The sequence below is a fragment of the Phaenicophaeus curvirostris genome, chromosome 5, assembly GCF_032191515.1.
Source record: "Phaenicophaeus curvirostris isolate KB17595 chromosome 5, BPBGC_Pcur_1.0, whole genome shotgun sequence".
Classification (NCBI taxonomy): Eukaryota; Metazoa; Chordata; class Aves; order Cuculiformes; family Cuculidae; genus Phaenicophaeus; species Phaenicophaeus curvirostris.
In genome coordinates this window covers 4,234,697-4,295,644 of record NC_091396.1, presented here as the reverse complement: position 1 = coordinate 4,295,644, position 60,948 = coordinate 4,234,697, and the positions used below count along the sequence as shown (strand labels likewise).

Genomic DNA, 60,948 nt, shown 5'->3' with positions numbered 1-60,948 from the left:
TCACATACTATTTTTCTTCTTTCTTTGTTTTTGGGCTTGACAGGATTTTTAAAATTCTTTCGTTGTGATTGTAGCCAGCAGAGGGAGATCAAGACCCCATCTTAGACTCCAACCATGCAGGTTGGGCTGTGTGATCAGCACTTCTGGATGCACTTAATGGAACATTCTCAGCATAGTTAAGTGCTGGAGCCTGAATCAGGGGTCAAAATACAACCAGGTTTAGTTTTTTTATGGCAAAATGTAAGGAGGTATGTTTTGAGGCAGCAAGTGATCAGTAATACACATCTGCATCAAAATGTTTGTATCTTGGACATTTCTGCATTGTTCTTGGAGTATAAAAATGTGAAAGTAAGAACGCCAAACTTTTTAAAAACTGGCAAATCCAGTTTCATCATCTCATCTGGATGAAATATAGTTAAATAGCATGAACTGCTAACAAGTCCCAAAACAATCTCGGAGGACCCTAGAGAGCGGCAGTGGACAGAACATTTTGAAAATAATCTCTAAATTTTTTAACACTGTGATCAAATTTTCTTGTAGACAGTTCTTGGGAAAGTAATTAATTCTTTCTTTAGGTTTTTAGTGTGTGTTTGACAATTTGTGCATTCCTGCTACATCTTATGTGCCAGAACAAGAACAGTAATGAAATATATGAAAATAAATCAAGCAGTGCTGGGCTTCATTTAAGCCTATAATTGTGGTTCCTCTGTGACAATAAGCTCTGAACTGAGCATTCATCCATTGAGCAGTCAGGATGTTTTATACCATCTCAAGCTGATAAATTGAGAATGTAAACCACATTTTAAAGTAATTCATTCTTAAACTGGTCTTGCAGATTTTAAATTACAGTAATTTGAGTAGATGTGCATGTTGTTGCCCTTGCAACGAAGGCAAATTCTTCAGAACTGAGCAGCTTGTTCTTGTGTGCAAATACATACTGTCAAAAACTCCTTCTTTCATTTCTTTAAATCAGCATTCTGTAAATGTATATTTTTACTGCAAGGGAAGCTGAAGTGTTTAAATGCTTGAAGACTTAATTATAGGTGGAGTGAATCTCAAGATACAGGTAAAAGCATTTCCCTTTCTCACTTTAACCTGATGGGCTAACGCTTGTGTTTATGTACTGCTGCAAACTTAATTTAGATGTAGTAGTAAGGACTAAAACAAGTTGTGCTTTGTAAAGAAACCAAAGAAAGGAACTGAACAGACCCTGAGTGAAAACAGTGAGGGGAATCAGCGTGTCTGGCATTGACATAATACTGCGAAATCAATGCTTTGATCAACTATAAAGCATAACAGCTGTGTGAAAGGTTTGCTGTGGTTAGCTGGCATTATCTCTTGTGTAAAGGAAAGTACATTGTAAACCAGTAAAAGTTAACTGCCAGAGCACAATGATGTTTTTGTGACTGGGAATTCAGATAAAGTTTTGCTTCTGTTGGCAGAATGATAAAAAGAACTGGGGCCATTTGCATACAGGTGAAAAAAGGCGGCGATGCCCTGTGTTCCACTGAGGCCAAGACACTGCAGGTACGCAAAGTACTTCAGATCCCAGTGCTGCCTTTAATGGAACTGGATCTTTTTTACCTGGTTAGTTATCGACTGGGAGGAGATGGACTACGGAAATGGGCAATACTAGAAAAAGTCATTGGGTGGCAGCAGAGCATTTACCACCTGAAAGCACAAGTGACTAGTTCTGCATAATTTTGATATAGGTATCTGAAAATGAGATCTCAGGAGGGTGCCTATGGTGAGAGCGCTATATGCTTGAGACGAGGTTTCTCTCCAAAAGTTTTTGCATGTGTCTATGTATGTGTGTATATATATATAAAAAATAAATTTATGTGTCAACTCATATGTACATGTACACACAAAAAGCTATGTCTCTGCGGCACCTGAAGGTTTTTAGCTCTGTGATAGAGAAGCGTGAAGCTTTAATATGATTACTACAACTATCAGCTCCCAAATTAGATCCCGTATCCCTGACAGTTCAAGCTTGTTCCTAGATAGATTGCTTGGCCAGTGTGAATAAAGCCATGTAATTGTTCTAAATTACTTTTCTGCTGCAAGGAGTCAAATGGCTCTGTGAACGTGGCCATCAGCAGCCACTTTCACCAAAACTGATAGTTTTTGTTAGTCATATCTGCCTCTTTGTAATTAACAACTGAACAGCAGGATAGTTGGTATTTGGTATCCTTTTAGGAAGGAATTGACCTCTCTGTATTTATTCTGCAATGTAAATATTGAGTCTTTTTGCTGAATAACGTGGATGGTGCTTGAAGGGCTTTGGAAATACTGTCCATTTTTTTTGGAACTAGGAGCTAAGTATCTTTTGGGTGTGTTCATTCAGTAAAGAGACACAGCATTTGTTTTTGTTGTTTAACGTTGGCCCTGGAGGGGGCTGATGCATGCATGCTACATTTTGTGTTCTCCCCAAGGCCAAAACATGTTCCTTTGTATGGACTATATTGTGAGGTGTACAGCATGTTTCCTTTTCATTTCATACAATATGTAGTTACAACTTTGCTCTCTTTTGCTAATTTTTTTTGTGAGTTGCTGCTATTGTAAGTTAAGTATCTTACCTGGTTACTGCTCATTGATGGGTAGGTGAGGTTCTCAGGGATACGATTTAGTAGTGGACAGGTATGGTTGGCTTAGTATTCTCAAAGGTCTTTTCCAACCTATGGATTCTATGATTCTGTGATTCATTCTGCTGTAGTTACCGTGGAAATAGTACCAGTCTAATACTTTATGAGCAGTGTTGCCACAAATGTGGTCACTCACTCACTAAAAGGAATTTAACATCTTTCTTTTACTACTTTGCCTGGAATTAAGAAATTTTTAAAATAGGCAAAACTAGAGAAATATTCCATCATCGGCTTTTAATTTCTATTGTGTTTGGAAGGTTCCACTAAGAATTCATGCTGGAAGCAGTCTTCCAGGAAGCACAGGCTGAACTGCAATGTGTGCAATGCTGTGCTACAGAGCACTATGTTGTTTTGAAAGTAAGAAAATAAGCCATTTAGGGGCAGACGTCCACACTGAGGTTACTTGAAGTCTGAGAGACTGTCCCCACGGTTTTTCTACAGGCATCACCAAAGAGCTGACTTGAGAACTGCATGCCCCTGCAACAAGGAGGGATTGCTGGTTCACAGCTGCTGCCGAATGTGAGCTACTAGATCCTTATACTCTAGGCTAAAGCATTTGCCTTCATAATGCTGAGCTTTTCTGAACTGCACTGATTTCCATTTGATTCAGGACTTGCCTGGATTTGGGAGTCCTTGCTGAAGCCAAGGCCCATGACGCATAGAAACAAGGTATTGCCTCTGAAGAACAGCTGCCTTGTCTCCATACTCTCACTGAGCTCAGAATTCAGGGCTTGCTCCTGCATCCCCAGAAGTTATTATCTTGTGCCTGTAAGAGGCAGCCTTTCCTGGATCCCAGCTCCCTAGGTGCCTTAAGTCCTTGTTCACTGGTGGCTATGGCCTCTTCGAGGGCTTTTGGCTCCTGCAGAGCTTAAAGCCTGTTTTTACACCCTGTTTTGAGTACTATTGGGAGCTCTTCAAAGAAAGACATCTCTAAAATTATATCACTATTTTAGTTGTAAGTATTACTGCTGGAGACAGTCGCTAGAAGTTAACACATCAGTTGACAAAGACATAGAATCATAGAATCACCAGGTTGGAAGAGACCCACCGGATCATCGAGTCCAACCATTCCTATCAAACACTAAACCATGTCCCTCAGCACCTTAAACACCTCCAGGGAAGGCGAATCAACCACCTCCTTGAGCAGCCTGTTCCAGTGCCCAATGACCCTTTCTCTTAAAAAATTTTTTCCTAATGTCCAGCCTAAACCTCCCCTGGCGGAGCTTGAGGCCATTCCCTCTCGTCCTGTCCCCTGTCACTTGGGAGAAGAGGCCAGCTCCCTCCTCTCCACAACTTCCTTTCAGGTAGTTATAGAGAGCAATGAGGTCTCCCCTCAGCCTCCTCTCCCCTGCTCTGCAGAGATTACAAATTTCTGCAAGGAGCAACATGTGAAATGAAATCTGTGCAGTTATAGGAAAGTTTAGGTATTGTTTTCTTTAGGTTTACTCACCCATTCCAAACAATAAGATGTGGCATGGTTTGTAAAAACCTGAAGCAGGAAACCAATTCCACAATTTCAGTGTTGGTGAAGTGCTCCTGGACTTGATCCTTTGTGATGAAACCTTTGTGTGTTTGTGCCTCTGCGTTTGGGAGGCTGAGAGTGGAGGGCATCAGAGCAAGTGTGGTTGTTTCAGGTTATCTCAGCTGTCACGGTGATGCAGAGATAGGTGGGAGGCAGTCTTTGAGACGTCAGCACCGATTTGGTAGGTCAGAATGGGAACATCTCTCTCGGCAATGGCGTAATATGCTTTCTGCGAGAAATGTAATTTAACATGTCACTTAGGGAGCAATTAGAGGTAGGTGTTATAACTGAGAGCTGCCTAGGGGCAGGTGTAAAGTGGAGAATGGGGAAAGATGGCAATAATGGTATGATGGCAGTGGGGCTTCATTCCTTGTAATTGGCCCAAATATCATGAGTTTATCACGTTAGATGATCTTCTTCATTGTATCTGCAGTGATTTAACGATGGTGAATTCAGTTCATCCCTGTCATTTTCTCTCATTAACTTAGGAAATTCCCTTGTGAATTGTTGCATCGGCTCTGTGATTATTTGTGTTTGCCTATACTGGGGGGAAACGTCCCCTCGTGCAGTGTTTCATTATTTGCTTCCATGCTTTGTGCTAACTTTTGTAGAATGTTAATATGTAGACTGGAATTGATGGGCATTATGGTACAGAAGGTCAAGTGTACAAATGCTTACGGTGCGTCTCTTTGGCACTAACGTGCGTTTTAACAATGCATTCATCGCTGAGAACGTGATGGTAGAAACAACACTGAACTTTTTCTGTAGAGAATTTATGTGAAGCCCCTTTGGGATTATGTCAGCCTGCAGTGATTAAGAGAATAGGTGGTAGAAAATGTAAGTGACTAATGGAAGTGCTGTCAATTTTTTGTTTGTAGTGCATGTAGCAGAATTTTCTTGTTTTATTTTCAGCAAAGACACTTAGGACAGGCTGATACTGGAAAAACTTGTAAGGCTATTTATTATAAGTCCATTATAACTGTTTTAGTACTGATATTTCATGCTTTTTTCAAGACTGAGTGCTGCGTCTGTCTCTTTGAGGAGTCAACTCTCTAAATCTTGACTTTGTAACCCTTAGTTAATTAATAGTTTTTTTGGAACAAATTGCCTCCGGCTTTCATTTTCTTCCCATTCACAGATTTGTCAACCTGATTGCAGAAAAAAACCACAGCGCCGATTGTCTCGTGCCTACTTTACATGCTGACAATGGAAATTTTTTTTTTCCCACAAGTTTGCAATGACATTTCTTCTTCTCTAGGGGTTACTGCAAGGGGATAACCACCACTTCCTCCCAGTTAAACTCCCCTGTGTCAAAGATATTTGATCATTTCCAGTGGGTGGAAAAAAGCAGTTTGCAGGCTGATAATTGCATGTGCACTTCTGCAAGCTGTTGCAAAAGATGCTATATTAGGGCAAATCTCCAGCAGACATAAAAACATCATGTTAGCAAGATAGCATGAGAATCTGTAAGATAAGCACTGACTGGTGTTTAGAGTCCCTACAGTCTCCGTTACTGTAACCAAAGGCCAGATCTGCCAGCAATGCTCACGGGAATTCCTGAAGGTTCCCTTGGATCTGCCTTAGATTCAGCAAAAGTGCATCCAAACCTCACATGTTTAAAGGGGTGATTTTTTTTTATGCTTGGTGACTTGCCTGTTTTAATGAAAGTTCATTTAAGTTAGAAAGCTTCAGGCTGTGTGATTAGGAAAGACTACATGAAATCTTGACCAAGCAGGTACTGTGGTTTTGAAGAAGGGCTACTTAAGTCATGAAAGCATTCATGTATTTTTGGGGCATTTGGAGATGAAATGCAGTTACTCTGAAGAGACATCTCTGCGTAGACAGGAAAGCAATGTTCTTGTGGCTGTATGAGCACTAGTGGCATCTGACTGTTTGAGGTGCCTTAGTGTTCTAGTATGCATTCTGTTCTCATGGTGGAAGTGATTTCCCAGGAAAATGGAAACGTAAGAGTTGTAGAGGAATTCATTTGAATCTACGCTGAGTATTAGCTATAATGCTGACAGCTGGTGGTGCTACTATTTCCACACATGGTAAATAGCTTTTAGTAATCCATGTGGTTGCATTAATACCATGAATTCTGCTGTAATGCTCTTTAGGATGTTTCAGATAAATTTTGACACCCAAAGGTGCATCTGAGCTTCTTTTTATTCAGCATTTTGTACGTTCTTAAGTCCTGACTCTTGTCAGTGGTAAATTGGTGGCCCAATTACGAATCAGGGGTTTATGCCTCTTCTCCAATGTAGCACAGACATTGGAATTTCATGTAATCTTACAGAAGGAAATTAATGGTTGTGTATCGCTATCATCTTTCCATCATTTCCATCAACGATTTCCATCATTCCATCATTGATAGGAATGGTTGGACTCGATCATCCAGTGGGTCTCTTCCAACCTGGTTATTCTATGATTTTTGTCCGTTTCTTCTCCCTCAATTCATCAGCAGGGGGCTGAACGGCTTATTACCTACTTGGCTTAAATTCACAGGTAAACTACTCAAACTCCCCTCCTGCAAAAACAGTTTCTACCAGGTTCTGATCACAGGTCTAAACCACCATGCTTTCTGAATGCATGAAGTATACTCATACCATACTAGGCTAGCAGGTATAGCCTCTCCATATCTGAGTAATGTTCACAGCAAGGACTTCAGATGTCCCTTTTCAGGCAGCATGGCATTTTGAAGCATTATTGTTTTACTTCAGAGTTGCCAAGTGGATGCCTTCGTGCAATGTGCAATTTTAAGCTTGAACTGTCTGATAGTTTCTGGTCTGCATGAGGAAGATAATTAGATAAGGTGGCTGCAGTCATCTGTCTTGATCTGAAATTCATGTCTCTTTCTTCAGCAGCCTTGGCTGACTGCTCAGTGCATGCTCAGGGAAGTTCTTCCAGGCTTCTTGTTGTGTGCCCTACTGAGTTGGGTTAAAACCAGGACTTTGTATTATGAGAACGTAGCCAAAGGTGGAAACTTGAGCTTCATGGGAAAGAAAACAGATCCTTTTGGCATCTTAGAATGGGTTAGTCCTTGTAATAACCCGATATGATTTTTTCCTGACTAGAAGACTGGGATTTTGAGCTCCGGCTTTGAGTGGTAGTGATTAATCTAAGACTCTGCAGAATTTGTGGTTAGGTTGCTTTACAGCTGTTTTGCAGAAGAAGGAATTTTGATTCTAAGTCTACAGAAGAGCCTGAAAGATTCAGTGGCCTTTTGTCAGCCATGCGATTTATTCTGAAAATAGCCGAGAATGTCATTGTGGGTTTTTTTGACCCTAAAAGCAGATTGACAACATACCTATAGCCTAACTTCCTATTTGCTGTGTGCTTTGCTGCTAAGAAAATGCAGTAAATCATTGCCATAAAATTATCTGTAAAAACCATTTTGATCCTGAATGCATTCAGAATCAGTTTTTTAATGGTTTTCAGGGTGTTTTCCTGAGTCTTTTGAACCTCTTCCATATCAGAATATTGTCTTTCATAAGGCAATTTCTACAAATTGAATGTTTTCCTAATTGTATTTAGGCAGCTCAATGAAGAGAAAGGAGTGATTGTGAACAGGTATGAGTCACTCCTAAGTGCCCATAGAAAATAAATGAGCAGGACTTGAATAAAAACAAATTTACCACCACGATCTAATATTTCATCGATGCCTGGAATAAAAGTGTGATTACATTTCATGATATTAAATTTGTTTGAAATAAATTATTTTCAAAAGAATTAGTGATTTAGGTTCTATAACATTTAATACGTTTCTTACATGCTTTCTGGTCTTTGTTTTGCAAAGACAGATAAATATGATTGATATCAGTCTGGAGAGCATTTACCTAGGGTAAAGGCAGCTTCTTTTTATTAACTTCTTATGGTAGTGACTAGAGGCTGGTTCAGATTGGGGCTGTTGTTTTAGTCGACAGAACAGTAAATAATCACTGTCCTAAAGAAACTGCAACCTAAAAAGGCGGTGTGAGGGAAGGGACATACAGAAAACTAATGATATAATAACGTGAAGTGCAGCAGCTTTTTTTCTTTCTGAGATAAGGCATCTTCTGGGGAAGAAGTGGATTAGTGGAGGAAAGGAGCTGGCTGAGCCTGTGCAGGAGGTAAAGGATGATGGATTGAAGCTGAGGTGAAAAAACTGAGAAAGGAGGGGAGAAAAGTGACTCTAAACTGGATGGACAGTGATCTCTGACTGGGGACCACTTTTCATTCTATTGGGAAGCATAGAGTGTTTTTACATATATATTTTTTACGTAAATATTTATGTGTATGAATGCACGTGAGTGCCCAGTAGCAGACCTCTGCGTGCACTCTGCTAGTGGTTTCTCAGGAAGCATATCTGTATGAATGTTTAACAACAGCTTTATCATTGTACTAGGCTTTTATTCTTGTTTTGCGACCAGTATGAAGGAGAGAATATCCAAGAAACATACTTTTTTGAGCTTGGCTTCTTGTGGCACACGGTGTCTCCTCAGTGGAGGACACAAGGTGAGACAATGCCCCGATGTCAGACCTCCAGCATGGTCGGGGTGGAATAGCTGGCACTTGAGGGAAGGTCCTGACTTGGTGTAAGGCAATGGAATATTTTTATGGCATCGGTTTTCATACAAAGATCATAAAGCTAACTCCGTTTTGCTGTGTATCATGGAGTTCAGCCACAACTTTAGTCTCCAAGATCCCCAAATCCTTTTTAAAGCTGTATACATTTTCGGTCTCTCTTCAGAGACATTATTTCTTGGATAAGGTTCACCATTCAGAAATAAATTTGGGGTGTAAAGGGTTGTGTTTTGGGTGTCTCTAGAGTGTTATGGTCTAACCTCAAAATCTTCATTAATTTCCTCCTCGTTCATTGATGGGAAAAAGAACAGGTGAGTTGGGAACTTTCTTGAGTTTCAAAATCCGAAGAACACAAGGGCCTATTCTCCTTGCAGTGAGCATCTCTGCTGAAGTGCTCAGAAAAAAAGCCAGGGCATGAAACACTAGATTTTTTTTTTTTTTCTACAGATTAGGGATGGGTTTGGAGTTATTTTGTCATTTAGGCAGGAAAATTGATTATTGTTAATAATGCTACTTCTAATGTTTCATTGTAATTTTATTTTAAGGAAGTGTTTAAGCATTAAGCATTTTTCCCACAGGGGTGAAACAATGTACCTTTCCCTGCCAAAGATCACATTCACATATATCCTCCTCATTCCTCTAGCTGAAAGGTGAAGTTTGGAATTTTTCCAGCAGCCTTGCTGCCAATTTACCATCGTTGATAATTATCAAGAGTCGTTTGACTGAGGTGTCTGATGCATAGTAAAGCATGTTCTTGGCTGTATGTGGTTTTAGCTGTTTCAGGTCTTGGGGTTCTGCTTGTACTGGTTTTTGGAAGGCTGCTCTTTGTGACTGATTGTAGTTTGCTGAGAGATAGCTCCTGTGATACAATTAAGCCTTAGTGTGCTGATTAGTTGGGGTGTGTGTATGTGTGGTGGTGGGGAGGGGAGTTTGCTGGCACCCACTCCAGAAATGCAAAACCTAATCCAATTCCTTGGCACTTGGTGGAAGTTCAGCTATTGAATTCAATGAGAAGATGCTCTTTTGACATAATACTCTACTCTGTGTCCCCAAAATGTTACACTATCTGTTAAGAAGGTTATTATGAGATTGTGTGAGTTACTGATGTTTAGTATGTCGTTCCTCACACAGTTAAGTGGAGGGAAAAAGACAGAGGGAGAGAAGGAGAGGGAGAGACAGAGGGAGAGAAGGAGAGGGAGAGACAGAGTCCAGCAGAAGCTCTTAACTGCAGTTGAAGAGAAATCAGATTTTTGTCACGTACAGGTATTTAACACATAAAGAGTCTGCTGGTAAGGCAGAATGCAAGAGCTTGTCGTATTGTGATAATGCACAAGATGCTGTAAATTATCTGGGTGCTGGTTTGAGTTAATTTCAAAAACCAAAATATCATCACTAGTGAGTGTAGCGTGGTGCTTTTTGCCTGTGACGGCTAAGCACTTGGACTCAGCATCACGCTTTGAGTCAGTGTCGTGTTTCGGCAGTGTAACTAGTAAGCTAAGATATAAAACCAGAAGGAATTTTAAAAATTCAATTGATCTTAGTATTTTATGATCCTTCCATTTTGATTTAGTGATGCTTATTTAATTTTGAGTTTTTCAGTTCTGCACTGTTAGGATTACATATGCCATATGAGAATTTGTTTAAAGATCACTTTTATTGGAAGTAAAATAAAAACTGGAAACCTTTCTGTTATTCTAAGGCTTTATAGCAGCTTGTTTGTACAAAGTCTAAATTTGGAGCCAGATTTGACTTGTCCTTTAAAACAATAACACCCTCAGAACACTGCTAATAAATGCTGGAGATTTGTCAGTGCTCAAAGAAGTTTGAAGATGTTTGAATTATTAGCCTTTGCACTGATGGAGTTCGGGTTATGGATCTGCTTTGTACTTTCCTAAAAAGAGTATCAGCTATCCTTATTGTTCATAGCTGCCCATACTTTTTTGGTATTTTGATCTATTAATCATTTGTTAACCCTTTATAAACCATTTATAAATGTACCCTGAATGAAAAAAACGTGTGACCATTCAGTTTTTGCCTCAAGTTTAATATTAAAGGCAAGCCCAAGGTCAAGATGGGCACAGGGAGGCTTTAGGGGAGCTGGTGTAGTTTATATTTTGGCCAGTCAGCTGAGGAAACACGTGGAACTAAAATTAGTAAAGTGTGTGCAGTGAAGAAAGTTCACACGGTGTAATATGCTATGGGCAGTATTAGCGTTGATTTACCCAATCTGTTAATGGTGTGGTCTATCTAGACCTTTGGAACATTCCTTAGCTCCTTATTTAATGTAGGAGGAATCATTTCTGAAATTAGCATATAAATTGTCCAGAGTCAGCAGCCCTTTAAAACAGTGTTCTACCCTTGTGTCATGGCACAATAACTGTTTTAAAAAAAACATGAAAGCCCTCACCAGGCATGTTCTCATGATGAAGCTCTCAACTTTAGATTGTATGCTGAAAAAGTGCATAAACCTGGGAAAATTCATTAAGTTTAATATGGGGAAATGGTCAGGATTTGATTTGGGTAAGTTGTATTTATTTAGTCATGTTAATGAGGGGAAGTATATTATGATAAGGAAACATCTGGCAAGGTCTATTCACATCGAAGGTTTTGTATATGTAATTGAAACTGGAGGCTTTTCTGGCTTTGACATTAATTTCTTTCTTTCCTTGGGCTTCCACATAACGCGTCTATAAGCCATGGTGCAGTCATTCCAGGGCTCAAACCAACTGAGACTGCTCCTGGTACCAAGCACCAGGTTGCTGTAGAGAACTTGTTGGAGGCAAATCCTTCAGCCCAGCTGTTCTTTTCTTGTTGGCTGTTCTGAAGTCCTGTACTTACTTGTTCCCACTTTAGTTGCCAAGAGTAACATGCAGTGCCCTGTTCTTAGGTTATCATTTTCAAGGAAAGATAATATAACGTGAATTTGTGCAGGAATTGGAAACTTGCTTTTTAGAAAGAGTATGTGCGTGCACAGAGATGGAAAATAAATGACGGCGTGGTAGGTTTATTTGGCATGAATCTGAGATGACCGCACTGAGCAGTGAAGCCAATAAAATCTTTGTACTACAGAATCATGTGTTCTGAACATGCCATGTACTTTACAGAAAAACTATTCCAGGAATGTTGCTAGAGTTTTATATGTTTATCTGGTACTTATTTTTTGCCCAGGTGCTTTAATCAAAATGAAATCAATTGCCCAGGTCACAGAGAAAAAGAAATGGAAAATGATGTAATTACAGAAAGTCCTAAAATGATTGAAAATAACGTTTTTATATGTAGCTGAATAATAATTTTAAGTTAGCATATTTCATTACCTCCCAAGGGTTAAATACTGAATTGTTGCTGAAAATGCCTTATTGAAAAGCTTTTTCCATCCCAGAAAGTTTTGGCTTGTGGCCAGGAAAGCCTTCAAGATGCTGGATCTTAAATTTGTCGTGGTCCTAGTGTCCATCCTGTATGTCACCCTGGCCTTCTGAAGAAAGCGTGTGTTTCAGAGGAGTGGGGTAAAGGACATCTTTTTTTCTAATAAATAGCGAAGAACGGTTCAAGAAGGAAAAAAAAAAAAAGCAACAAACCAAAACCAGCTCCCTCAAAACAAAAGAAGTTGGTTACTTTGTGCTAGAGCAGGGCATGAGAAGAGTATTTTTACAAACACTTTATCCTCTCTTCTGTTTGCATAACTTCAATGCTATTTTACACGTGGGCAGCCCCGGTGACCTTCTGATCGTGATGTCTTGTTTGAGCTTGTTTTACTTTTCGTGTGGGGATCTCAAAACAGTAGTCACTTGTTTGGCTTTTGTTTGCTTTTTTAAAAAAGCCCTTTATTTAAAAAAGCTAACACAGATGGCTAAACATAGGAATACTGATAGGTGCAAAGTTACGTGCGGTGCGCGGGGCTTGTGTTCTGTGCTAGAGCTCTGCCTGGCACAGGGAGGTCTTGGACGGTGTTCGTGGGCCATCAGCTTCGTGCAGAACGAAAATCGTGGTAACAACGTGACAGGCAAATGGTATGGCTTGAAGTAGAACACAGGAGTCCTGCCTTTTATTTGTACATTCCAGTTGGGGTGAAATGGGTACGCTGAGCCTACAGTGAGCGATAGCAGTTATTTTGTGACCGTGAGCTTAGCAACCGAAGACTTGCCTTGATTTCACAGGCTTTAGAGAGTGTCTGATCCAAAGATAACCGCGCTCAAAAGTGTCAGAATGTACTGGATGAATCAGTGCAGGCCGTTGTTCATGCAAACGTGATCCGTGCAAACGGATTGTAGCGCTTCTGGACAGGCACAGATTTGGAGAGGCGCTGGGCAAAGTCTCAACACTCTTTTCTGCACACCTACTGCACCTCTGCCGCAGCACAACGGGGCCCCAGAGCTGCCTCTGCCAAGTCTGGCATGAGAGTTGTGATTCTGACAAGTACGTCTCGGATCTCAGCCTTGAGAATATCTCCCTATTATTGTGTCTTAGGTCTGACTCTTCTTGGGTCTGACTTCCCCAAGTCAGACCTAACCCTACGACCTGAAAACATGCTGCATTCACTACAAGCTTGCATAGTGTTTGTGGGACAGAATTCTATTCTTATAGTCTACACGTCGTAACAATCACAATTCTTTTGACTAGTCCCTGGAAGAAAAGGGCTTTGGATTTTCTTATCTGTGCTCCTCTGATATTTTGTGACTCGTGGTAAATGATGTATGGTTGTTTTTATGTTTTTCTTTAAAAATATTTCAGCTTCAGTGGCACTTGAAATGTTTGAAGGGTTTCCCACCCCCCCTTATTACTCAATTTAATTGGAATTATGGTGCCTATCAAAAAGTATTACTGCAAGGTGACCTGGAAATAATCATTTCCTTTCATCTATACCAAACATTCGTAGATCGTTAAAATGTCACAAATAAAAAAGGTCTTATTCACAAAGAAATGGCTTTATATGAGCACAGTAAAATATGAGATTTCATTATATACAAAAAGGCTACGTTCTGTATTCCTGGCTCACAGAACAAACTTCCAACACATGTGGAATGCATGGCAGGATGTAGGACCCTCTAAGGGCTGCATACAGATATGTGAAGGGGAAGAGGAGGGGGGGGAAAGAGAAAGCACTTGTGGGTCTGAGGAAACGACCCCTTTCAGTAACAAATGGAGCATGTGCTCTGGGTCTCTGGGAGGATTTGTGCGGGGATCTCTCTCTCCATGTGCGTGCATTCCTCTGAATCAGACAGGTGTTAAAGTGAAATGGTGCCCAGAGGACGCAGCACCCTCCTATGCTATCAGCAGCCTAACCACATGACAGCTCCAAAAGCAGCCAAGCACAACTGCTGAGGGGTTTGCCAAGGGGTTAGATGCCAAATGCTGAGAGAGAGGATCCTTGCCAGCTTGGCACCTTTAGGCCGTGTGGCTGCTGCTGGCGTGGAGTTGTCATTGTAATGTGCTGAGGAGAATGGAACCAGAAACTGTCTTAATAGTTCCTTGTGAATGAAGTTCTCTTATTGTCGTGAATATAAAATATTAATTACCTTACAAATGCGTTTGGGAGGCTGTGCGTGGCTTTGGCATCTGTCCAGACTTGCAGTGGCAAAATCCAGAGGATTGCTTCCTGGCAGTTAAATTTATGTGTACCCCACCCCCAGCATCGCCCTGGAAATAAGAGAGAACTATTCAGAAAAAATTGACCTCTGGGGAAAGATGTTCATTGGCTTCTGGGATCTGGATCAGTCCATGGCCTGGTGCCTTAGGAGTGGGTTTAAGCAATGCTGTAATATTTTGGCACCTGTTGCAGTTTTTGGCAGTGGCACAGGACAGCTTTGATAGCATTGTGGCTGGAGTTGCGAGCATGTGTTTAATGCCCATACCAGAAAAAATGACTTGATGCCCTTAATGCCTTTCCCTGCTCTTCCCTTCCACGTTCCCTGCTCTTCCCTTCTTCATTAAGTTGCTGTTAGCGGTTATCACTACATGCAGACAAGTGTCTATCAGCATCTTCAAAGCAAACAAATCGAGGATGAAGCAAGCAGAGAACAGGATTTGGGAGAGTTCTGCATTATAGATTCCAGCTGCTTTTTGCATTTGATTTTGAGTTGTTTGGCTCTGAATTTTTAAGTAGTGTGATAGACAAAGAACTCCAGGCAAAATGATATTAGTCTGTGTGCTAGTGTGTGAAATGTAATCAGGAGTATTTGGGTTTATAAATATGTTAATCAAAATAACGAAGTATGTATCTTCAAGGAGAGGATTCAATGGACCCATTAAAGGAAGTCTCTGCCTACATGTCTCTGCACTGATTGTACATCTCTGAATGGCTGCTGGCCAGCAAAGCTCTTAAGTGCATGCTTAACTCTCAGCACAGCTTGGCTACAGCAATGTTGCTAACTTTGGCATGTGAGCTTTTATGCGTTTGGGGCATTCACATGCCTAGTGTTAAGCACATGCTTAATGTGCCCTTCTGGATAACTCTCTTACTTGTGTCCTCAGGCCAGTAGCCAGGAGTATGAGTCCAGTTTCCTGCTCCTGTAGAAGGTTTTGAAGGTGACAGTAGGGCTGCACATCATTTACAGCTCTGAGTTTTTTGCCTTTCATTTGTACTTCTCTGTCAGTGATGTTCAAACCCCGGAATAAGGTTATGAAGCCTACAAATACTGTTTGCACATCACTTTTCCTGGTGCCTTTGAGTCAGCCCAAGGATTCTCAGGGATCTCTTGAACATGGTTTAAAACCTGTTAGTCAAAACCTGTTTACTTTTCTGAAGCCATTGCAGCCAGCAATGCATTAGGCTCTGCTGGTGCAACCCATTCTTACAGATTAAATTAGTAGGTTTATTAGATATAATGAGATTGCCTGTGAGGGCCTCATTGATTTAAATCACTGTTTTAAACCAGCAGTACAGTCTGTGCAGAATTTAGTGTTGTTGAAAATGTCTCCTCAAGTAACACATGCAAAATTGCATCAGAGGCGAAGCGCATTGTAGGAAAGCAACACACTCGGATATCACACCTAAAATCCACATTGCTGTGTTGCTCTTGTATGTGTTTTTACTGATGGATAATCTGAGAGCTAAGTGTGTTAAAATTTATCAATGTATTTGCTGCCTTGTGAAAAATCAGTCTTGAGGGCTGGGGTGGTTAGGTTTGAATAGAAAGTCCTCTGATCCTTACTGTGGTTAGTGGAATTACAGCTCAGCTTTGTTATCTATAAAGTCAATAGAAGGTCTTGGGCTTCCTCTCTCTGCCTACAGATTTCAAGCAAGATGAACGCTGGTAAAGGTAGCTCAGTTGATAAACTCTTAAATGATTAATGAGGAGAACTTAATGAAAGATAACCTAATTGTCACAGCTCAGATCTAATTAGTACCTCTCCCAACTTACTTGGTTTAAAAAAAAGAATAAAAAGGGAAAGGAAAAATTCCATCAGTAACGAACAACTGTACTCCTAAGTAAAGTCCAAGCAAGCAAACTTGGCAAAATATTCCAGTGTGTGCAGTTCAGAGTCCACCCAGATATTTTTCCGGACTATAATCTGCATCAGAAAGTTGCTGGACAAATAACTCTGATTCTCTCCAGTAGCTTCTTGGTATGCCTGAGGTGGGGTTCCAAAGAGGAATAGCTGGCAGATTTTTGTGTTTTGTTTTTACCTCCACCAAAGGTTGTTTTTATTACGGGGCTCATAGTACATCTCTGGTCTTCGGTAGCTGCACTAATTTATTTTAAGTAAGTTAATTTCTTGGAGATCATAAAAATATCCAGATGGGGAAAAATTATCCTGTTGTGAGTAAGCTCTTATCTGTTGCATTGAAAATGGCTTTCTAAATAGCCCAGAGAAGTTCACTTACAGGCTAAGACCCAAATTTCCTTTAAAAAAAAAAAAAAAGACAAAAATGTGAGTTTGAGAAGTACTTTCAAATATCATTGTCCAGCTTTTTGCCCCTGGGGGAGGAAGTGAGAAATTTAGAAAGCACCACATGTGACAGATGCTGCTCAAGATGCTTAACACATTACTTAGAGATCCTCTGTAACCATCATGTTGTGAGTAATAAAAGAATGTGAATGGGATGGGAGAGGAACAGCCTGGATTTACTGTAACCACATCTGTAGCCTCACTACTCTCACATGATGTAAAGAGGTCAACAAATTCCTTCCAGTTCCTGGAGTATTACTACACGGATCTCCGTAGTGCAAGGCGGCATCAGCTTAGGGAGCCCTCAGGTTACCTCCAAGTGAGCTGGCATGTAGGTAGTAGATTACCACACAGGGATACTCGCTGCAGTGCCAGAAACAGTAAAGCTCTGTTACTGCCATACATAGTTAATTAGCTCGGGTGTCACACCGAGCAAACACAGCTATATTGCTTCTGGTTCTGCAGCTAAGTTAATTGAGGCTGGCTTGGGGATCTTTGCCCCAATGTGCGGTGCAGACATACCCAAGAATGCACTCCTATTGTTGACTGAATACTGTATTTTCTCATAAATGTGGCAGGAGTATAATTGCAGGGTGGAAAAAGAAGGCCAATATACATTCACTTCACTTTAGAAACTAAATTAAACCTTTGACTTAACTCACTTCTATACCAGCTCCCTGCAGGCATTTCTACAGGCTTCATTAGAGCCAACCTAGAGGCCATGGAAAAGGTCTTACAAAATACTAGCCAGGAAGCCAGTCACAGACCCAGATCCTGCTGCTACAGAATACAATCTGCCTCTTGGCACCTCGGGCTTGCAGCTGCCAGGCAGTCTCCTTATGTGGTCACTGGTGTTGGCTCGGAGGCTGGAGCAGATAGACGAGGAGGGCTGAGGGGGAACACATTCATCACTGCCAGCAATGAGTGGAGGCAGTGCCAAGTCACTATGTAACCAGGCACATGTGCCAATTTGCTCAGTAATTGGATTGCTATTTGAAAAATTAAAGCGGTGTCTAGAAAATCCTAACCTTTGCATTTATGAAGTATGAAGTCTGCAGCCGAAAGGCTGAACAGGAAGAATGGAGGTGATCAAACAGAGGTGTTTAAGGACAGCAAACGTAGGGAGTAATTTGATTACTTTCAAAAGCGTTACACCAGCCTCAGTAGCAGCCTGTCTGTACCAGAGAGACAAAGAGCAAGACACAGTGCAGTGGAAAGCTGTAACCCATTGCTTACTAAGGGAAATTAGTGCAGACTTGTCAGCTGAAAGCGATTTGTAGAAAGAAAACATAATTAGAGGGAGAAGCCTGATAGCCTTGCTGTAATTATATTTCCCCCCCAAAGAGAAAAAAAACCTGTTAATGGGCATTATTATATCTTTTCATTTTTTTTCTCAGCCCGTGAAGTTGATGTTTCTGTCTACTTTATACATGACTCTCAAGTACAGTCAGTGAACAAATCCTGTGTGCTAATATTAAGCATAAATAATACTGAATTATCCAGCTACAGAAGGAATTTCATATTCAGAAGTATACCTTGCCACAAGCTATTTCTGCTCCTCCTGAAGTCAAATTCAGACCTTGCTTTGACTCTGGTAGAAGTCTAATCACCAATATAATAATGTAAATAGTTCTGCAGGCATTTCATTATTCTTTGCAGTTGAGCTCTCTAGCTTGCCCATGTTCAGCTGAAAACATTGAGTATATGGATACGGTGGATTATAAATTGTTCCTAAGATAATATTTGTAGTTTAAAGTATAACCCAGTTGCTAGTAGACGTATAAAAGTAGTGCCTGTGTTCTTCATCACTGTTAAGCAGAAACTCAAGCTGGAAGCTCTGTATTTACAATAATAAAAAGTAAAAATCTATGGACTCATACTGAGGAAGAACTATTTGGAACCTCAGTGAAATGTCTGATTATTTCTCATGCACTCAGTTGTGGTAGAATGAGGTTAACACATGTCAAAGCAGAGGCTGAGGAAATTTTGGGTTACATTTCTCCCCCTAGATGGAGTATTCTGCACGCTTTTGGGTTGGTTTTTTTTTTTTTTTTTTTGATACTTGGGGAGAATGAAGCTGTGTTAGAAGCCTTGAAATGCCTCTTGTTCTGAATTCCCTTTACAGTGTATCAAGTGCTACCCATTGGGACTGGACTAACTGGGTCCCAGAGACCATTTAGAAGAGAAAAATCAAAATAGGATTTGTGTGTAGAATTGATCAGATGCTATAAAGGCCACTGCTGTTTCTTAGTGTCTCCTGTTCATCGGTTAGCGATACGTGTGTACCTAAAAAAGCAAGAAGCATGTACTTAAATTGTCACTAATTATTACGTAACATCTTATATTTGCAGTGCTGAATGTTTTGGTGATTTTCATGATATTCCCTTCTCTTCCTATGCTGTGAATACCATGGTAACCTTAACCACTTGTAAAACATTTTAATAGTGACCACTGTAATATAGTGGTTGTGTGCAAACAGCAGGCGCCATTGCTTCGGAGGGGTTTGCAACACTTTGTTTTTGTCATAATCGGAGTAAAACGTTGCCAGATTTCAGGAACTGAATCCTGAACTTGCCAAACAGGGAGCTGAAAGTAGGTTCTCCTGTTCTCCAGCTTCTGTCTTTGATCATCTCTGGAGTTTCATTGATACATTCCTAACCAGCACTCCCAAGCTTAGTGAACCATGGCTCCAGAAAGCAGAGAGTTTGCTTGGGAAAAGCATTTGGCTCCAGATGCTGTGCTTGGAGGCGGGGGTGGGTGTCAGATTAGAAGCCAGCTTTTGAAAAACCTAGATTGTTTTGTGTTGTGTGAGTGAGAATTCAGCTGTAGGCTCTTAGCTCAGGTATGTTCACATGTGGGCTTCTGGTTTAGCCCGCTATAACAGGAGGGACCAGCTGCGAAGTTTGTCCCTGGACTGGGAGCTGAATTCCTGCAGAATCCAGGATTTTGGTTTGGACCTTTTTAGATATGATGTAAATGCCAGCAGCTTCCTAACAACTGTTCTTGAAGCTCAGAGCAGAATTTAGAGCAGACCCTTGTGAGTGAGGGAATTGCACAAGATATCCCTTCTCAGAACAGAAAGAAAAAGCCCAACAAAACCTAAGCCATCTGACCAGAGTCCTGAGAAATGCTTTCCAGCTTTCAAAGAAAGAAAGGGTCTTAATTCAGATTTGCCGGAATCGTCTAATTAGTCCCTTTAATGCCATGCACCTTATAGTCTGTGCCACCGGATTCGTCCTATAAATGAGACGATGGGCTAATTCATCTTGGCAGCAGTAAACAGACCTTGTGATTGTCCTCCTTACAAACACCGGCCTGATTTTAGGGAAAAGGCTTTGACCAAGGGCTGTGCCCCTGCTCCCTCTGTCGCAAGCTGCCCACCCCCCCGCCTCCTTTTCTGAGCGGTGCCTGTGCTTCTTGCCCTCCTTCTTCCCCACCAACCCAACCCACCCCGTCTCACACGCAGTGACATACCTCACACATTTGCCACTGCTAACAACAACCTGTCAACTCTTTCTTTGCACCGTGCTAGGCGCCCTTTGTTTCTGCAGCCCAGCAAGCCTTGCAGCTGTTGTCCGAGGCCTGCTCCGACAGCCTGTGATCAGTCAGCTGCAAAATCCTCCCTGAACAACTCGGTATTCACAGCTCTAATCGGGCCAGCGGACTGTTTCCTCCTCTCTTGCAGTAAATCTTTATCACTTGCGCTCTGCTCGTCAGTTAGTGGCGCCAGCTCTTTGGGCGGCTCTATCCCTTTCCCATACTCTGCCGGGCTGTGTGCTCTGAATGCCAACTCCAGCCTTGTTTAGGCTTGGTGCTGCCTCGGTGCTGCGATCCACATGTTGGGAAGGTCCGAATTCCTGCTCTCTCCCTGTCTTTTAAGCCGCACGTACCGCGAGTTTGTACGTCTCCAAAGGCGAAGACGCTCAAAGGCTCCCCCCCGTCTGCCTCTTTCATACTTTATCCATATAAGTTAATTATGTGATTAACTTTCTGTTTCTCCCCAGCAGGCTCTTGTGCTTCTGTTTAAGAGCTGTCTTTGGTAGGAAGATGAGGGTGAGCTGCCCAGCCTGGGGAAGCTGGTGATGGCAAGGGAAACCCTGGGGAAACTGGCACAAATCTTAATTTGATCGCATGCCCAGGGCTATTAACCTTCCTCCTAATGGTACCCCCTCGGACGGAAACACGTTTCCCTCCATCCTGTCCCTGATTTGATGCCATCTTAGTCTTTTAAAAGATTTACATCAAAGATGTTGTATTGCGAAGCAGATTTTTAGGGGGAAAAAAAAAAAAAAGGATCAAAGTTTGCTTTCCCAGTATCCCAGTTGAGTTGAAGAGAGTCCTCAGAGCTTTGAGGGTGAGGTTTCTGTCAATGTGGAATTGCTGAAGATTTATATTTGTGGAGCTGAGAGCACAGCTTTCTCTGTGCCTAGTGCTGCTTCTGCTACAGCACGAAAACTCCTCCTGCCTCCTTTAGCAAAATGTTGTGAGGTTTATTTCCCTGTGTGCTGTGTTTGGGCCTGGGATTGTAGACGGCAGAGAGTGTAATTAACGCTTAGTTAAACAGCACATTTTACGAAGAGACTCAGCTAGCTTTTAGGTAAATCTTGCTGAAGACTACTTTAAATAAATAAATTATTCAGGATAGCGAGGATTATTTCAGTTTCTAAGGAGCCTGGGAAGCTTGTGGCTGAACATTGATCTGAGGCCCAAACGGCAAAGTTTTTGATTTTGTTTCTGAAGCTGAGTCCACCTTCGGCACTGGAAACCACATTTTTTCCCCTACATCGGCTTTTCCCACCTTTAAGTTTCAGTTATGTGCCTGTGCATGCATGCAGGGGTAAAGATTAACCAAATATAGAAATATTCCTTTAAAAGTAAAACACAAAGTGGCTTTAAAAATATGTTGTTGCTATGAATTTTATGAGGCAGCCATAGAATACATACTGCTTGGCAAATCTGGATTAATTTCTATCCAGCCTTTCTATGCCTCAGTTCAATCATCAGTATAGTATTTACTGGGGTAAAGATAAGCTCATGTAGATAGGATTCTTATGTTTTTGGCATTGGTGGTCAATTTGAGCCTGTAAAGAGGTGACAGTCAATTTGATGTGCAGAGGAACGATGCTGTTGGACTGCGCGCATGCCCAGTAACCCGCAGGTAACGTGTGCACTGCTTATTCACAGTCGTATTTGCTTTCTGCCCTTCCTGGTAGCGCTCTGTTGGTGTGCCCTCCATAAACCATTCCCACACATCCTTCCAGGTGGGATGTGTTTTGTTGCTGTGTAACCAGACTTATAAACGCATTTTTGGCTCGATTTCAGAAAATAGCTCAGATTTTGCTGGTATTTGCCGCAGAACTGCCCTTTTGTCTTAGCGAGTTCTGCAGTGACATCGAAAATACGTGAACAGGATTTGAATATTGGCCCTTTTCCTGTAGGCTGTTTACAAGCACAGCAGTGGAAATATGGCCTTGAATGGCATGGAGTGTTGAAAAGGGACAGGTCTCTGTGAGCGCCAACTCTCTGTGGGGAGGTTTAGGGTTAGGGGTTCCCCAAAGAGCCCATAGAGAGTTGTCCTAAACCCTGGACTGTCCCACAAATATATTGATTATAACATTTGTTGAGGTAGCCTTCGCTGTTGAAGGTGCTGTTATGATCAGATTCAGTTTGGTGGAACATAAGACAAAGAGGATATAACATCATCTTGATGGGTCCTAGGAAAATGTCTTAAAGATAACCCTTTCTAGTTCTCCGATTTACTTTCTCTTGTGTTACCACTCTCACTTCTTTACTTCATGTTCCAGGGCTTTATCTGTCATTCTTTAGAGACTACTTTCCCCTTAGCTGCCTCCAAGGTCTCCATGGACCAGTGTGCTGGCTGAGGTTCACAGCTTGCTGCTCTTGGTACAAGTGGTAGAAGGAAACATCCAACCACCTATGCTTCCTCTTTACTTCTAAGTCTCATCTATCCTGTGAGCCTCGATGGAGTGACTATGCCTGTAGTTTTGATGGCTGCATTCACTGGAGGAAATCCTGGTTGCGTTCCCTCACCCCGACCAGACAGAAGTGTATTAGCAGAGCTTAGCCCATTTATTTTTTAGGAAGTTTTCATTTGTTCTTTTTCTCAGCACTTTGTACTGCAGGAGAAAATGCCTTGCCGGAGGCAAATATTGTTAATGGGAATGTATTGTTGTTCAAAGCATCCTATCTCAGCTCTCTTAGGGGTGAGGTTTCTTCATTTTTACCTAGACCTGCAATGGAGACTGAGTAATTATTTTTTTTCTCCTTAATTACTGCTGGAAGAAGACTTGTTCATGGCAGTAGGATGAACAGTATGAGCAGCACTTGAGAACAGCGTATTGATTCTCTGTTCCAAATTGAAAGAGGACTTGACTTACTTTTCCTAACGCATCTGTATGCATACAAAGGAGTGGGACATTTTGTTGCTGTGCTTTTTTTATTTTTAAGGAGTCATGTTGAATAATTTCCTGTATTTGTCTTTTAAGAAAATCTCAGAACCTAGTAGCTTGATTTGATTTTTTTTTTTCCTGAGTTATTGATAATTTTCTTACATGGCAACTCAATTTAAAACCAGACTTTTAGTCTAGAAATTTCCTTGTCTGATTTGCCTCAGACTTTCCAGAAAAATTTTACCTTGGCATAAAATTTGCACCTGTGAAAGTTCAAGGAAATCAGTTTAGCATTTTCCTAAATGAGGAAGGGGTTCTGCCAAAATCCGGTTTATAACGAAAGGCTAGTTCAAATATGAATAGACTGGTTTCTTCATAATTATTAGGTAACATTAGTGTGTGATCAGACCCATAAAGAAAAAACGTGACTAATTGGTTTTTATGTTTCTTACAAAAATAATTTTTTTCTTTGTTGGCTACTGAGGGAATAATATGCACTACTAATTCATTGTGTTTAATTTTGTGAGCCATTTCTTGTGTGCAAATTTCCTTTACATCTTGAACAAAACTGTGTGAAAGATGAACAAAGCCTGAAGGGAAAATTATAAATAGATCCATGTGACTGCCTCTTCTCCAGACGTTTTTTTTGTCCTCATTTAAGAAGTTTAGAGAGAATGCAGGGCCACGCAGTGCTTATTAAAGTGATGGAATATCTTTCTCCCTCAGGGTACTTCTTTAATCAACGTTTCTTTATACTATTAGGTCATCTCCTCTTCTTTTATTAATTTTTTTTTCCCCAAAGAAGCCTTTTTTTGTACATTTTCATGTATCCTCACACTTGTTCTCAGAGTCATAGCCTGATCACTTCCTCTCTTTTCCTCGAAATTTCTGTCGTTTTATCTATTTCAAATGCTGCAGTACAAAGATAACGCCATCATAGTTCTCTCAGTTTCCCTAGCAGTTCCCCTTCTCCCCTCCCCGCAATGAAAAAATGAAAGGTCTCATGGTCTTACAGATTTTCTTTATGCTTATTTTGGCCTATTTGCAACCCAAATACATCATCATGCTATAAGACGGCTCTCTAAGACTCTTGGATCAATTAAAGGTAGCCCTATTCATTGCCAGTACAAACCTTTGCCTATTAACTCTTTCAAAGGGCATTTGTCATCGCAAAAAGCTATGAATGCTGTCTGGGTTCATTGATTAAAAAAAGGTATTGTTTTAAGGCTGCTGAATATCTTAATTAGTTGTAATCAGAGGGGAGCTTGTGTCTGTAAAGTGATACAGTTACCTTTCACCTACTTGCTTTATTTTCTGTGTTTTTAAAAGAAAAATTTCTCAAAAGTAATTTGTGTGTACTGTTTTTGAAGTATAAGAGGAGCAATCGAACTATAATTTATGACATTGTTTTATAAAGCCAAATATTTAATTTGGTAACCCAGAACATGTCTCATTGACCTACGATCATCTGAGAGAGAGTAAGCAGATCAACACTGCTCATTGCCAGTGATCATCCTCTCTTCTTCAGTTAGAAATCCAGTGCTGCATTCTGGAAATTAGAAATCCACCCCAATTCTGCAAGCACTTGCACGTGTGCTTAGCTTGAGCACATGAATTACCTGTTAATAGAGAGTATATACAGAACTATTTGGCAGATCAGGTTAGAGAACAGGGTAACATTTTTAAGAACAATAGTTCATTTACCGTGATTTTTGTCTCAGATGGTTTGAAGTTATTTACAAATGTCTAATTAAGCTCTGACAAATAGTTTTAGCTGGAAAAATGTCTTTTCTGCTGTCCCCTTAATCAAAAAAATTTCTTTCAGTCGTTAATAATACAAATCTGTTTCCTACTTAAAGAGAATCTGAGAATCATGGAATGGTTTGGGTTGGAAGGAACATTAAAGATCATCCAGTTCCAACCCCGTGCCATGGGCAGGGACACTTTTCACTGGCTCAAGGTGCTCAAAGCCTCATCCAACCTGGCCTTGAACACCTCCAAGGATGGGAGAGCCACGACATCTCTGGGCAACCTGTGCCAGTGCCTCACTGCCCTCACGGTAAAAAAATTCTTCATAATCTCTAATCTCAATTCCCCTTCTATCAGCTTAAAATTATACCCCATTTTCCCCTCCCTGCACTCCCTGATAAAGAGCCCCTCTCCAGCTTTCCTGTAGGCCCCCTTTCAAAAATTAAAATCAACCCATTTCCTAGCACTTTGTGAAATTTTTGGTTGTGTTTCTTGCTTTCTTGGTTTATTTTCCTGGGAAAACAAGATAGTTTGTTTCCCCTAGAATATTTTGTTCAAATCAGATGGTTATTTGTGTGCCTTTAATGGAAGCATTGGGGCATAGGGAACCCTGCCAGTCACCTGAATCAGTGGTGCATCAATACCTTGCATCATTTGACCCTTGTTCTCTGGAGATGTGTTTCCATAGAAGGTGATTTAGGGATATATGCTTTTCTTTCCATAGTTGTGCTAATATCTTCTTATATAAAGGAAAAAAAAGACTTGATAAAAAAATCTTACGCTGTCACAGTTGGTAGAAATCTGTGCTTTTGCACTAGAATGAGACACTAGATGCAGTGATAATTGTAAATATCATTTAATCTCTTTCATTACGTGAAAGAAAGTGAGCACAAACAGTGTCTTATATGGAGTGTCTTACACATATTTAGGAGGAAAAGTTTTTGGGAAATACCTGATCTAACCATGTATATCTAATGGCTGATGCAGCCTGGTCGTCTGGAAAGCAGGGCAATGCCACGTCTGGGAACCACCTGAGAAATTAATCCCTGCCAGTTGCACTCAACTGGTGGTTTTCTTGATGAATTTTATTACAGGAAACCCATACACGCACATGCCTGGATTCTCAAGGTAATATGGCAGAGCCATGTAAATGCAAGTGATGCTGCAGTCAGTCTCCTATCTTCTAGTGAATACATGTACTAAACAGTGGCTTGAAATTATGATATGTTTGTGAATACACATAGAACTCTTCTTTTTTCAGAAGCCAAGATGGTACAAGCACTTCCCTTGCAGGACAATGTTGTTATACACACCTAGATTCTGCTCGAAGTACTTCTTGTGAGTACTTCATCTCCTTATTTTAAAAACTTCTTTATTTTCACAAAAATGCTTCAAAACCCCTCACTCTGCCTTCAGTTGACTGTGTAGATAAAATTCTATTATTGTCTCTGATTCATAGATGGGGGAAAGCAGTCTGCTAAAGATTAAAATCCCAATTCAAGGAAATGCAAGGACTTAAGCATGTATTTTACTGTTCCTGTGGCATAAACTGAAAGTCCCTGGGTTGCTGTCAGAAGCAAAAATAGAATATACATTTGAGTTGCAGACAGTACCTCAGCACAATATTCCCTGCTGCAGTGTGTGGACATAAGATTTTTTTCTTTGTATGCTTGATAAAAATGTGATGCATAGCATGGTCATACAGGAGAAAGATTTATTTTTGTAGCTGGTTATTTAATTTGATGGTTTATATACTACAGTATTGAAACTTATTTTGGCGTGGAGATCAATGCAGTTCTAACCATTTTCTTTAGCCTTGTAGGTTTTTATTGAAGTGTGTGTGTCTTTTCTTTGGTCAAGTGCCTTGGAAATAAATTCAGGGAAATAAATAAGCACATTTCTACTGTAACTGTGATGCGCATATGTATTTATATATAATAGTATTGTGTGTCTAGCTCTATATAACATTTTTAGGTGTCTGTACAAGCAGGAGATTTATGAAGTGTGACTCATTTTTCCTTCTCCACACTGTTCCAGTGGAAGAGCTCAGTCTGCGATGAGAAAAACTAGTACATGTTATTAAGAATTCCGATAAAGTAGGCTGAATAAATTTGTTTTCTTTGTGAGGCTTAATCCTGTGTTGTATTGGCTTCTTGGACATGGCTAATTTATTTGGAATTCCATTCTGTTCCCGACAGCATTCCTGATTAGCAGTTTGATCACCCGGAGCAAAGTTACATACCAGCTTTCAACTCTTGTAATCTAGCAGTGTAATTTTTTCAAATGGACTCTTTTCTTTCCTTCTTTGCCACAGCTCTCCTTCTTTTTGTCTGCAGAGACTTTAAAAATAAGCAGGATAACCTGTTAAGAGAATGAAAAACTTGTTCAAAATACAATATACTTTGCTGAATGCCTGACTTGGGTCTGGTCACAAAGCCTCTGATGCAAATATCAGACTGGAATATGGAAACTTCCAAAATCATAGATAGTCAGATCAGCCTGAGTTTATTGTAAATCTGGTGTTCTGTGGCCATCAGAAACAAGACTTAAGAAAGCAAACCTTTAAGGAGACAAAGCCAAAGCACAAAGTCTAAGCCATGTAATCCCACACCATTTTTTTTTTAATTTAGTGTGATAATGGTAGGTCTGATAATTCATTATTAATCACATGGCTTTAAATAAATTTAAGAATTTTTCTTTAGTTACACATATACTTAACAAGAATATAGTTGAATGTAATCATCTTTTTGATCATCTTTCTTCAAAGTTTCCTAAATGCTGTTCATTTCTAAGTAAAAAGTTATTAGAAATATTTCAAATATACCTTTCACATACTTTTAAAAAGAAAAATAAGGTTCAGAGCAGTGTGAGCTTATAAAACTTATCAAGCATAACATTTTTTTCAATAATTGCTTTTTATGGGTGGTGTGATACCATCTTTGACTTCTTTTCTTGGTCTGTAGTTTGCCAAATCACATTTTGCTTATGGTAGATTTTAGAAACTTTATCCTTTGCTTTAACTTTCCTTTAGTAGTCGAGTTAGTCATATATTGGCCCTTAAATGGAAACTGGAGTTGTGTCATGGTTTAATTCCATCAATACTGACCCATGGTGTCAAAACATATGATGACCAGGAAAAACAAATTTAATTGTAAACCAGATGTAGGTTTTGATCTGATCTCTTTTTAGGCTGAGTACGGAGGAGCATCATCGGAGTGAAACTAGAGGAAACGTAGCATAGAATCATAGAACTGGGTTGAAAGGGACCTTAAGGATCATCTAGTTCTAACCTCCCTGCCATGGGCAGGGACACCTCCCACTGGATCAGGGTACTCCAAGACCCATCCAGCCTGTCCTTGAACACCTCCAGGGATGGGGCAGCCACAACTCCTCTGGGCAACCTGTGCCAGTGCCTCAGCACTCTCCTAGTGAAGGAATTCTTCCTTGTGTCTAGTCTAAATCTGCCCCTCTCCAGTTTATAGACCCTCATCCAATCACTACAAGTCTTTGTGAGCAGTCCCTCCCCAGCTTTCTTGTAGCCCCTTGAGGTACTGGAAGGTCACTATAAGGTCTCGTCGGAGCCTTCTCTTCTCCAAGACAAACAACCCCAACTCTCTCAGCCTGTCCTCATACGGGAGGTTCTCCAGCTCTCTGGTCATCTTTGTAGCCTCCTCTGGACCTGTTCCAACAGCTCCATCTCCTTCTGATGTTGAGGATTCCAGAACTAGACACAGGACTCCAGATAAATTCTCACAAGAGAGGAATAGAGGGGCAGCTTCCTTCCAAAATGGTTTTTAATCTGCTAAAGACAGGTAGTTACAGGTGAGAGGGAACTGAGTTTTCCATTCTGTGACATTTCTTAAGGTCTCAGTCTGGTTTTGTACACAGTGATAAGGAAGAAAAGTTTTTAAATCATGAGGGACTTGGTGACAGCCCAAAGATAGATGACCACAGCACTTGTCAAAAACTCAAGCTGTGGGTTTATGCATGAGTGCCTTGACTGTATAATGCTTTGAAGGGCTTCGTTTGTCTTTCTGTTTTGCTCTGATCTTGAATTTGATGGATCTGAACAGCAGCTCTTGACAAATATTGCGTTAAAGCTGGAGCACATTTGGCCAGATATCTAGTTTTGAAAAATGGGCATTTCAGTTGAAACGCTGTTTTGTCAGAAATAATCGTAATAAAATTCTCTACTAGATTGATGTGAATTCTATGAGTTCAATGAACAAAAAAAAACCCCATTCCCTGATGGAAGGAGAACACTGAGAAAGGATGGTTTAGGGCTAGGTACATTATGTCTGATTGATTTCAGTGGTAATTCCTTAATTTCCCTAGCAAAAATCCAGAAGTTTTTTCCAACCAGAAAATGACACATCTAAGCAAGTGTGAAGACTTAGTTTATGTGTTGGGTGTCTAACCACTAAAGAAGGAAGTGGACATAATTAGTTCCTGATAACAAACTATTTTGAACATTGTAACATCAGTTTCAAGTATCTGTGCTCGGCTTTTGTTTCTTGAGTGACTAAATCTTTTTGTATTTTTATGTTTGTTCACCATTGGGCATTTTGGATATTACTAATCCTTTAATTAACTGATGTGATTAAATATCATGGCATACATGCTGTCTCTTCTCCTACTTCTTGATCATGTTCTGATCACACTTCAAGCAAGAAATTCAGGGAAGCAAGTGCTGAGGCTTGCAGCGTGCAGCAGCACATGGAGGGGATAATGGCGTGACAGCTGAGAAGGTCTCATCAAGTGTTTTCTAAAATACAAATCTCTTCAGTTTATCACTTCTAAGGCTGATTTCTAAGATTTTGTTTAATTTCCTCCTAGCCCTTCCCCTTAGTTTTTATTATTGTTTCCTATGACCTGTGCTCTTTTGCTTTTAAATCTCACTTTTGACTGTGAGGCCTTTGATGATGAGCTAGAGTTTTACCAAGTCTTTATTTTTATGGACGCTGAAATTGTTCTTAAGAGAAGAAATGCATAATAAATGAAGTATCTTAGTTCTGTCCTTGTTTTTCTTGGTCATGGAAATGGGCATATTGAAGTGACTGTAGTGGGAGGAGTATGTTTGCTGGGGATTTTCCAGTAGAAAACCAGTGGGGCAGGTGTTTGCTTTCCTTTGACTCAATGCAACATTGAATGATCTTGATATGGATATGTTGTCACAAGTTATTTGAAGCAGGAATTGACTTTGAATGTCAGATTTTGTCCTCTAAAGCTATGAACACCTCGATCTGGCTCTTTTTAAGTGGTATTTTGTTTTCAGTGTGCCATAGAATGCTTGTTCAGGAGATTTCACGTATGTAAAGTGGAGCAAGGTGCCTTTTTGACTCTGATAACTTTAAAAGGCGCATGATTCTGATAGATAAGTGCTGATCTTGACTTTTTCTTTTTTTTTCTTAACAACAAACCGGGGACTTCTTAGCCACGTCTACACCTGCAACTCCTCACTGTTTTCTTTTGTAGATATCCTACTTTTTGAATGTGCAGTAAATACCGTAAGTTAAATATTCTATTTTTCAATTTGAGTTTGTGTTTTGAGATATATTTCAAACTGATGATAGCAGTGGATGTTTTATGATTATTGTTGTATTGCCTGCTTTGTTGCTTGTAAATTCACTTGATGTTTTAAAATTTTAGGATTGTAGTGATGTTTTAGGAGATAGACTGCTTTATAATTGGAACTGGAAAATTAGAGGTGAGATCTCTTGTCTTACATTTTGAAGGTCAACAAGAATGCATAGTGCGTACTATTTTTCATGCTAAACTACTGTTCAATGAGTGCTGATTACCAGGACAATAAATTATGTGAAAATTTCAAAGCAAAATATGGAATTTGTCTTGGAAGTAGTTTCAAATTAGGGGATTTTAATGAATATTTATAGCAGAAAAGGATAATAATGGTGGTTATGCAATGAAAACACATGTTAGTAATAAAATATCACCCGTCAGGAATACTATTCTATCATACCATTGTTCTCTAGAGAGATGATTAGTTGAAAAGGTATTTTAACAAAATAATGTCTAAAGAGAGGGGATGCTTTTCTGTGTAATACAGTATACATTCTTCGAAAAGGCAAATAATTAAAAATGGTGCAAGGCATTAGGAACATCTGTTGTGTGAAAAAGTATATTTGGGAAAATCCAAATAATAGTTATCAGTATATAGGCTTTAAATAGACCTTTTTCTCATTCAGTCTCAAAATACTTTTCAAAGGAGGGAAGAACAGCTATCCATATTAAATTGCATTTTCTAAAATCTGACCATACCACGTTTTCATCTGGCACGTAGATTTGCCCTCCTTATGCCGTGCCATTAATTTTCTGTGGGAGGAAATCTGCCCCAAGAAGTGAAATCTAAGCAGGAATGCACTATCCTTCCATCTTCAGCAACTGAAATGCAGTATTCCTTTGTGTGAATAAATGTAGTACCTATGAAGACTGCCAAGTTGACAGCCGTGGCATGCAGAGCCATAGAACTGCTATTGACCAGGCAGCCGTTGTGGAAGCTTACCCGGCTTTATATAAGCCTGTCCCAAGCAGAACCTAGTGCCAGCAAGGGTTGTGCGGTTTCTGTTTTGGCTTTGACACCTCTCGGGGAATGCTGGAGATGGCATCGCTGAGAACCACTTGTGAGACCAGTGAGGAGGCACCTGTTCACTTGGCACTGGAATGAACCACCAATTCATTCCTCATGTACCCTTAAATAATCACGGGGCTTCTCACCGCTAACAGATTGAACTGGAGCTGATGGCCAAGGCACAGGATGTGCTGTATTACATGACAGTCCCATTAGCTACTATTGAAATCAGGAAAATCCTTCTGGTCATTTTCAGCAATCCTGACAGTATGGACAGCAGGATTGCACCAGGATAAAGGAAGATGTCACAAAAGATGCACTTTCAAGTACCGCAGTCACATCCATTCAGAGGCAACATTTACAGATATGTTCTTTTCCAAAAAAAAAAAAAAGGCAAATACCATTGCCTCAACCAATAAATTAATTTACAGCCACAAAACGAGCCAATTTCCCAGCTTATTATGTAATATAGAGACCCTGACTCTGGACTTACAGTGGTGGCATTGTAGCAGATAGACCCACTGAACAATTTGTCAAAGTGTTTTTCCTGCTTAAAACCCTTTCAGATGAGAGGAAGATTTCCTTTCTTCTCATTTGTGTGGATGTAGGTCTCTTAAAAAAACAGTTTAGGGAAACAGCTGTCAGGAATGGCGTAGCTGATCTTGCTTTAGGGCAAGCTGTTGGACTTTTTGGGTTCCTTTCATCCTTTTACCTGTTTCTGGAGGTGACCTAGTAACATATATACGTATGTATATTTGTATGTATATGTATGTATATTTGTATGTGCATTTTTTCACCAAAATCTTTACTAGTTGAAAGGATTATTCCCTTTAAACTCAGCATCTTTTGTAGGTATGAAAAGACACACATTGTTTGGTGCACCTCTGCAAAGATTCCTTCTTAATCCTGATTGTTTGTACTCATCCCTTGGTTGAGCCTTCATGTGCAGAGGAATTTGAGTTGATTCACATTCCTTCATAAATGTACATAGGGTAATACACCAGACTTTTTTTCCTTTCAAGCAATCTGATCAGTTCTGACACTTTCCAATTCCATTAAAAAAATCCCTGTAGTAGTTAAGAACACCCATTAGTGGGAACAAACTCCTGAAACCCCTTAAAGTGTTTGCTTTGCCATGCCATTTAACTGTTTACAAAGCCTGAACCTTTGCTCCTGATACACGGTCAATAAAAGGGCATAGACTATTTTTTAATTGTAATGTAAATGTATTTGTGTTGTCCTTGTAGAAGGCAACATGTTGATTATCATGAGGTTACCCCAATCAGGACAAATCTGACCAGAAAATGGTATTGTAAGAGAATACTGATACTCAGTATTTTAGCATGCTGTTTGGTTTAATCCAGAGTTTCGAAAATCAGGGAAATAGTCCTGACCCTGTGTTACTGCTTGGACCTTGTCTGAGTAATTTTACTTGCTGCTTATTCTTCACCTTTTTGCCTTCACATCTCCATTTGTCCAGGTCTAGTTGCTGAAGTGCAGACCCAGGCAAGGTTTTACTCAAACATCTATAAAAGTTCCTTGTTTTCTTCTTGAACCGGGCCCTAGAGCTTGTACTTGTTCTAGCAGGGACTTGGCTTCACTGGGGAACTCAAGGTGTTACTGTACGTTTTCCGATTTTAAAGGAAAAATAATGTAAAATTCACAGAGCTTTAAGTCTCCGAATCAGGCTTTAATTTCTTTTTAGATGGAAAGTGTGGTTTCTGGAGAAAGGAGCTTACTAGTTGAGCAAGTTCAAAAAGATCTTGGCAGTTCCAGTAATTACTCATTTCATCAATCCATCTATATTTAAAGTGAGCTAAACAGAGTTCTTTCCTATAATGCCTACTTCAAATAATGCTGCTTTACATTTGGAGAGCCAAATAAGGAAATAGAACATAATCTTCCAGGAGTTTCTTTGCCTTTTAGTTCATATAGCTCAGAGACTTGCTGTAACAAGGGCCCTTCTTTCTGTGAAACCTGTTTAATGTATTTGACTAAACAAACTATTACCTAAAGAAAAGCAAGACCATTTTTTTGTGTGTGCCTTGCTCTAGCATTGGCTCTTGAGGACATTTCTGCATTTGTCAATGTACTAAATAAGCGATGCATTTTGGACAGCTTCTATGTTCTGATTTGTTTTGTTGTGCTTTTTTTTTCCCTCCCCCTCCCTCCCCTTCTTCCCCTTTTAATTTGTCTAGGAAAAAAAAAGCTTCTCCAGTGTTGTTTCCTGCAAAGACCATTCTTAAGAGCTCGTTGGACAGCGCAGGGCTCTTGAAGTGATAGCTAATTGGTGAAAGAAAGGCCCTGATTGTCTTCAGGGAGCTGGAAAGTGCTGCGTGTGCTGCTGAAAGGGACTAGGGAGAAGGTGCCTGGTTTCGCTGAGCAGCTGCTGCTGGAGATGTTTGGAGATTACATCAGCATTGGAAAAAAGGGGGAAAAAAAAAAAAAGAAGTCCAACTTCACAGAGACGGAGTTTATGGAGTTTTTTCCCCCTTCCAAAGGTCTTCTGACAATACTGTCATTGTCAATATAAGAGTTGTTAATTCTTTATGAATAGCACATGGGGCCTCTTGACTAACTAGTACGTTACATGTCCCAAATCTGTCAGCTGGACTCCTCTCACATGCTAGTGAGATCACTTTGATTGGAATGTTACAGGAATTGCCGGGCTGGCTGTGCAGAACTGAATGCTGCATTATATAATTAGATCTCCCAGAGTAAATTTTTTTTTCTTTTTGTATTACTTCATTATTCTAGCTTAAACATGGAATCAGCCCTTTTGATGATTTTACTGGTTGTAATTATATTAATACGATTCATTTTGTGGTCCTGTCTTAGTGCTTATATAGATTATAAACTGTCCCGAAGGTTTCCTGACACAAGAAGAAAGGACTAAGAGACTTCAAAAAGCTTGTTCAGAGTTGAATTGATAATGGGGAGAACTGGATAAGGTAAATGGATCTACAGCAGATATTTACCTGGGGATCTGATGAGAAAGAAATGACCTGTTGAGACAGCAACTGAGTGAAGATTCTTCAGAAAGCCTCATGCTGACAGAGGGGCTAAAAACAATGACAACTGATTGAGTCAAATGACTTCCTATCAAACCTGGGCATGAATTGAACAGACTTATGGAGTTCTGCCAATTAAATGATCTGGACAAGCTGGAAGGAATCCTATTGCTGGGCTAGTGACCCGGTCTTGATATGTGAAATGTGATGGCGAGCTGCCTGCTGGACTAACTGCTGGTCTTTGCGTTAAGATGTCAGTTCCACAGTCTGCCTGGATGCAACGACTGACTGTGCCTGAATGAAGCTGAAGGTTGCTGGCTGAGCTCAGCATCCACGTGTTGTGCTGTGGACTTACAGGAGTGGATTTTTACCTGGCTGGCTGATATTTGTTACCAAATTCCTTGTGGTTCCACCTGGTCAGTCATCTCTGAAACTGGGTGAATGATTTTAACTGATGATAAACTGCTGAATGTTCACATTTCTTATCAAGCAGTATAGGAGTACCAGAATGAGTTGGACGCCACTGGAGTAGTTTGTTCTATGAAAAACAGACCTGTGCTGCAGAGATTGTCTGATGGACTCTAGCTGTGCTTCAGCAGCACTAGGGATTGTGTGTGGAGTAACACTTAACAGTGTATTATGTGGTGAGTTTTGACTCCTAAGCCCTGCCAAGCACCTTTATTTCTAGCCTTTAATAAGGACCTTACTAGGACACTGAAGGACACCAAGATCATAGTGACTTAGAATTTTTTGATTAACTCATCTTGCAAATGAGAGAAATGGTTCCAAGTGAACCACTGGCTTTCAAACAGATGTTATACTAAGACAAACAGCCAAAAATCTTACTGCATACACAGCTCAATTTAACATGCACTTTCAAGAACTCATTTTTTCTACAGTAAAAGTAGAAAAATGGCATTGCCTTGTCTGGGAAATGCAGTGTCTTTGCCCCAATCACCTTTAAAAAAAAAAAGAAGTCCTTTTTGGGTTGATAATTTTCTGTGTGATGTGAAAGAGGAAGTTACCACTTCACAAACTGGCTTCTGTCTCTCTTGATAGCTCATATGATTAGTGTTCAGCCTAGGCAAAAACCTACAGCATTCCCATGAGTTCCTGTCCCATTCATGACTCTCACAATCCTACAGACTTGTGTCATTAGTAACTGTTAATCAACTCTCACCACTTTGTCTTTTGAAGCCTCCTAAAATTCAGACGTGAGAGCTGGTACATGTTTATGTGTTACTCTGCACTGGTGAGACTGCACCTCGAATCCTGTGTTCAGTTCTGGGCCCCTCACCACAAGAAGGATGTTGAGGCTCTGGAGTGAGTCCAGAGAAGAGCAACAAAGCTGGTGAGGGGGCTGGAGAACAGGCCTTATGAGGAGCAGCTGAGAGAGCTGGGGGTGTTTAGCCTTGAGAAGAGGAGGCTGAGGGGTGACCTCATTGCTCTCTACAACTACCTGAAAGGAGGTTGTGGAGAGGAGGGAGCTGGCCTCTTCTCCCAAGTGACAGGGGACAGGAAAGAGGGAATGGCCTCAAGCTCTGCCAGGGGAGGTTCAGGTTTGACATCAGGAAAAAATTCTTCACTGAAAGGGTCATTAGGCAATGGAACGGTCTGCCCAGGGAGGTGGTTGACTCGCCTTCCCTGGAGGTGTTTAAGGTGCAGGTGGATGAGGTGCTGAGGGGCATGGTTTAGAGATTGGTGGGAATGGTTGGACTCGATGATCTGGTGGGTCTCTTCCAACCTGATGATTCTATGATTCTGTGCTGTGGAACGGGGTAATTGTTTGATCATTGATTTCAGCCTCAGATTTTATTTATGGTGGATGACCAATCTACAAAACAGCCTGAAGTGCCTGGAGATGCATGTCATTGACTTGAAATCTAGCCAGGTGACAATAAATTCAATATAGATGTAACTGCCCGCCCAATCCTTTTCTGAGATTCTTAATTTTAATGATGATTCTGTCCCTTTTTAATTTGTTTTCCAACACCAGCAGACTGCAATGGGAAAGTGAAAAGTTGTCTACTTGGTGTGCAGACATGCCTTTGAAAATACGTAACTGGAAAAATAGGCACAGTGGTCCACTTCTCTTCTTTCAGTTAATCATCACTATTCCTAGCTGTTTTATACAAAACAAAGCTTGCAGATAAATTGATAGTACCTTTAAGAAACGAGTCTTCTAATTCTTGATTTCAGTTATGTTGAAATTCTATTTGACAATGTCATGTTCATTGTTTAAAGATGCGGATGTAATCAGAAATGGTACAGGTGAAGCCGTGGCTTAATGCCTCTAGTGTTTGGTGTGACATGGAACTGGCTCTGGTATCCCTTTAGAGCGGCATCGTAAGTTTTCCGTGGAAATCAGAAGCGTGATCTTGTTATGGACATACTCATACACAGGCCAAATTTTCACTGACCTCCATGGCATGGTTAGTAGAGAATCATTAGAACATTGTCATGCTTGAGATGTCATAACGATTCCCCTTACTGACTAAGGGAAAAATAGCTTGTTCTAGGTGAACTTACTGATTAGTAGACTTAGTGAATAGTAGCAGTTTATCCTGTTGACAACCCCTGTCCCAGTGCAGCACTGGCCAGACATGGGGAACATTCTGCCAGTGGGCTGGTTCTCTTGGTATTTGTCTATTTAGATCATTTGATGTGGGCCTTCTGTGAATTACTTGAATGTCACTCTTATTATGAGAGTAGTTTGGCCAATATTTGGCATAATATTGCTCTGCATCTTACAAGGTCAACCTGGACAGAATCCTAAGGAGTTTATTAGAAACCTGAAGTTTTGAGTCCCATTTAATTCATTTAATAAAAATAACTATATTTTGACTGAAGAATTCATTGGGATCATGTTACCTATTGAACTCCTAAAGCATTAAAAGTCATTTTAATAGCATCTTGGTTATTTTTTGTTGATTCATGCTATTTTTATCTAGTACTGTAGGACCTTTTCGACATGGGAGGCCTTCCTGTTTCTTCTGTCATTACAAAATTAGAGGTATCATTCTTTCATGAGTGCAAAGTATGAAGGAAAAGTGAATCTTCCTCCTTATTCCCATAGGCATTTGCCCTTTACCTTGTAATAAAATATAGGTCCTTTAAGTGACAGTCTGGTAGGATAGGGAAATGTCTACTGATGTTTCCTGGTGTGAATGCTGTGCTGAGATGTTTGAATTAGGAGAAAGAACGCTGGCTCTGGAGCTGAAAGAAATATGGCTCTATTTGCTCTAGTCTGTGTCAAAGCATCTTGACTAATCTTGGGACTAAAACCACGTCTCTGCTGGACTGAGCCATGGTGATAACACAGTGGGGCTGACTGTGCTTTGGTTGGTGTTGCCCTCTAGTCATTACAGATTGTACGTGTGAGCCTCTACACTGAGTAACAGCATCCCTGGGTTATGCCTGGACCCCATTCTCAGATAGCAAGGAACAGAGATGATTTTGGAAGCATTCCTTGAGGCTCTATAACAGCTGGAGGGTTCTTCTCTTTACTCCTCAAACCAGGGAGGCCAGCTCATCTGGAGTGTGGAGAGCCTCTGCTGCTGGTAGGCAGCATCGTATTATTCCTAAGAGTTGGGCTGTAGAGTCAGAATCCAAACCAGGGTTGTTCTGTTGATCTGGAGAGAGCTCATCTGGAGCCAGGTTCTTACCTACCTTCTGCTTGAAGAAGCCACAATGAAGGCCAAAGTTATTTTTCACCTTTTAACCCTGCTTGTGCTTGAAGTACCCCTAAAGAGCTCTTCTGGCATCTGAAAGCCCATGATATCTTAATGCTCATTAGGAATTTTGTCGCGAATGGGTTGGTTTAATCCTTTTATACTCTGATTTAATCATATTTTTTTCCTTCAAGAAAAACTAATATAAAGATAAAATTGTAAAAAGTAATTTAATTTTTTAAGGTAAAAGTTAGATTGTACCTGTGCTTAGAAGTTACTTTCTGTTTACTGCATGGAGTGCAGACAAAGAAAAATATCGGGGGATAAGTGCTTTATTTCAAGTAGTTTTAGCTTATGTCAGGTCCATCTTGAAGCTCGTAGTTCAAAAGGAATTTGAATGGGGTTGACTTGAAGTCACTTTGGAGCCTTTTAAAATTAATTCAGTTTCATGCAGGGATTTTGAAAAATGCATAAAACCCACTGATTTTGTTTATGTTTAAGGATGTTTTTTAAAAAAAGCACGTGATTAATGGCAGTTTTGAGCTATGGAGAGTATAAATGAAGATGGCAATATGGAGCCCCCTGTCAAGACATGGAACAAAGGTATATGCAAAGAAATAGAAAAATAATAGCTCAATTCTGTGATGATATTAAAATATTTTTAATGTGAAATTAAATATATTTTGTATACATAGAATAAAACCCACTATATACAAAGATATTCTGTGTGCATTTATTAATTTATATTTTTCATATGCTAAACAGTGACCAAAATTACCATGGAATCCATTGGAAAGAATACCCACTTTTTGCTTCAGGGCAATGTCCCAAAGCATGTGTAAGATACGGTTAAGTTCTGTTCTGATTTATATTTGCAAAATCAAATGTTTTGTGACTGTTACTCATGAAAATTTTCCTTTGTGTGAAATTATTGCTCTCCTTATTGCTCTCTACAACTACCTGAAGGGAGGTTGTGGAGAGGAGGGAGCTGGGCTCTTCTCCCAAGTGACAGGGGACAGGACAAGAGGGCAAGAGGACAGGACTCAAGCTCCGCCAGGGGAGGTTCAGGCTGGACATTGGGAAAAAATTCTTCACAGAAAGGTTCATTAGGCAATGGAACGGTCTGCCCAGGGAGGTGGTTGAGTCACCTTCCCTGGAGGTGTTTAAGGTGCGGGTGGATGAGGTACTGAAGGGCATGGTTTAGAGATTGGTGGGAATGATTGGACTCGATGATCTGGTGGGTCTCTTCCAACCTGGTGATTCTATGATTCTATGAAATTACACCTTGATTTTTTTTCCCTTATCTGGTTGTGTATATATGTATATAAAGTACATTTATACAATCATAGAATCCTAGAATGGTTTGAGTTGGATGGGACCTTTAAGATCATCCAATTTCAAACCCCTTACCATTTGCAGGGTCACGTCCCACTAGATCAGGCTGCCCAAGGTCCCATCCAACCTGGCCTTTCGCACCTTGGGAACGTTATTACAGCTTCCGGGTCTGAATTTCCTCCTCCACATTATCAGTTTTATAATGAAGATCTGGCTTACAGGTGACATTAAGGTCAGTTTATAAACATTGTAGGGGGTTTATGAACTTTTGCTGCACACACCTGGCAGTAAGTGCATACAGAAATGGGTGTAGGTGTGTGTAGAGGTACATACACACCTATATTTTTGTACAGGAATGTTAATGTTTTAATATAGTAACAGCCCTTCCTTCTTTAAACTGCTTGAACTTGTGAAGTTCTGAAAGAAAAATGTCAGACTTAGCTGCTTAACTGACTGAAGTTGCAGAATGTCATTTGCACTGTTGTGTGGTAGGATTGTGTTAGTTTATGGTGACTGTTTTCCCAGTAGCAATGATACCAGTATAACCAAGTTTCCTCTCAAACTAAATACCAGTGTTCAAGTTCCACAACAGTTTGGGTTTTTTATTTCTGGCCAGGGCTCAAAATCTTTCTGAGCTGTGAAAGCTCAATTAATTATAAATATCTGGAGTGTGGTGTCCAGTTCTGGAATCCTCAGCATAAGAAGGATACGGAGCTGTTGGAAAGGGTCTAGAGGAGGGTTACAAATATGATCAGAGGCACCTCCCATACAAGGACAGGCTGAGAGAGTCGGGGTTATTCAGCCAGGAGAAGAAAAGGCTCCGAGGAGACCTTATAGTGACCTTCCATTACCTGAAAGGGGACTACAAGAAAGCTGTGGAAGGACTGTTTGTAGTGATAGGATGAGAGGCAATGAATATCAACTGGAGAGGGACAGATTTAGGCTAAACATAAGCAAGAATTTCTTCACTATTAGAGTGGTGAGGCACTGGCACAGTTGCCCAGGGAAGTTGTGGCTGCTCCATCCCTAGAGATGTTCAAGGCCAGGTTGGATGGGGCCTTTGGCAGCCTGATCGGGTGGGAGGTGTCCCTGCCCATGGCAGGGGGGTTGGAACTGGATGATCTTTAAGATCCCTTCCAACCCAGTGATTCTTTGATTCTGTCCTATCGTCTGCAACTATCATTGCTGTAACATGGAAAAAGATGGATGGCATTATGATATGGAGAACTAATTACAGATAAGCTGGTGATTTGATGAGCGTGTAGTTATATTTATTCATTAAGATAATTTTATAATTTTATTTTGCAGTGCTGTTACAATGGCATCCACTTAATTACCGTCAAACCGCGTAAACCAAACTGCGGTAGGAGTCCCTTAAATGGATCTGGCAATGCAACAGGTGGTCTCATTACTGTAGGTAGGTCCATTACGACAGACTTCAGAGTGGAGAAGCTGAAGACACAAACAATTATGTTGACTCTTGCAGAAGGAAACTGAACAGCTGGAGGCCCAGTGTGTTGTCTGCCAACTGTTTACAATGAACTACCACGTTGTAAACTGAGGCACAGGGGAAATCTTGAAACCCACATATTCTATTGCCCGGCCATAGGGAGCAGAGAAGTATTGTTAGCATCTTTCCCTCAGGATTCACGCAGGCATCAAATTAGTGGACAATGAAATAGCAGCAGTCTTGTCTTGGTTATGGTAGCAGAAACTCAATGTTACTTCATAAAGTGCGGTTGTTTTATGCTTGGTTGTCACCAAAGAAGGTGACGGTATAGGGTGGCCTTTGGACTCTCAGTTCAGGCATGGCTGGTAACAGCATTTGTTACTAAGGTTTCCAGGCACTTCCAGTCCTAAAGCCTTATTTTCAGCTGTTCACAACTTTCTCAAAGTAGCTTTTCAAACTAAATTTTTCCGTGTTGCACTGGGTGTCTGCCTTGGGCTGAATTATCTTCAGAAATTTTCAGCCAGAACAGCTTAGCGTCTTCCAAGAACAAGACTATAGAAAAATATGTTGTTTTATCCATGCTAAAAATTATTGGCAATATTTTTCTCTGAAAAGACGTAGTTGTCCCATCCTGGGAGATGATACTCCCCCTCCCAGTCTACTAGTTATAAATATACAGGAAATCCTGTATAGTTATTTAATTATGTAACTACCTACTTCAAATTAAAGGGGAAGGCTGAATCTGGTGTGGGGCAACAAGGATAAGAGAATTGCCAGGAAAAAAAGGTTTTAGGTAGAGAGGGAAAGTGGGCCATGAATAGCTGGTGAAAATTGAGCTGGGCAGTGCCCTGCAGGAGGACTCGTACTATGAGTGAATGACAGAGGTGAAGAGGGTGGACAGGAGCTGCTGAGTTGATGGTGAGAGCCAAGGGCTCTTCAGGCAAAGGGACTGGGGCAGACAAATAGCAAGATACGAGGAAGAGATTAGGGGAGGCTGCGTGTACAGATCTGATAAGGAACAGCATGGAGATCTGGATAGAACCAGGAAATGATGCTCAAGTGAGAACTGCTGGTGAGGACGTGGACTCTGTGACTGGAGACAGGAGCTGAAAGCAAAACTTGCATGGAAGTGAAAGAGTGATTCACTGAACATCAGGCTGAGGAAGGAGACAGACTGGATTAAATTTGGGCTCGATGATCTGAGAGGTCTTTTCCAACCTAGTGGTTCTATGAAATTAGGATAGTCTGGGCTAGCAGACAGGACAAAAGTGGTGCCTGAAATATATGACAGGGCTTAAACTGGAAGGCTAAGACTTATTGAGCAAAGTGATTTACCTGGAACTAGAAGTTTAGGGAACTGTCAAAGGAATAAGAGATGGATAAAATGTCTACTGGACCCCTCTCCTTTTAAAATATTGATATACATCCTGGGACTCAAGCTTCAATGCTTTTTGGCTGTCAGTGAATTTCTGTGAAACTTTACTGTAAAAACTATCTCTGTCCCATCTACCACTCATCCTTCTGCATAAAGTACTCTGGATTTGTATAATCCAGTTTTGTTGGTGAAACACAGATGTCAGTGTAGCATTGCATGCTGAACATCTACAGGGCCAAATAAATAGGATGTAACAAAGTTGAGCACTGAAATTAAGACAGTGATAGAATTCAGGCTTTATGTGCAATTTTTCTTCTGCTCCACGCTTATTCTGATACAGTCAGTCTCAAACTGCACTTTTCCACAGTTTCTTTTGCTCATTAATTGCACAGGATGAAATTCTCTGGGACTGAAACTTGCAGGAACAATGTTCTGAATGTTCCAGAAATGGAAATATGGAGTGTGAAAGACAGAGCTTGTAGGAAGACTAAAATTTTGAGTGCAGTGATGAGGAAATTAATTCTGTCTTTGGTTGTCAATTAATTCTTAATGGAATCACTTAGAGATGTGTTTTCTTTGCTTTTTGGCTGCCTACCTGGAGATCTTGGGTCTGATTTGCTTGTGTGCCAAGCACTAGCAGCTGCAGAGTGCAGGTTAACTAAAAAACTAACACCAGTTTAACAAATAAACTAGTACACCAAGAATTCAAATTCTGAGAATCTGAAATGAGACATCTAACATAAGCAGATACAAAAAGAGTAATTCTCCCGTACTTTGGTTTCTTATTGGAAAATGAGATAAGGTGGATATAACAAAAATGTTAATCAACACCTGCAAAACACATAAAATTAAAGGACATTTGGGAGGAAATAAATTATTCTTGCACAGAGGACCAGGCACTGATAATATAGAAAACATGGGAACTCATTAAGCAAGCACTGTCCATCCTGTCTGCTGAATGTGGCAGGAAAACCTTGGAAAAAATAATCTACGTGGCAAATGAGTGTAAAAAAATGGACGGAAAATAACTTTTCCTCCCCACAAGCAGTAGAAGAAATCAATAGTTGCTTCTCTAAGCTGCTAGTGGGCTCTTAACATGTCTACTGGGTTAGGCTACTCAAGTGAGATGATTGGCCAGACATGTCTAGTACAATTTAGTTTCTAGTTCCAATTCACACTTGATTGTGTGATAGATGTGGACCTTCCAGCACTGAGATGCAAATGCTCTGGATGTATGCAGAAGGAAAAAAAAAATAGGGGAAACTTGTGTAGAAAAGAGACATTCATAGCTTTAGGTATGCTAGGCAGGTTTTTAGGTTTGCATGTTGGCTGTAGGTCCCTAGACTGCCTATCAGTGGTATATGTCTAAATACTTCTTTTGGAAAGGCCCAGGTGAATTTGGAATCCTAGTTCCGTATTTACAAGAATGTTTGAACTTAGGACTGGCCTATGTGACTTAACAGACTGTTTTTCCTGCCTTTGAGGACTGGCAGCCTTAAAACTCTTCATCAAGGTTTCTAATTGATACTCAGGAGGTGGATAGTCTCTCTTTTGTTCTTTCAAGAATAACTTTTTTTTTTCCCACTAGGTTATAAAAAACCTCCAAGTAATTAGTGTTGTATTCTGGGAATTATTAACAAATAATGCAACCTAGAAATAGATACTTCTCCTCCCTAGTCTTTGTATTAAGATAAAACCATGGAAGAAGAATTTATCAAGTGCTATTGAATGCAGGAAATCCTTTTGCTGCAGAATGATGAAAGCTGAAGAGGATATTAAAGAAGCATCACTGTATGCTTGTCCTATTCTTAGCCTCTTAGACATCCACTGTAAATCATGATGGGGCACAGTGCAGGGTTATCTGATTCTGCAGGGTTCTTCTGTACTGGTTCAGCACACTCTCTCTTTGCATCTGAAAAATACGAATCTGTCCATAACATAATTTAGAATTGGTCAATGTGACAAATGGTTTCAGAGGGTTGGAAGAACTGCCTTCTACTGCCTGCGTCCTCAGCAAAGAGAAAGTGCCAGGGTGACCTTATAGTGGCCTTCCAGTACTTAAAGTGGGCTAAAGGAAAGCTGAGGAGGGGCTCTTTCTCAGGGAGTGCAGGGATAGGATGAGGGGGAACTGTTTTAAGCTAAAAGAGGGCAGATTTAGATGAGATATTAGAAGAATTTTTTTACTGTGAGGGTGGTGAGACACTAGAACAAGTTGTCCAGGGAAGTTGTGGGTGCCCCATCCCTGTAGGTGTTCAAAGCCAGGTGGGATGAGGCTTTGAGCAACTGGATCTAGTGGAAGGTGTCTCTGCGTGGGGGGGGGGTGGAATTGGATGATCTTTAATGTCCCTCTGACCCCAACTGTTCTATGATTCTATGAAAGGAGTAACAGAAAGAGAGCACTGAGGATTGTGAGCTGCCTGAAGATGTGTGACTTTAACACTTTCTATACTGATTCCAGAGCAGGTACTTCCATTAGAGTACCTCTGTGGCTCTGGTAGCTGATGAGATATCTGATTTTATGTCTGCGCTCACTGGCACTTTCTTTAGACATGCTTTCCTTGGCAGGCATCTCAGACCGAATATAGTGACTTCCAGATTTTTAGTCCCTCTAAAATGTCTCCCACCACGCCTACATTTAAAAGGGCGCAGGATCCAGTTAGCTAATTTGTTCCTGGGCAGTTAAACTGCTTTACATGAGCTCCAGACCATCGAGTACATTTAACATACTATTTTAAGAATATGTGAACAGTGTTGTGTAGGGGGACATATCTGTATCTGTCTCAGAGTGATAATCTAATTGGAGGTTGTCCTTTGCGTAACCCTGTTAACATTTTAGACTATTCTGGGAAAACCTGTGGCCCAAGTACTATGGAATGTAGTTAGGAAAAACAGTGTTTTCTCAAATATTTCAGATGTGGAATATTTATTTTGTAGCCAGAGAAACTTGTTTTGTTGCCAAGCAACCGACCATGAGTAGGATCTGCTGCCAACCATGCTTGAAAAAAAGAGAAAAAACCTACTTACCTCTCCTCAGTCTGCGTGTGAGCGTTTACAAGGCAGTGAAGAGGAATTTTAAATTAAGATCTGTGTGCTGGGATTCACTGTTAGTATTCTCAGGTTAATTAGGCCTTTTCCCTCCACCTTCCCCCGAGTCATGAAAAATTGACAGAATAAGCCACCGTTGAAACTATTGGTGCAGGAAATCCAGTCACTTTCTAAAACCTTCCATTTTGAAGTCTGCTTCTTTAGAGCCCTAAATATTGGAGCTTGATTGCTCTTTGCTGGGATTCTGGTCCAAAGGCAGCCAAGGACCTTAGATACAACCTGGAATTCTGCTCAGATTATTTCATTGACTTGATATGTTCACTTAAGCAGGCATCTAGATGTTCAGATACTGTTTGTTTCTGGACTAAGGTACCCAAGCTGTTTTTCTGAGAAAACAAGGATGCTTAGCTTTCACTCAATGGAAGATGGTTAAAACGGGACATAAATTGCTTTGAAGGATGTTTTTGGCAATGGGGTCGGTAACCATTTCTGTGCAAGCAGAGCACTTTCTCCAGCACAATTCTACTGAATGAAAAGTAGCTACTTGGGACGTATGTGTTTGTAAACAAACCTGCCTGTTTCACAAGACTCAGCTTGAGTAGAGTGAGCAGTCATTCTGGATTGACCTTGATGTTCATTCCTTGCAATGAGTATGGAGGTAATGAATGTATCTATCTTTATTTCTGGGTTTTGGCCTTTATCACCTGTAAAAATAGGGAAGTCTGTTCATTAATTGCTCTTTTAAAACATAAATGGCCTAGGTGGCCACAGTAAAAAATACTGCCTAGCTGGATAAGCAAGAGAAGGGGAATGTTAATGCAGCTTTGTAGAAGAACCAGGCTTGTAGCTACATCTTATGAAGAAGTGGATTGAGAAACTATAAAAAGATGCAAGACAGAGCTGTGAAATATGGGGGTTTAAGAGCAGTCTCAGTGATATTTCAGAACTTTTCATGGGATATATAAGTACTATGTGATATATAGGACAAATCTTCTGGGATTTCTCAAAGTCGTCCAGGAAGCACCTGTTTATCTGTGTTTCCAATGTGTATTAGTTTATCTGTTCTTTGTCATGTGTATAGTGCGCTTCCATGCTTCACTGCCTACTTTGGAGATGTTGCTTGGGTTTCTCCCCGGAGAGGTCAGATGTCAAATTCTTTATGTTTTCAAGCACAAAAGGAGCTTGCCCATGATGCTGCTGTTCAGCCTCTCAAAGCTTCCTCCTCAACCTTGGCTCTTCTTTCCATTTTGTTTTCCTAATTCAGAATAATGCCTGTCAGTTGACCTCGTTTAGCAGTCAAGGCTCCACATGGTGGCATCACCTGTTCTGCAGCTTGATCTTCAACTGCTGATGGAAGCTGTGTGTGCACATTAGTTTGGGTAGCTTCTCTGACCACAGATGATTTTAGAATTACGATGCTACATGAGGCATTTTTGTGGCTCTTGTGAATAAATTGGAAAGTTCAAGTAGTGGATTACTTCAAAAAATGCTATTTCAAATTAAATTTAATCACATAAGAATGATTATTATTCTCCTGTAAGACAAGAAAAGATTTACTGAACATGAGGATAAAGATGTTTTCTACATTTATGGTGCGTTTAGGGGAATTAGTCTCCCCCAAATTCTACACGTTATGTTTTTCTCTAGGTAAGAGTATGTGTAGCTTCTGTGCTGATGAGTTTGAGATTTTTATTAACATAGTTTCATTTGGGACAAGTTTTGAGGTTTCGAGCTAGATTCCAAAAATGTAGTTAGTCAAAGTGTTGTTCTCCACCAGAAAATCAGCTAAATTTACTTCTGGTGCAAAATAGCGCAGTGAAGAATTCAGTTTGTCATGTAACTGTTACTGTAGTATTATCAACAAGAAGGTAAGTTCAGCAGTATCTGATGATTCTGAAATGTATAACCTTTTGATATAGTTATATGTACAAATATATATTTACCATTTACACACTGTGGCATAGGCTGGGCAGGCTCTGACAATATTTCTTTCTATTACTTCAAAAAAGATTCAAAGATCAGTGTTGAGAGCTGTGAAATCTTTCTGAAATGCAACAATGATAATTTATGCACCAGTAATGCCTATGTGATTCAGTCTGGTGATCCTCTTTAGAGCCACACATGGGTATATGCATGTGCAAAAAAACCCCCCATTTATTTAGTACTATTTGTGTTATAGTGCCACATACGCTGAAAACATTAGGTCCTGTATTATGAGCTGCAGCAATACTGACATTTATAGTCTCCAAAGAGTGCTAGAATCAAGTCTGTGTTGCTCTACTTTTTGCTTATGACTTGTATGAATTTTATATTATCTTGTCCAGTGGTGTCTAACAAAACTAACTCATCTGAGTAGATACCAGGAGCAGAGAGGGAGAGAAAGAAGTGTCTTCTTTCCTGTAAACCTTGTCATTCTGTGGCATCACAGCTCAGGATCAGCAGCTCTGCGTGCAGGAAAAAAAGTTCTCTCTGTGCAAATCGAACTGGGAGGTAAGTGACTCCTAGGGCTGAGTTGCATTTTGAAAGGATGCAGGAAAACGTGAGAGTTATTGTGTCCCCGGATGCCAGAGTCTGTCAAAAAGGAAGATATTGACTTGTCAAATGCAAAAGGTGGAAAAGTTTTGATAAAAATTTAGTTTGAAAAGATTTCTTTGATCTCAACCTGTAATTTAAGCTCAAAAAAGAGGGCCAGCCTTGCCTTAGGGTTTATGAGGTGTTAATGCCCTTCTTCACCTAGACCAAGCCTGGATCTCTACTCCATCTTGCTAAAATGAGACGCTGACACTACCCGATGTGAGTCTTGAGTATTTTTAGCTGTGCTAAACTCTGTCACTTTCTCTAGATGAAAACTGGAAAGACGTTTTATGTGGAGTAAAAGTATGACTTTTTTTTTTCTTTTAATTATTAACCTTTCTTCAGCAGAATAGGGGCACTGCTCCCTGCCACATTCTCCCTCACCTACTACTTGGGAAGTTTATCTCCAGGAGGTGCCTCACAAGATGGGATTAATGCCACAGTCTAGTGTTGTGTGTGGGAAGGGAGGAATCTCCCTTGAATATTTTTATTTCCTTGTCTTCAGATTACAATGATGTCGTTTAGAGGAGAACTGGATATTCTGTCAGTTCTTATGCAAATAATAGTAGCTCATTGTTTTCCTTACATGAGCAAAATCACCGAAAAATATGATCTTTTGAATTGTCAATTACTTCTGCATGTTTACTTCCATCAGCGGGAATCATAATCTACCACAGTCTGTATTTTAGGCAGTTACATGTGACATAGATTAATAACCTCGCACAACAGTGTTGTGCTGCTATTGGCAATGGAATTATTTCTGGTCCAGAACTGGAACCATATCTAGGAGGGGTGAGATATTCCTTCATTCTACTCTTTTATTTTTTTGCAGTAACAGGGGACATAATTTCCCAGATTAAATCAAAAGTTGGCATATCTATGGTCTGTACTAAATATGAGAATTTTGGATTAGCCATTTAGCATCCTGACCTCAATAGCATGGGAACATGAAGAATTTGGAGCTATGCTTGGTATATAATAATCAATTAACCCGCCTTCTCCATTTGCATGCAAGTTCAAATGAAATGATTGTTAAAGAAAGGATGACAATTTTTTTAATGACACTCATAGCATTTCAGTCTATGTCCTGCAAATATTTTTTCACCACCAAATGCAGCAGAAATCTTAAAAATAATGCACAGATTGTGGCTGCCCAAAGATCTAGCCTGGATATACTGCTCTGCTGTCTTGAAATCTTTCCTGTTTGTGTCACATAGTCGTGTGATGAGGGAACAGACGCAGTACTATCTGATTCTGCTGCCCAGTAAGAAACAAGAATAACAGCTGATGAAAGTATGATCCATGTCACTGCTTTACCCAAATCCATGGTCAAAAGTATGATTGCACGTATTTTTTAGCAGATAATTTTGAATAACAGGCACAGCAGGCTTTGTTAGACGGGGAACTGCGCGCTCCCTCTTTTGATCACAACAGCTTCTGAAAACATCACCAGCTGAACCTTGCTTTCCCAGCACTAATATGGGCACAATACAGTGGCTGTGTTATATTACGTATTATTTTGTTTGAAAATCCTTTGTGCTCTTACTATGTGCTGTGGCTGCTCAGGAGGTTGTGATTTGTCACCCCGGCCCTGGTTCTTGGCTATGCTGGTTTGCACTGGCCTGCTGGATCTGTACTATGAGAGAAAGTTTATGAGCCTGGTAATCTTTTGCTGTCACTCTGTTGCCACAAGAGTTCCTGTGCTACATAGGACACAAAGCTATGAATGAGGGAGTTTGGTCAAAACATCCCAACGATGCCTGAAAACTGCACTAGCTCGAAGTCACTGACAACTGATGTAAAGCAGAGCAACTCTGAAGATGCTCTTTACGCTAGGTTTGACCTGGAGGACAGCCAGTCTCGTGGGCTGGGGAGCCCTGATGGTATGTACCTGCCTTGGCTCTGCTCTGGGCTCTTTCTGTGCAGCTTGAATGCTACTGAGGGGCAGACTCAGTGAGTGTATCCTGGCTATGGCGAGACTCTCATTTTCTGAGTGCTTGTTTGTGTTCTGCATAGCTTGTTGCTGCGGCTGCAATGAATATATGTATAAGCTATAGCTGGCAAGCACACAGCTGGTAAGTAGAAGAAATAGAAGTGAGTTGAGTAGTAGAAATGTACTTTCATGCTTCTCATGGTTTGCAGGTATCACTAACCACATTTTAGAACAACATTTAGTGCCAAAGCATCACCAAATCATGTATCTGCCCAAATACTGCTTCTGTTTTTTTCCAGGATTGGAAACTACTGAAATATTTTTATTTTCCAAAGGACAGTGTTTGAGTGTCACGATAGTTCATTAATGGATACTCTCAGTTACTAGTTCTGTCCCATTCTTACTTTTTCTGCCTGCGTTCTACTGAGTTGAACAAATGGGCTATGCAGCCTTAAGAGTCACCTGTGGAATAGTTAGAGCAAAGTGTAATATTCTGAGGCTCCACTTTCCCAAGGCTTCCTGAAGGAGTCTCTGTTTATCATTCAGCCTGCAGTGCCTGGATTGGGTTACACTAGGAATGTGGAAAGCTATATGGGAAAATCAGTCAGGCTGTGAAAGATTTCAGGCTTTGAAATTTTATGGACCACGCTTGCTAATGCACATTCCATATTTCAGGGTGTCTGGCTACCCTCGCTCCTTGTAAGGATGTGATGTACATTGTAGAATATATCTGCATGTTTTGTTACGAGCGTTACTGAACTGATAAACAAGGCCATGGACCTGGGGAAGTCACAGAGAGAGGAAATCCCATTAAGAGATAAATAATAGTGGCATCTATTAGTGTTGGTACAGTTAAGGGTCAGTAACCGTGTACAAAATATGGTGTCTCAAATGGTAAGGAGCACCACTGTAACTCCTTTTCCACAACAGCATTCAGCACACCCCCAGTTTACGACTGCAGCCCACATTTTTCCTATATACAAATACTTTAAGAAGACACTCATCTACAGGTTTGATCTTCAGCTACTATAAATCTAGCTCATATTCGTAAGAGGATTTGCTTTCAGATATTTCATCAGGACCTAAATTTGCAAGTTGCCAAGTGCAGATCGTGCGACTTCGATGAGATGCTGTGTTGTGCATCTACTAACTGCAGCAAATATTTGTAAGACAGAACAAGAATGTCCATTAGCTCTTTAAATTAGCATTTGCCCATACAAGGTACGGTATAAGCAGTTTGAAGCGTCTAAGATTGTGTACTTTATTGAAGAGAGTTTTTTTCTTATTTTTAACTTCAATTTGTCTTGTAAGGTTACTTATGTGACCTGGTAAGATAGTTAAAAACCACAAGTAAAAACCTATGAAATGGAAGGAACTTCCTAATTAAAAAGCTGCAACAGAATGTAATTCTCTTGTTCCCTCTGTGTTTGAACACAACAAGCTAGTCAACTTTCCTGACTGCCTGTTAAAAAAGTGAGATATTAACAGCAAATCACTTGATGGGGGGGTTAACAAGATACATCTATGTGTATTGGCTTACAGAAAGCGAGGCATGAATTCCAGACTGCAGAAGTTTGTCTACGTGGTCATGTCAATTACAGTTCCCATCAAGCACAAGACTCCAGGTTAATGAATGCAAGACAGAATCACAACCAGTCCCACAAGCAGGTTCACACGAAGCCATTGTAGGATTTTATATATCAAACCGAAGATGCCAAAACTTGCTTGGAAGGCAGTAGACACCCCATTCAGATATAATCAATGTTCTGTTGGTTTAGGAGGAGGCTCTACTTAATAAGCATTTCTTTGTTTATGTGCAAAAGAATCAGTTTGCTGGATGAAATTTTGTGGCCTGGTTTATGCAAATCAGACCATATTATTGTAATTTGACTGTAAAATGACTCCCTACATTTCTTGAGGAACTCTGCCTCCTTTGTTCAGTAGCTCCATAGTTTCAACAAGAATAGTTGATTAGAAGTTCTTAGGGGTAGTTGATTAGAAGTTCTGAGTTGATTAAAAGTTCTTTGATCACCAGAAAAACCAGAAACATTGGTCCCTGGCAGCCTCTGATCCCTTGAGAAGACCACCCATAAGAAGACAAGGCCTAGAATAAACTTCAGACCCCAGTGAGAGACTGTGGATTTCACCCGCGATGACTGTAGCACCTGGAGAGTTATGGGTCAGTTTGAATTCCTAGCAACACCTGAGCCTATGCATACAGGTTCATGGATGAATTAAGGCTGAAGGATTATGGACACCTTTCCCTAACATTTGTAGTGTTTTGTTGGGCTTATATCCAGACCTTAGTGTTATTCAGACCTCATACTTTTTGTTTAAAATATGAAGCAAATGCATTGCAAAACTGATATATTTCCAAATAATTTTGTCATCAGGCAATTAAAATATCATGTGCTATAAGCATCTCTAAGACGTTATGGATGGGAAAGTTGCCAGTTTTACAAGTCACATTGCTTTCAAAAGTACAATGAATGTACAGTACTCTGAGCAGTCTGGAAAGAAAAGTCATTTTCCAACTCCTAAAATCTTTTTTTAGCTTTTCGCAGTGCTCTGAAGTAAAATTACGATGATCTTAAAGGCAGAACTGTTAGATGCCAATGATTTGTCAGTACTGGCACACTTAAATTCCTAACAACATAGTTGGGCCCAGGCTTAATATCTTAATCGTGCATATGAAATGCTTTTAAAGTAAAACTAGCCAGAAAATGTGTTCTGCTTATATTAAAAAAATAAATTACTTCTCTTTATTGTATTAGAAAAGACTTCAAATAACTTATACCTTTTAACTCCAGTGTTGCTGTTTCTGGCTAACAATATGACTGTGTAGACTAGGAATTTAAAGAGGGGTCTGCAAGGTCTCACTCTTTTGACAAGATTAGTCACCAGATTGTCTTCCTTGACTTTGAAAACTGCATCTCTCATAGGCTTCACCAAATTTCAATTTATAAAAAGTTAAAAAGCATCTCTTGAAGTAATTTGTTAGCTTTAACAGAAGGTGGTATGAATCTGATGCCTTAGAAATGTTAGAGGTTCAACCTGATATGATAAACTTCAGACATTTCAATTTATTATTGGCCTGTGCCTCAGTTTACTGAATCGTAGGATGGAGGTATGGGTGTGATGCTCCTGTGAGTGAAGATGCATTCAGAACAGCAAGGTGGGGTGTGGAAGAGGCAAGTACTCTTCCCTGCCCTGCTGGTGCCTTCTGGACTGCTTTTAGAACACCAGGTGCACTTAGTGAAAAACCATAAGCTAACTAAAATAAACATTGCATGTTCCCTGGAAATTATGGTTATGAAGATTTTCAGTATAATGTACTTGAAAAAAGAAATTACATTCTAGAGCCCGTAATTGTTATCTGGGAAGAAGAAAAAAATGACTTGTCAGTATTAATGACCAATCCTAAAATAATAAAAGTTTCTTTAGTCTATTCTTTAGTCTATTTAGTCTCCTTTAGGAACAAGAATTTCAATGAGAAACCCCCAGAAGAGTGCTTCCTATAAGAAGATTTTAACTAAACAATTAAGACTATCTTGAGTAATATAATTATTTCATAAGTACAGCAGGCCACGTATATGCATTGTTGATGTTCTAAATATATACATTGGATAACGCGCGCACAGCCAGAAACTCTGTTGATGAGGCTTCTTTTGGGCATTAGGTAGAATCATAGAATTACTTAGGTTGGAAAAGATCTTTAAGAGCATTGACTCCAACCGTAAACCTAACATCACCAAGTCCACCAATAACCTGTGTGCCTAAATGCCACATCCAAATGTCTTTTAAACACCTCCAGGGATGGTGACTCTACCACTTCCCTGGGCAGTCTATTCCAATGTTTGATAACCCTCTTGGTGAAGAAATTTTTCCTAATATCTAATCTAAACTTCTCCGGTGCAAAGTGAAGCAGTCTGTTACCTGAGGAGAGGTAGGTAGAAGAGGAGCAGTGAAAAGACTCTGCAACGGGCATCCCTTCTCCTGGTCCTCAGTCTGTGCATGAGTACAGTGTAAGAAGAAGGTATTAAGAAGAGCACAGCCTCCTGCCAGGTCAGATCTGCTGCTGCCAAAGAGCAAGAGCAGTCCCACGATCGCTGACTGTGCTCTGAGAAATTGAGCTTTGTTGGTAGAAAGATGAGGGCAAAACTCTTGACTATGTGTATAACTATACCAATACTTTGGCAGCAAAATGTAATTTTGCCTGTGCTGTCGAGGAGCCATCAACCTAGTCTGTCCTCTGTTGTTCTCTGTATCTATTCTGTGGGGAAAATCTGCAGGTCTGCAATGGCACTGAAGCACTTGCACCTATTTATGCCAAGTGCAAACGTATCACATGGACAAATACCTGTAAATGAAGCCCAGGATTTTCCTAACTTTATAGACTACTATTATTCAGATGAAGAAGTAACCCTCCTGGCTGTCTTGGTGGAAGTGCTAGGTGCCCAAGAGCATTTTGCCATTTTTGAATTTATGGCTTGTGTGTGTAGAGACATTGTCTTGTTGAGAGAGGTAGTTTGTGATGATATAGGGAGGCACAGAATGGGATATTTCGAGAACAAGAGTCTAGCAGAAAGAGGATTTCAATGCAAATTTGGAAAGTTTTCTTAGTAAAATATGTATTTAAAATAAAAATGTTTTCAGACACAGAAAAAAGCAACTTCAGAATTTCTGAAGAAGAAGAGATCATCATATGCAGAGGTAACTTTATGAATGCAAGGCATTTGTCTCCTTTGTGTTAAATGACCTCTCGTCCTACACTACTTTGGAAGTGAGAAAGAACCCTTAAAGTGAAGGTATATTTAACACTGCTGCCTCTGGTGCCACATTACACATCAGGGATGGGCTAGGGAGAAGTCAAAATAAATAAGAAGCAAGTAGTTATGGATGTGTGCCGAAGGTGTTATTAATATTTGCATTCTGATCTGCCGTATTTTTTAAAAATTCACAATTACATTTTTGTAGGAAATTGTATCTGGAAAAAGAAAGCAATTAGTTATTCTTTTCTGATGCTTAGGAATGTGGCATGTAAATATGACTGAAGCAATGAGCATGAGATTTCATTGCAAGTGCTGAGGGAGTAATAGATGGGAATTAGCAAAAGAATAGGAGGAATGAATGCGGATATGCATGGAGTGCTTACTCTCTTTGAAAGATGATCTCTCTCCCTGAGACTTAGAGTTGCTAAATAGCTAATGGCTGATACAAATGGCTGCAGATAGGGTAGATGGCCTCAAGATTGATGGCTGACTGTTGTTGGTCTAGGTTTTTAATCCAGGCTTCTGCTGGAATGCAAAGTTCCTAGCTCAAGATCAATTATACAAGGACATCAAGAAGAAAAAGACAGTCACGGTATTTGTCTGCTTCTCAAACTACCCAAGACTTGAAACTAGTTTTGCTTGCAGTGACATGCCTATTAGTTGCAGGCAATGTAAAACGTTCTTATTACAACACTTTGTTTGCAGTTAATGGTAAAAAACCCCTTTTCTAATACATCGCTCATTCCTTGCACTTTTTGATGAGTTATGATTGTGTTATCTACACAGATAAATCCCGGGGACTTGGGAGGTCACTGTAACAAAGCAGAAAATGCCTGAGTCGGTTAGGGTGGGCAGCGTGTCAGTAGCTGTGCTCTTAGTCTAAATTCATGTCATCACACTGCAGAAACATTAGAATACACCCAGAATACAACTGGGAACAAAAGAAGAATTATATGACAAGCAGAACTGGGCCTGAATCAAGTGCTAGCTCTGAATTAGAAAACTTTCATATGGGTTCATGTCTGAAACATATGCCTTGTCCTCACTGGTGTTAAGAAAATGAAGGTTGATACAGGTAACGGAGCTATGGGTAATGTAAGAAATCTAAACTTTTGAGTGCGGCTCCAAACTGCAAGACATACTTAGATAATGACCATGAAGCACTTCTCTCAAGTGTAGAGATTCTTTACAATAACACCTGTTAAACCTCCTTTGATTTTCCATTAACTAAATACCAACAGAGAAGTATATGATTATGGAAGGCTGAGAAAAAGAGCTATAATATTTTAAGGTTACTTTTAAAAAATGGTAACTCTAAAAGAGCATGTGCTATTATTTTTTTATTTGCATTTATCTTCTGATCATTCCTCTAATACAGAGAGCAAAAAAAAAGTGGGATAAGCACTATATGCACGATGGCAGGCATTGCATTTTAAAAGCACAACTCAAAGTGGTCTTTGCTCATTGAGTATCATTCTGTGAAGGAGAAGAAAAAGCTTCTGCTTGGGTCAAAGGTGACAGCAGACTGCAGATAGTTGATGCTGATGACGTTATTTGAGATGATGCAATTGGCAATAGCTACAAATAAGACTGAGTTTCCACACACAGTATAATTATTAATTGAATAGCTTATAACCAATGCTAAAAGGCAATATATAATTTGATGAGAAAAGGGAACTAGATTAATTGAACACATAAATTCTTAAGTACCGGGTCAGTTCGAGCAACATGAAAATGCTGGTTATTAATTTTAAATGAAAACTTCCATGCAAATGTGCTGTGACCTCCTATGCTTCTGTAGGCAAACAGCTCGGTCCAAATTCTGTACGAGTGGAGGAATGAAATTTTAAAGATGAAAGTGGAAGAAATTTTTAATTTTTTTGTCACTTATTTCTGCCTACTGAAGAATTCTCCAATACAGCAGGTGATGTTGATGCTTTTTCTGTTTTTGTGTTACCCCCTACACCCCATTAAGTCACCAGGCTAGTATTCTATGGAGAGTGTAGCAATTGCACCTAACAGTGATGTGCAGAGCTTTGGAGCCTATCCCTGCCCTCTTCTTGGAAATAAAAGGCACAGCCTATTTTCTCTGCCCTCTCTGCCCCACAACTGGTGAGTTTAGCTATGAGACAGGACATCCTGTGTCATTTCAGCAAGTCCATATGGTTCTTGAATGCTTTTCCCAAGGTGGGGATTAAAGAACATCAAATGCTGCTTGATGGAGAGAGGAAATCTCATGTAATGCATTTGTTCTGCTAACATCTATGTAAAGAGCTGTCTGGGAGTTTTGGAATGGAATCTGTCATCACTGTAATCCAGTTCTGGAAAATCGTGATGGAGACAGCAGAGGGAGTGATGTCATTGGCTGTCTGACACAGTCACTGCCCAGAGCAAACTCATCTCCTTACCAAACTTTCCTTTGTCTCTGACATTTGAATGCCCACTTGGCAAGGCTATTGGTGTTGCTTTTTTTCCCTTCCTCTTTTCACAGCTGTGTTAAAATTTGAAACACAGATACGTGAGAAAAAGGCTAATATAGAGGAGGGACTGTTCAATGCGCTCTGCAGACCTCACAGGAATTTTTTTTATACACTCTGCCTTCTGTGTCATATGCAGGAAATTCTGCTTTGGGTCATACGATGCAATAAGCAAGCCTTCTGTGTATTGGCTATAGATTTTAGCACTCCTCTCACAGCCTATGGCAAGTGATAAGACTGAAAGAAAGAAGCAGTTTGCTTTATAAGGGTTGTGGCTTGTCCTCATTCTGACACGCACCTGTTTGTTGAGGACCTGATGTCATGTAGGGCAATGGTAGTTGTATGACATGATGCATAATATTATATACCACGTGCTAGCAATTAAACAATTGTATTTAGTTATTATCCTTCCCGGACTTTGTGGCTTGATCCACCAGTGATCAGAAACACTGTGGTCTGCGCTACTGGGTGCGAGAAGGCAACCTGTATTGTAATCCTGTGTTAGAGGTGCCTGCTTTGCTGGATGAGTTATACATTGTGTATGGGCACCCTTGTTTGTAAGGTAGAGTTGCAGGCTGTGTTTTATGAATTAAATCATGTTTCTATTTAGATGTCTTTAGATACATGCTATTGCTTTACAGATAATAATTTTACGTATAACAGAGAGTCTTGTTTTTAGAGATGATAATCACTGAGAATGGAATGATTTTGTTTATGGCTACGAGTATTCGGTGTCATTGATGCCAAGCCCACAGAGATTATGTTTAAATGCATCGAGAATGCACCTTATCTGCAAAACAATTGCTGCTGATGTCATACAAGTAAGGAACCTCCAGAGTGCTGGCAGGTGCTAAAGCTATACCTAAAATATGGCATCTGAGCGTATTTCTGAGCTCTTAATATCAGCATGTCCCCCAGTTCCATCAGAGCTTTATGCCAGGATAAGACCTGAACATGTCTCCATCCCTGTTTTTCCTGCCCTAGTTTCCATGAGAGCTGGGTGGGAAAGGAGAAGTGACGTGCTGAAGCTGCAGTCTCGACCTGAATAATGGGAGACCTCTCATGGATGCCGGATGATTTCCCTCCAAGGTACTTGGATGACAAGTTGGATTTCTTTACCTTTTGACCTCTGTTTGCAGGTTTTCTTAGTGTAAACTTGTCACTGAAATCTATTGCTTTCTTTAGTTTTTCAAACTGATTCTTCAGTTGCTAGCGTAATGCGTCTTTGATTAGACCACTGAATAGTATTAGAGATATAAGAAAGAGAAGCAGGAGTGAAATATTATCCATTCATATCTTTTCTTCCCACTGGATCAAATCCTAATAAATGGTTCAACTCCTCTGTTTGGTGACTGAAATGATGTGGCTCCTGTGCACAACGCATAGGTTAACTGTGTTCAGAACCCAAGGGGAAAGCGCCTCTACTTGGTTTTAGAGAAAAATGGATTGTTTGGATACATCGGACAAAGTCCAGCAGAAAAGGAGATGGAACACTATCCTCATCACTGCCAGCACCACCACCTGCAGAGGTTATTGGCACCTGAGTGGGAAGAATCCAGAACACAGGTGTGAGGACTTGGTATGGACTGAAGCTGTTTGTTGAAAAATGGAATCATCACTATTTCTTCCCAATGAGTCTGATCAAGTGGAAAAGGTTTGTGTTTCTAAGAGGTGTCTAGGTCTATAGCAGCGTCTTTTCCTCTGAGGACTAAGGAAACTAGGCTTTAATTCTGGTTTGGGCAGCATCCCACTCTGAGAATTGGGAAGTCAGCTGAGCTTTGAAATAGAGGTAAGAGAAGGAAACTTTTGATACCTGTGGATGAAAATTGCTGCATCAGCTTCAAATCTTGGTTGTGTACTGAGATCAGAAATGTCACATTACGTGCTGGAACTCTATTAAGTGCTGGAGTTTTTCATGTACACAGTGTTTCTGTTCAGTATAAGAAAGGAAGCTCCACTGAAGCAACTTTGGGCTGAAAACTAAACAGAATCTCAGCTAAAATTTATCAAAAGCAAGACTGGCTGTTTTTTCAAGTGCATTATTCAGAGAACGACAGATAGTCATGCAATCTGTATTAGATTTCAGCTCTTTAGCTTATGACCTTCGCATAATTCCTGAAATCTTTTATGGTGTCGCTAATTATTTGCTAAAATTGCCTGTCAGTAACAGATAGTTTTCTTAAACACCAAGAATTCTACTTCTGAATGGACAGTATATTTTCCTGGTTTGGTTTTGATGCTCTCGGGTAATGGTACAGGGTGAGAGGGAAGGGCAGCTGAGCAGTCGACTGGGAATCTTCAACACAAAAACTATTAAGGGGCGATAAATCATTGGAGGCCCAGCATGTGATTAAAAGCTGTGGCCACCAGCAGTGACCCATGGGGATGAAGGTATCAGTGACAGAGAGCAGAGGGAGGTGTTTAGCATTCCTGTTCGGAGGCCTAACCAGGGCACCAATGTTTGTTTATATTTCTGTTCCATCTACTCCTGTGAAATGCCCTCTGCCTGTACAGGGAACACACATTGAGTTAGGAGACGTATCTTTGGTATTTCTTGAAATGTCAAGACATGGTTACTTGGAGGTAATGTGTGAGGAGAATTACCTGGGATTGTAGAGTGAAAACAAAACATTTAGTAGTTCTGGGCTCTGCGAAACAACAGTCAGCATTACATAGTTATTGTAATTTTAGATGAGCTTTACACAGTCGCACAGAATACTGTACCTATGACTCCGTTCCTCTCAACTAAGCCCATCTAGAAAAAATAGTTTTTGTTGGACCAAGCATGAAGACATTCAGTCTCAGGTTGTACTTAGTTTTTGGCTTAGCAGAAAGCTTGATTACATAGAGTAAAAAAAACATTATGATTTGACCCATTTTGATATATGTTTGGAGCAATAACAATATATTTTGTTGCTGTGCACAAGACACTGCAGACAATTTCTATGGTTTTTTTTATATATAAGCTATTTGCCAATAATATTTTGCTAGATATTTGTCAGCATGTACAGAGGTACAGCTCCAGTTGCAAAGTGCTGGCAAGATAGAGCAGCAATGAATGAAAACACTTTGGAAGGCAGTGAAGAGCAAGCTGAATGAGAGATCCAAGATCTTATGTGATGGTAAATCTCTGAGTTACACTGTAGAACTAGGAGAGGAGAAGCTTGGTTTGACTAGTGGAAAAGATTACACAAAAGGACTTGAACAGAGAAAAAATCACAACTTAACAAATGAAGTGCATTTGAAGACCAAAATGGCAACAGAAAATTCTTTTTTGAATGACTTTTTTTTTTTTAAAGACTCTTTAACTGTTTAGAGACATCCTTTTTTCCCATGAATTTATTCTACCATGTGTGAAAGATGGTCTTGTCATGCTTAAAGCATCATAAGAGATTGTTTTTGGGCATGCTGTGTTATGCTTGATGGCAGCAGCCCCAGAATGCTGAGGAAAAACATACGTATCAAATACAAATGAGTTTACATGATAGCTTCTTCCTATTTTCTGTAGGCAGAGTGTGGTTTGAGGGCTGAATTTGAAGATTTTATGTTCCTTCCCATGCTCTTTTTATTAGCTTGAACTGGATATTTTCAACAGCCATGTAATTCTGAACAACTTGGAAGCAACTGACTGTAAACTTCTTGAATTTTCACCAGCACCAGGAATATCTTAAAAGTTTTGCTGTGCTACAGAGAAGCAGGTGATTACTATGCAATTGATGCTGCTTAACAGGATACATGAGTGATATGGGCACACCTTGTAAAGAAAGAACATGACACGAGGAAGTTAGTAATAAACTGGTGTAAAAGGCTGACAAGGACTCTTAGCAAGTTTGGAAACATTATGGTTGCCAGATGTGCTCTTCCAGATGTCAGGATTTCCTATTTATGCTTCTTCCGTTCAGGAGAAGGGTTCCCATGATAATGTGTTAGAGCCTTTGAG

General features: G+C 40.2%; 1 protein-coding gene and 1 long non-coding RNA gene across 2 annotated transcripts; both read left to right on the top strand.

Moving 5' to 3' along the window:
• The first annotated feature begins 4,506 nt into the window (after positions 1–4,506).
• On the top strand, positions 4,507–22,994 carry LOC138720632 (uncharacterized). The gene is made up of 3 exons (XR_011337448.1): positions 4,507–5,008; positions 8,211–8,276; positions 22,746–22,994. It is a non-coding gene; the product is annotated as an uncharacterized lncRNA (long non-coding RNA).
• Positions 22,995–32,159: 9,165 nt separating this feature from the next.
• Positions 32,160–34,547, top strand: SMIM38 (small integral membrane protein 38). Its single transcript, XM_069857426.1, has one exon. It carries the CDS (start codon positions 34,130–34,132, stop codon positions 34,259–34,261), a length of 132 nt encoding a protein of 43 aa, XP_069713527.1. The 5' UTR covers positions 32,160–34,129; the 3' UTR covers positions 34,262–34,547.
• Positions 34,548–60,948: the final 26,401 nt, after the last annotated feature.

Coding starts and splice junctions, on each gene's coding strand:
- SMIM38 (XM_069857426.1), top strand. CDS start 34,130: ATGGAATCAGCCCTTTTGATGATTTTACTGGTTGTAATTATATTAATA.